Genomic DNA, 72,089 nt, shown 5'->3' with positions numbered 1-72,089 from the left:
CCAGAGGCTTTACCTTTTTAAAAAACATGCATAAGCTGTACAGTGACCATGGGGTCTGAAATGGTAGGTTCTAATTTGCAAAAGGGAAGATATTACCTAATAGTTGCAAGGCTAGGCTTTAGACGCAGGTTGCCTGGGTTTACCTTCAGGCCCTGCTATTTACTACTTAAAAAGATTTGGGCAAATTAGTTAACTTCCCCAAGCCTCAGCTTTCTCATCTGTAAAACAGAAACAATGTTGTAAAGTTTCAAAAAGAAGATCCATTTAAAGCTCTTAGTATGTATTAACTGCTCAATCAGTGTTAGCTGGTTTTATGCCAGTGTGAGGATGACCTAAAGACAGCACGGTCAGGCTGGTCAGAGGGGCACCAGGAAGGGGGACTGGCTTCTGGCCAGAGCTGGAGGGTTCTCATCCCAGGATCCCTGGGGTTAATAAGGTCAGGGAAATCTGGCCACCTTTGTTCAGTGAATTATCACTTCCCAGATATGTGCGCCTGTTTCTTCCAAACACCCAAGGCTGCTCAATAGCTAAGTTACTATTTGCATTTTCTGATTCAGTTAATGAAATAGTTCATAGTTTTACAATAACTCTTCATAAAAAGCTACTATTTTATTTGTTTATTTGATTAACAACTGGTATTATACTTTCTAAGCAAATGAAAGAGAGAAAAATTGGGTGGCTTGGGCTCTTTGTGGAATGACAAGAGACACAGATATTTCATGCTTGAAATAATTCTATATATCTATTCTTACAGTAAGTAAGAGCATCTTTTATTGGGTTTTAGGATAGCTAAGAGCCATCAGGTGTCAGAAATTAAATAATTGCGGAGGAAAACTCAACATTGGGAATAGGACTTGCATGGTAGCTCATGCCTGTAATCATATAATAACTATGTATCTTACTTTGGGAGGCCAAGACAGGAGGCTGAGACAGGAGGATCGACTAAACCCAGAAGTTCAAGACCAGCCTGGGAAACATGGGGAGACACCATCTCTACAAAATAAATAAATAAATAAATAAATAAATAAATAAATGAATAAAGCTGGGCAGGGTGGTATGTGACTGTGGTCCCAGCTACTTCGGAGGCTGAGGCAGGAGGATTGCTTGAGCCCAGGAGGTCAAGGATGCAGTGAGCTGTGATTGAGCCACTGCACTCCAGTCTGGGTGACAGAGTAAGACCGCTGTTTCAACAACAACAACAACAACAACAACAACTGGGAGTATTCGAATACGAGTTGATTTTTTAAAATCTAAATGGGGAAGGCTGGTATTTTGAAATTTCCGTGGTAAAGGACATTACCACCGATTACAGAACAACAGGACTCTAATGATAGTATAGCCTGAATATACTGTTTGTGAAAATCTTTTGTAAGCTCTTCATGGTCACTGTATAATTTTCACTATGTATTTTTTTTTATTGTGGTAAAATACGTGGAATATAAAACTTCCACTTTAACAATTTTAAAATGTATAATTTAGCAGCATTAAGTACATTCACACTGTTACCTCTTTTTAATCCGGAATGTTTCCATCACCCTAAAGGAAGCCCCGTAGCCATTGAGCAGTCACTACTCATTCCACCCTCCCCCCTGCCCCTGTTAACCACTAATCTATTGTCTGTCTCTATGATTTGCCTATTCTGGATATTTCCTATACATGGAATCATATAATGACTACATATTTCAAAAATATGAGTAACAGTCTTTTTATTAAAGGTGAAGGGTTTGATGTGGAGAATTATGCACTCTCCCTCCTAAGACTCTGTTAAATAAATATAATATATAAACCAACAAGGTCACAGGGATTGGTAGAGAAGACATCAGTGACAGGAAACTTAATTTTAGATGCTGGAAGGTAAATAGAAAAGCAGAGAGGGAAGCCATTGCCTGAAGTGTGGATTGAACAGACAGCCAATTTGCCCTCAGGATCCTGGGGAGTAACTGGGAGGTGCCATTTAAGAAGTGAGGAGGCACAGGGCTGAAGACAGGGGATTAACACTAAAGATGAACTCACATCAGTCAACCCTAGTCTTCTATCACCCACCACCTCATCTGCAGAATGTCAGTGATCAGGTGTCCACTCCATCATGTGGCTCAGAGGTTTTTCTCTGGATGGTTCTGTGTGTTGACAACTCGGGGTGCCCCAGCAGCCCTACCTGCTCGGTCTAAAGCAGGGCTCACCAGTCAGCAAGCCTTACCTAGTGACCTTCAGCTTACAATCATTTCTTACTGCCACATTGGTATAAATAGACAATAAAGACTCAATAAGCATTTGAAGAAGGCTTCCAGCAGGAAAAAAATAAAACTATACAAAAAGAATGCCAAATCTGAATAAGAGGGATAATCTAGGGAATTGAAAGACAAAACCAAAGCTTTAAAAACCAACAAAAATGAATCAGTATCTAAATTAGTATTTTCATTGATATCCTCAAAAAATTAGGGAAAGATAGCTATAGCTCTTAGAAATTAAAAAGATTATTGCAAAATAAAAAATTAAATATATGTTAGAAGATAAAATGGAGACAATCTCCTGTAAAGGAGAGAAGACAGTGAGATAAAAAGTAAAAAAATATATAGAGGATCTGATCCAGGAGGCCTAACATCTGATCAGTAGTTATTCAAAAGAAACCCCAGAGAGAAGGAAAGGGAAAAAATTATTTTAAAAATACAGAAAATGTTCCAGAACTGAGGGATACATGTGGAAACTTTTATTTAAGATGCACTAAGTATCCAAAATAATTAATTTTAAGAGGGCTCACATTAATTACTTTTATCATGAATTTTCAGAAACTCAGGGATAAAAGACAATCCTAAAGGCTTCCAGAGCAGAAAGAAAAAGAACATGTACAAAAAACAGGAATCAAAATGGCGATAAACTCCTCAACATCAGTACTGTATATTAGAATACAATGGTGCACTTTGGGAGGCCAAGGTGGGTAGATAACTTGAGCTGAGGAGTTCAAGACCAGCCTGGCCAACATGGCAAAACCCTATCCCTACTAAAAATACAAAAATTAGCTGGGAGTGGTAGCCTGCGCCTGTAATCCCAGCTACTCAGAAGGCTAAGGGCTGAGTCATGAGAATGGCTTGAACCCCGGGAGGCGGAGATTGTGCCACTGCACTCCAGCCTGGGTGACAGAACGAGACCCTGACTCAGAAAGAAAAAAAAAAAAAAAAGCATACAATGGTACAGTGTCTTCAAAAATGTGAAGGTAAATTATTTTCAACCTAGAATTCTACATTCATCAGACTACCAATCAAACGTGAGGAGAAAAGTAATGGCATTTTATTACATGCAAAGTTACAGATACCTTCTCCTCTGAGAAGTGCTTGAGTAAAACCAGACGTGAAGCAAGACGAGAGTAGTAACTGCATGCAGGATGGCAGTCAACCCAGTACAGCAGTGTAGGGACTTTCCTGGAGCGCACCTGTGCAGCACGTCCAGAGTGTACTTGGTGCAGATTGGAGAGGGACATCTTGGGAGGGGGTCTTCTGGAAAGAGGGGACTCAATGCAATACCTGATATTATGATGTAGACACATGCTGTGGGTATGCTAATAACAGAAAGACAGCAGGAAATGAGTAAGGCAATGAGACACCAGACAAGACAAAACACTATACAAGAGAGGAAATGTAGTCATGCACCTTCCTTTGCTTTGGAGAGGACACGTTTACTGTGTCATAATGATGTAAGCTACCTATTATTGATTTAACAAAAATGGTGAAATAACTATATTAGGAGGACATGGATGGGTGAGGAGGGGACAGCCTAAGAAAGTTAAATATCCATTAATCTTAACACCATAATCAATAGATAATGTTGACAGTGGATAAATCAAGAAATAGTGGTAGAAACACATTATCTGGAAATGTAGAAGCAACTAGTAGAAAAAATAGCTTAAAGAAGTGAAAAAAAATGCTGGTGTTGGGGAAACAGAAATGAGGATGGAGGTGGCTAGGATAAAGCGCCATTGTTTCCTTTTTGATAAAGTGCTGTGTTTTGAAAACATGCATGTATTACACTGATGAGAAAATAAAGCAAATAATAAAAAGTCAACTCAAGCTGAGGTATGAGAAAGACAATATGTGAATGGCATTTAAAAGCCAATTTATTTGTGATTAAGACAGCTATGCTATACGACTCTAGACAATTTTTTAAAATTTCAAATCCTATGACAAATGAAAAATGGCTTCCTTAGAAAAGAAGATGAACCTGCACCCAGCAGAAATGAGCTTCTATCCATTTCCAGAAGAAAATTCATTGCTCATTATGAGAATACATATAGGGTGTCTCTATGAACCTACAACCCGAGTTGTTAAAATTTAACAGTTTTAAAACTTTACAAAGACCATGAAAAGCCTTTATAATGCTGTAAATTCCAACCTGGGTGGAGGCATGAGGTCCATACAAATTCTGGCTTCCTTCAACTTGAAGTAACTCAGCATGTAAATCCTCAGGAATCAAGATGAATTCTAAAAGTGAAATACTTCCACTTGTGTAGAAAAAGCAGTTGAGCAGCATGTAGGTCAGTAAGAAAGAGATTCTAAATTCCACTCAGCATGTGCATACACCAGAAAAGGGGTATGGTCCCAGTGTGGACCCAGTATGGTCCAGAAAAGGGGTTGGGGCTGATATAAGGGCACATATATGTGGTTGGCCAGGGAGTAGGAAAGAGACCTAAACTCCCATCTCTCATAGTGAGAGCTCAATAAATTACCATCTTTGATAGAGAGTAGTCAACAAATAATGCCTAAAAATGAAAAACCATAAATGAGCAATATAGATATGTTATTTAGAAACATAGAGGTAAATCCTAAAATAATCAAATAATCAGTCTCCAAGAAATTGTTGGGGCTGAGTAAATTGGGCAGGAGTAAACGTTCCTGTCTGCCAGAGTGAGCCCTTCTTGGCTCTGAAATGCCGTGGACATCACAAGGTGTATCAGTCAGCTGTAGCTGCCATAACAAAATTCCACAGACTGGGTGACTTAAACAACAGAAATTTGTTTCTCACAGTTCTGAAGAATGGAGTCCAAGATCAAGGTAATGACAGGTTCAGTTTCTCCTGAGATCTCTGTCCTTGTCTTGCAGATGGCTGTCTTCTCTCTATGTCTTCACATAGCCTTATCTGTGTGCAGAGGCTCCCTGGCGTATCTTCCTCTTCTTATAAGAATGACAGTCCTATTGGATTAGGGCCCCATCCTTATGCTCTCACTTAATCTTAATTACCTCTTCAAAGTTCTTTTCTCCAAATACAGTCACATTGGGGTTTAGGGCTTCAATATATGAGTTTTGGGGAGACTGAATTCAGTTCATAACACAAGAGATCGGGAAAGACTTGTACTATTCTAGAATAACTTCTGTTTGACTCCAATGGGAACCAAATGACCAAATGGCCCTTCTTCAGAGCTTCCTACTGAAGAACTTGCATTAGCCAAGCCTAGAATCATCCACGAAGCTGTGCACTGGAAGCTACAACTCTTGATGACAATGTTTGTCAACAACCTCAGGCTTCCATGGAGAAGAGCCCTCTAGAGAGGGATGTTGCATGATGGTGTCAGAGTGTGAATACATGAGACACACAATCAGATGTACTTCTGAAAAAGCACATCCAATTTCCCAAGTTTCAGTGATTTGAATGAGTGAATGTATCAAGGCATGGGAAACTGACTTAAGCAGAGTTTTCTGTTTTTGCTTTCCACAGACGGAATCTCCAAGCTGCATCACACTTCTGAAGTCTGAGGAGGAACCTCTCCTTCTCTGGTGCCTGTGAAGACAAATGGATCTTGGATAGGAATACCTGGGCACCTGCTTGGTGACCAGAGGTTGTGCAGGAAAGGAAAAGTATTCTTATTGTGTTCTATGGCTTGGCTGTAATAATGTAAACATGGAATATTAATTTCACCAAAACTAAGATTAATTCTAGTGGAAGGCTCATGGCTGAGAAGGGCACATATATATGGTTGGCCAGCGAGTAGGAAACAGACCTAAACCCCTATCTCTCATAGTGAGAGCTCAATAAATTATCATCTTTGATAGAGAGTAGTCAACAAATAATGCCTAAAAACAAAAAATCATGAATCATCATTATAGATATGTTATTTAGAAACATAGAGGTAAATCCTAAAATAATCAGTGAAAATAGGAAAACATGGTTGCCTGTGGGAAGGGGGAAGAAACAGATGAGGGAAAACCCGCTGTTTTGTGTTATTTTATTTTATTACTTTTTTTAGAGATAGTTATCTTACTATTTTTCCTAGGCTGGTCTCAAACTCCTGGCCTCAAACTATCCTCCTGCCTCAGCTTCCTGAGTAGCTGGAATTACAGGCATGAATCACCACACCTGGTTTGTTTTAGTTTATTTTTTAAACAACATACATTATAAGAGTAGCTGAAACTTTATATTTTGGGCATGTATTAGTTTGATTAAAAATAAACCAATGAAATTGTAAGGGGAAAAATGAAGGGAAAATAAATCATGCTGAACCCAATTTCATTTATTTTAAGATGACTATATAGAAATAGGTAATAGTCACAGGCAAAACAGTACTGTCAGTAATAGCAATAATAGTAAGATAACATGCATCAGTTAATACTTTGGTAAGAAAGTTCATTTATTTGATAAGTATTTATTGAGCATCCAGTATGTGCCAGGCCATGGTAATCATAATAGTTGAGATTTCTGCTCTCTTAGATTTTCTATTCTAGTGGGGCAGACAGAAAAGTGCATAAATAATCAAATAAATAAGATTAGTTTTTACAATGTTCAGTGTTTTGAGGAAAATAAAGGATAGTGGAGTGGAGAGTAACTGGGAGAAAGAAATGATTATTCAGAATGGATGGTCAGGGAAGGCCTCTTTAAAGAAGGAAGGTTTCAGCTCAGACCTGAGCAATGAAGAGGCAGCCATGGGAGAGGCAGAGGTAACATGCTTTGAGCTCAGAACATACAAAGGCCCTGAGGTAGGAACACACTTGGTGTGTTTGAGGAATAGCCAGGAAGCCAATGGGACTGGGTGGTAGCGAGTGGTGGGGGAAGGCAGCCTTGTAATAGGTATATGAAGCAGGCAGAAACCAAATCCTGCTGGGCCTCGTAGGTGCTTGTAAAGAGATTTCTTTCCAAGTTTGATGGGAAGCAACTGGAGGATTTTCAGCAAAGTAGTATTAGTATCTGATTTTTTTCTTTTAAAAAATGAGTCTGATTGCTGGGGCTGGATTGGGGCAGAGGATGGAAATGGGAGGCAAGCATGGGACAGGAAGTTAAACACTTAAGCCGAATTCCCAGGTGGGGTGAAGACTGTGGAGGTAGAAACCAGTAGGCACATTTGGGCTGAGAATCTTGGTTTAAGTGGAGCTCTAATAGGCAACTTAAAGGCCAGTGGGGAACCTTGGAGGGAGAGAGGTAGAAGGAAGGAATTCTACTCCTGCAGCCAGTCTCCCCAAATTCCCAGGCTCCCTTTGACATGTGTGAACAGATGCTCTGGTCAGGGGCCACTGAGGGACCTGAGTGATTATGCAGGAAATAAAGACTTGCCAAATTGCTTTAAACTCAGCCCGTCTCCATCCCGGCTTTCACCACACTTGACGTAAACGTGTAACTGAGCTTGTAAATAACTGTGCTTGGAGGCAGAGCTGGGAATTACGCCCCTCTAGACAGCTATTCAGAGGCTGAGAGAATAGGGCCCACTCGCTGTAATGCTATGCATTAAAAAGCACTTATGCTGCTAAAACCAGCATTAGAATTGCACATAAACATTGCTGTCATACTCTCAATGGGACTCTGGAGTCCAAGTGGGACTCTAAGAATCTGCAGAGGGGAGAAAAGCCATCTCAGGCAGTGTGATGATCTCTCCCCAACAGCCCAGCGAGCAACATCGCCTCTTTTCTGTGGAGAATCCCTTCCATAAATGGGGAGAAAAATGAGCTTATTTCCAAGCCAAGATTAAACTGGGTCTATACTGCATGGAGATGATAGGCTTCTGGGAGAAGAGAAATGAAACCAAGCCAAGAAAGCATATCCATCCAGAGGTGACAGGAAGAGATGGTCCAGGTGTTCTTAGGAGTTACCTGAACCTCCAAGCACAGTGCCTGGCACATAGCAAGTTGTGAATGAATGAATGAATGAATGTGAGATCCATACATTCCCAAAGTGTAGTCTTAACAATATTTTATTTATTTAATTTCTGTTTAAGAATTAAATAAACCTGCTGGGACAAATATCCAGAAATAGCCTTAGGGGTTATATTTGGGCAGCTTGCACCCACTCGGAAATTTGTGCTGCATACACAGTGCATCCATCCCATCCCAGTAATTCATCCCCTAATGTGATCTGAAGTCTAGAATTATCCATGGCTGAACAAAAGGAAATTAGTCAAGATTAAGTAGTCATCGGGAGTATATCTCCAGTGGACCACAGTCCATCCTAAAGAAAATAATTGCTGGGATTAGCTGGCTGTTCAGATAATTGTCAACTCTCAATTTTACTTGGTTCCTAAAGAAGTGAAAAGAGATATTTCTAAAATCTCAAGTGCCCAGCTGGGAGGGGAAAGACATTGGATAAGAATGCTGCCCTGGTGTGAGGCCAGCCTCTATGCAGTGTGTCTCATTCCCCATCTATCAGAAGGAATCAAATTATTACCAGTCTTGCATGGATGCTACAAGGATAACTAAATCAATATGTAAGGACACTCTACCTCAGGCCCAACATATGAAAAGCTTCTCATGGAAGAGAAAAAAAAATAATTAAAAACAAACAAGCAAACAAAATCCCTCTGAAACCCTAAAGCAGATGTCCCAGAATTTAGTACTAAAGAGTCCTTCACTGGGCTTTATTGACCATTAGCACCATGTTGATTCTTAATTAATATGCAGTTATCATATTAAATGTATTAAAAATGTACTTATCATTCTGCAACAAAACAACATACACCAAGAAAGTGTGGACCTTAAAGGAAAGGTATAATGTTCACTGGGAAACAGATGGTAAGCTCTACCAAAAATCAGACATAAATGTATCCAACCTTTTACAATGAGAAGGTGTTTATGTTGTTTGTATATCTAAAAGAGATACAGAAGTAAAAAGGAGAAAATGAGAGAGCAAATTATACTGGCCTTTGGCAATAGCCATCAAGACATGGTTAAGTTATGTTTCTGGTCCTTCTTTCCTAAATACAAGACTTTTCAGAAATTTGTAGGACTTTTCAGTAATTTGGCTACTAAAATGTGAAAAATCAAAAAGTTTTAGGAATCTCTGTGGAGTTCTGGAAATGTTCTATATTGTGATCTACAACGGCAGTTACATAGGTATATACTTACATAAAAATATTGACCTATTTAAGATTTTTGCACTTACTTTATGTCTGTTATACATATATATATAAATCCTAGACAATAAAGTATTAAATTCTGGAAAGATTCATTTATATGGAACATCTTATTTCTTAGTGTTGGCATATAAATGAAGGATCGTTTTGCTTCCTCATACATATTAATTGTAAAGGTAGCTACCACTGACAGAGTATTTACCAAGTACCATACCCTATGCTACTGGCTGTAAAATTAACTCATTTAGTCTTCAAAAATTCCATGTCCTCAATAAAAATTGAAGTTCGGAGAAGTTAAAGTGTAAACTCCTCAAAAACAGGGAACTATGTCTGTGATTGCAGCCTGTCTGTCTTCAGAACCATTGTAGCCCCAACACATAGATTGGTGTCGGGAATATGGTTAGCACTCAATAAATATTTGTGAAGTGAAAAATATTTTGTCCAATGTCGTGTAACTAATTTTTAAACTTTATTTTTTTTAACTTTTATTTGAAGTTCAGGGGTACATGGGAAATTTGTCACATAGGTAAACTTGTGTCATGAGGGTTTGTTGTACAGATTATTTCATCATCAGGTATTAAGCCTCATACCCATTAGTTGTTTTTCCTGATCCTCTCCCTCCTCCCACCCTCCTTCTTCTGATAGGCCCCCATGTGTGTTGTTCCTCTCTATGTGTCCATGTGTTCTCATCATCTAGCTCCCACTTGTAAGTGAGAACATGCAGTTTGGTTTTCTGTTCCTGTGTTAGTTTGCTAAGGTTTATGGCCTCCATCCATGTTCCTGCAAAGGACATGACCTTGTTCTTTTTTATGGCTGTGTAGTATTTCCATGGTGTATATGTACTACATTTTCTTTGTCCAGTCTATCATTGATGGGTGTTTAGGTTGAGTCCATGTCTTTGCTATTGTGAATAGTGATGGAATGAACATATGCTTACCTGTGTCTTAATAATAGAATGATTTATGTTCCTTTGAGTGTATACCCAGTAATGAGATTGTGGGGTGGAATCACCACACTGTCTTCTACAATGTTTGAACTAATTTAAACTCCCACCAACAGTGTAAAAACCTTCCTTTTTCTCCACAACCTTGCCAGCATCTGTTATTTTTTGACTTTTTCATCATAGCTTTTCTGACTAGTGTGAGATGGTATCTCATTGTGGTTTTGGTTTGCATTTCTCTGATGATCAGTGATGTTGAGTTTTTTTCTTTTTCTTTTTTTTTTTTATGTGATTGTTGACTGCATGTATGTCTTGATTTGAAAAATGTCTGTTCAGGCAGTGTGCGGTGGCTCACGCCTGTAATCCCAGCACTTTGGGAGGTTGAGGCGGGTGGATCACTTGAGGTTAGGAGTTCGAGACCAGCCTGGTCAAAATGGTTAAACCCTGTCTCTACTAAAAATACAAAAACAGACAGACAGACAAACAAACAAACAAACAAACAAACTAGTTGGATGTGGTGGCGGGTGCCTGTCATCCCAGCTACTCTGGAGGCTGAGGCATCAGAATCACTTGAACCCGGGAGGTGGAGGTTACAGTGAGCCGAGATCAAGCCATTGAAAAAAAAGTGTCTGGTTCATGTCCTTTGTCATCTTTTAAATGGGGTTGTTCACTTTTTTTTCTTGTAAATTTGTTTAAGTTCCTTATAGATGCTGGATATTAGGCCTTTGTTGATGCATAGTTTGTAAAAATTTTCTCCCACTCTTCAGGTTGTCTGTTTGCTCTGTTGATAGTTTCTTTTGCTATGCAGAAGCTCCTTAGTTTAAGTAGATCACATTTGTAAACTTTTGCTTTTGTTGCAATTGCTTTCGGCATCTTCATCATGAAATCTTTGCCTGTGCCTGTGTCCTGAATGGTGTTGCCTACGTTGTCTTCCAGGGTTTTTATAGCTTTGGGTTTTATATTTAAGTCTTTAATCCATCTTGAGTTAGTTTTTTAATATGGTATAAGGAAGGAGTCCAGTTTTAATCTTCTGCAATGGCTAGCCAGTGATTCCAGCACCATTTTATTGAATAGGCAATCCTTTCCCTATTGCTTGTTGTTGTCAGGTTTGTCAAAGATCATAATCATAGGTGTGCAGTCTTATTTCTGGGCTCTTTATTCTGTTCCATTGGTCTATTTTTCTGTTTTTGTACCAGTACCAGGCTGTTTTCGTTACTGTAGGCCTGTAGTATAGTTTGAAGTCGGGTAATATGATGCCTCCAGCTTTGCTCTTTTTGCTTTTGTTTTTTCTTTTTAAAATATTATTTATTTTTATTTCAATAGCTTTTGGGGTACAGGTAGTTTTGGTTACATGGATAGGCTCTTTAATGATGATTTCTGAGACTTTGGTGCACTGTGGTGTACACTGTACCCAGTATGTAGTCTTTTATCTCACACTCCCTCCCACCCTTCCCCTTGCAGTCCCTGAAGTCCATTATATCATTCTTAAGCCTTTGCATCCTCATAACTTAGCTCCCACTCATAAGTGAAAACATACAATATTTGGTTTTCCATTCTTGAGTTACTTCACTTAGAATAATGGCCTCTAGCTCCATCCAAGTTGCTGCAAAGTATTATTTTGTTCCTTTTTATGGCTGAGTAGTATTCTATGGTGTATATATGTCATGTAACTGATATTGAAAGACTCAGAATTGGACCTTGTGTCTGACTGCAAGGCCCAAATTCTTTACCATTCAATGATACTCACTCTCAATTAAAATATTTGAGTCTGTGTCATAGCCAACCTAAAACCATTGTAAACAAACGTTAGGAATACCAAATTGAGGTAAGCCATACCTACAAAAAAGGTGTATGAAACATAGCTGTAAGTTTTAAAAATAACAATAAGATGAACACCATGTGTCCACCACAGTTAAGAAGTATATCATCATAAGGATCTTAGCAGCCCTGTACCTCCCTCCATAGATCTCTAGAGGTAACCACACCTGAATTTTGTGCTTATCAATTCTTTGCTTTTCTAGATTGTTTTAGCACATGTTAATATCTTTAAATCATACAGTGTTTTGTTTTCTTCTTGGTTTTGAACTACAACTAGCAGATGACTTTTTCACTCCTCTCACTACATTGGTCTTTAACCTTAATGAATGACCCAGTCCTTTGCTTTCTCTACATTCTTTGAATCCATCAGCTCACTTATTATATAGCATGTTTTGAAAAAATTAGTAATTCTCTTCCAAATACATTAATCTCTTTTCTCTCTTTCTCTTTTCATTGAACCTGTTTAGTAGAGTGCTTGTAAATGTTCAACAAGCAGCTTGGGTGTGTGTGTATTGATTTGTACCATTTGCTAATTTTCTTGGTGTAAATTTTCCTACTGTCAATGATTTCAAACTATCACTAGGATGCAACTGAACATGGATTTGGAAGAGATGCACACAATTGGTTCTTGCAAGCTGGTACAAACCGGCTCCAGTATATCCTTGAATCTACTACAAAAAACCTCAATCCTGGATAAGACCAACTAGACATTTTCAGGCCAAACAAAACCAGAAATAGGAGGGCAAAAGACCTTCAATATAGTCTACGCAGGTCAGCATCTTCAGGGCAGAGAAAGGAGTTGTATTAGTTTTCTATTCCTGCTTTAACAAATTACCACAAATTTGGTTGCTTAAGTAACGAAAGTTTATCCTCTTACAGTTCTGTAGGTCAAAAGTCAGAAATGAGCCCTAGAAGGCTAAAATCAAGGTATCAGCAGATCTATGCTCCCGCAAGGTTCTGAGGGAGAATGAGTTTCCTTGTCTTTTCTAGAGTCTAGAGCTACCTTATTTGCATTCTTTGGCTCATGGCCCCTTCCGTTATCTTCAGTGCCAGCAGATGTATAGCTTCTCCCTGCTTATTTCTCATGGTCAGCAAATCTTCTTCTGCCTCCCTCTTGTAAAGACACTGTGATCACATGTAGGGCTTAATGGGATAATCCAGGATAGTCTACCCTTATCACATCTTCAAACTTCCTCTTGCCGTAGATGGTAACCTTCACAGGTTTCAGAGATCATGATCTGGATATCTTTGGGGGCCATTATTCAGGTTCCCACAAGGGTAGGGGAGGGAAGACAATGAATCTGGAGAAGTAAATGGAAGGTATCCAGCAAAATCTACCCTTCTGCCCCATAGCATCCATTTTTTCCCTTCCTTGAGGTGAAAAGTTCATGTCTCTGACACTGGAAATACGTCAAGTCCCATCAGTTACCATGTTGTGCACTGATGTCAATTTGGTCATATCTTTTTTTTAAAAAAAAAAACTTCTTTAGTTTCATTTTTCCACATGTGCTAAAATTTGGTTGTAATTTCTTCTGAAATCTAAAGCATTAGCCACCACCAATGTTCTTCATACACAGTATGAGGAAAAGGCGTAGGAATCTATCAATTAACATAGAGCATGGCTTTTATAGTCCCTCTTTCTATAACTGGTCCTGAGGTCATATTGAGAATTAAAGATACCAAGGAATCTAGGGCTCTTGCTGCTTCCAAGATTCACTTAGCAGGGGTACAGTTGGCATAATGTCATTGCTGTGATGAAGCAGGATGATGTTCTGTGGGCTGCCAAAATGACATAAATCTGTCTACTACACAGCTGCTGCACAGGATGCATGGGCAACTATTCCAAGACACCCACCACATTCCTGGGTTGTACTTTGGTATGAGGCATGACTCCTCTCTAATATTCTGTCCCAACTAAGGGAGGGTGTGTCAGACTCAGCCCAAGGTGTGAGAGGTGAGTATGGGTAAAGCAGCCCAGAGGGTCTTTTGTCTCAGCTGCAGAGAGTAGGATAAACTGGTTCTACAAGTTGCCGGCTGAGTTTTTCTATTTTACACCCAGACAAGTTGTTTTTGAACTTAAGAACCATAATTTGCTGCCATTGTCTATTTGGTTTCACAGTGACCCCTTCTCTCAAATCAGTATATGCTTCACATCTAACTGGGTTGGCTGGGATAAGGGAAAGCCCTCAGGGTATGAAGAAGGAAATTCACTGAGTGCTGAGCAGGGTGGGAATGCAAGGAACACATTAATGAACTCTTTGAAATATTATCCACACCATCTCTCTCATTTCACATCACCCTCCAGCAGTGGGTCTCTTTTGTCACCATTTTCAGCCAATCTCAGTGAGATCTTTTCATTTCTCCACCTGCCATTCACTCCTCAACCCACTCCATTCAGACTTACACAACATCTCTGTCCTCAGCCCCTCCAAGTTAGCTAGGACTTCTGCCTCCCAGTATCTTACTTGCCCTTCATCTCAATCTTTCACTGTTTGCTTGTATTGGATGGTCTCTGTTGTCCCTCTAGATCTGTTTTTTATCCTTGCCACCCTGTTCTATGCACCCGATTACATCAACAGGCCCCCATGCCTTCTGAGTAACAGTTAGGTTTGGCCAATGAAAGTCCAGGGAGGAGATCAGAGAGAAGAGAGAAAAGTCAGGGTATATTCCCCTGGCTTATTCCCCCTCAGGCTTAATTTGTCAATTGCTGGGCAGTCCACTCTGACAGCTACAGCTCTACTGGATTCAGGTAGAATCCCTCTCTCCCCATTCCCCTTCGAGCCTAGGGGTGGTAAGACTAACTTGTTGCTGGCCCTGGGGTGCTTCAATATTCTTTGCTGGTTTTCCTTGACACTGTTCACCCCTTTGCAAATAATCCATTCATTAAATGTTTTCATCATCTCTTTTTGATATGCCAATATGTACTGATTTCTTTTTGCTCAAAACATATTTTACTGGGCATCATGACAGCTCATTATCCTGCTGTCATCCAACCTTTCTGTCCACTTCTCTGTCTCCTTGGCAGATTTCTCCTATTTCACCGAATCATAAATTTTGGAATTCCTTTAAGTCTGTAGCTCTTTTTTCTTCCTACTGTATTCCCTTCTAAAGAACCTTCTTCAATATCCACATTTTCTAACTACCTGTAGGCCAATGACTCACAAACTTGTTGTTCCAGCCATACCTGTCCTTTAGATCCAGACACATAATTCAACTTCCTTTTTCTACAGTTTCATTCATTAAATCAGTGAATATTTTTCTAGAGTCTGTTGTGTTCCAGGCCCTGTTTTAGAGTTTTAAAATACTTAAAATGCCCTCAAACTCCACTTGCCCCAATGGAATCTATGATTTATCACTCCCTTCCCCAATCCTCTTCCTCTTCCATTGTTTCCTACTGCAGTGAGTGATACCAACATCACCCATCCAACCCCACAATTAGGAACCTAGGGGACGTTTTTAATGGCTTCCCTTTTCTCATTCTCCATAGCTGACTCATCAAGTGCTATCAAATTATCTCCTAAATATTGATTGACTCTAACCAATTTTCTTTATCTCTACTACCACACTACCATAGCCCAAGGTGTCATTGTTTTTTTGTTTTGTTTTGTTATGTTTTGTTTTGTTTTTAACCAGTACAGCATTAACTGCAGTAGTCTCCTTGTTCCCTACTCCAATAAATAGAGAACTTTTTGAGGCACAAATCTGTCCATGCTATATTCAGCCTCAGCTTTAGATCTCCCAATACCTTCTGCTTTCTCTTATACAAAGCTACTGGAGGCCTGCCTCCTGCCCACCTCTCCAACCTCTTCTCAGACCACACTCTCTTCAGCTCCCTGTTCTCTAGCCCTTCTTGTCTTCCTGGAATTGACATGTTTCTCCCTGTTACAGAATCTTGACCCTTATTATTCCCTTTGTTTTTTTAACACTCTTCCTACATGCCTTACTTCACCCAATAGCAAACTCTTATCTTTTAGCCCTCAGCTAAAACGTTGCGTCCTCAAAGATGCCTTTCCTGGTGCAATAGCTCTGTTATTGATTGTGAAATAATAAATATATTTTGGTTTCTATCCCCCTTGTTTCTGACATAGAGCTCCTAAAACTCTTGTAGATGAGAGTGCTTTAGGAGGGTCTTTTTTTCCTAATATTTGGTCTTTGACCCCTAGTTCCTGACAAAGAGCCCCAAAGAGTTTGTAATTTCCTGACTGATAGGAATGTCTGACACAGAGCTCCTAAATCCCTTGGAATTTCCTGGGTGATAGGAGTGTTTTGTTGTTGTTGTTGTTCAGTGAGGCAACTATTGGTGGGCTCCTAGATGGATGCAGAAAGTCCAAGCCATGATTGTAAGCTTGGAGTTTTCAGTCCCATCTCCATTCTTTGACAGAGGGGAAAGGATCTGGAAATAGGGTTAATAACTGAGTATGCCTATATGATGAAGCTGCCATAAAAATCCCCAAAGTATGAGGTTTGGAGAGCTTCCACGTTGGTGAACAAAAACACATCCACGACCAGGAGGGTGGTGCACCCCATCTCCACGGGGAAGGAGATCCTGTGCTCAGGACTCTTCTGAACCTTGCCCTCTGTATGCTTTCATCTGGCCGTTCATCTGCATCCTTTGTAGTATCTTTATATCAGCCAGTATACCTAAGTGTTTTCCTGAGTTCTGTGAGCCATTCTAGCAAAGGATTGAACCTGAGGAGGGGGTTGTGGGAATCCTGAATTTATAGCCAGTTGGTCAGAGTACAAGTCACAACCTGGCACTTGTGACTAGCATCTGAAGTGGGGGGAAGTCACGTGGGATTGAACGCCTCACCTGTGAGGGCTGTGTAAAGTGGTGGACTCCTAATCTGTGAATTCTGTGCTAAATCTGCACTCGTGTCAGCATTGAATTGAATTGTAGAACACCTGTTTGATGTCAGAGAACTGGTTGGTATGGAAAAAATTCCACATGTCTGGTTTCAGAAGTGAAGTATTCAGAGTGGTGTATGAGAGGAAAAGCAGTTGACTTCTTCCCGTATTCATCGACTTGGAAAGTACTAGACACCACTTCTTTATAGCATTTATCACGGATGTAATTCTACATTAATTTGCATGCTGTTTTGAATAATAGACTGTAACTGTACTTGAGAGACCTTATGTGTTATGTTCAACATCACATTCATGAGTGCCTGGCACATAGTAGGTGCTCAATAAATATCTGTGGAATGAAAGGGTGAAGGAAGAGTTTTACTGAGATTGAGGCTTGTTATAGTAAGAATAAGATCTAGGCTTACATCAGTGTCATTTCCTCCTTAATTCAGTTTCTCAAAAGTTTTGGAGGAAGTCAGGTAGTTGAATAAACGTTGGTGCCATGAGACAATAGCTTGGCCTGTGAACTGTTCTGAGAGATGTTCATATCCCATAGCCAGTCCCCAAAACCTTAAAAGAAAAATACTTTGTCAATTTGTCACTTGATCCCTGAAGGATAGACTGTGTTGATAACAAAGGCATATTATTTAATGATTTAATTACCTTCCTTAATTTTGTTAGAACAATAAAACCTGGTTTTATCACCAAAATTTAAATTAAAATTCTGTTAGAGCAAAATTTGAAGAAATGGAAATGTTGAGTTATGAACAGGTGGTTTTCTTACTAATCCTTGACTACTTAGTATCAATCATAATTTTTCCTATTTCTCTTTAAGAGGTGGACAGGACTTTTCAGGTTAATTCCTTAAGTGCTTTAACTTCATTTAGGGCTTGACCACTGATACACTGACAGTGATAGAACTCCGGCCAACTCTGCATCGGAAACCTTAGAGGGCGACTCCTGATCATCTCTCGATTCTAATTTGACTTCCTTCTAACTTAATCAGAAGAGATGAAAGTCTTCCTCCTAGGATTCCCATTAGTGACAGCTAGTATTTATTGAGCACTCACTATGTGCCAAGTACTGTCCTGGTCCTTTACACAGATTTTTATTCTTTACTTATTTCCATAAATTTTTCTTTCCAGATACAGAAATGAAGGCTCAGGACCTTATAGCTATAACTGGCCCCCTAACCTTATAACTAGCACTTAATGGCGTGAAAAGTCAGTTTCAGAATCCTTGCTCTGGGGCTTTTTGTCTTAATCATTAATGTCGACTTCCTGCATCCTTTTTGATAGAATCTGAAAATAAATTTCTTTCAGTGTATTTGTATGCTTGCTATCACAAAATCCTGTGTGTGTTTTTTTTTTAAATAGTTGGAAGGATGAAGTTTTCCATATTTCCATCTCTATTCCTTTACTGGTAAGTGTTTTGAGGCATTCTTGAGGCTTGCAAAAATGGCTTGATAAAATCCAGCCAATTAAGAGATGAATACAAATAAAGAGCTAAAAATAGAGAAGTCATGATAAACAAATTGGTGTTGGGAATTGAATCCATTAAATATAAACTAAGACTCAACAACCGTGAGAACTATGGCTATGCATCTGGACCAATAAAAACAAGTAAGAATAGATTTAAAAGGTGAAGGAGATGACAGGAGGAAAGAAAAGAAGGTGAATTTCCTTAGTTCTTGGATGAATGAATCAATCAATGCTGCCTCAAATTTAAGCATCTGGTTTATTTAAAAAGGTAATGATCCCAGCCTCTGAGAGTGCTGCTTAAACTTTGTTATCAATTTTAGTGCTATATTTAGGGAATCTCTAATAGTGAAAAAGCATTTATCTGAAGTTCGGGCATTTCTTCATTTCATTTTGTTTCTCTTTCTTCTTTAAATTCAATTAAATTTCAAGTAATATTTTTTCTTAACATTAGTATATAGCATTATTTTATTTTTATAAAATATTTCTCATGTTTATTCTTTCTCACTCTCAAATAAATGTCTGAAATGAAGTTTATCTATATTAACAATGATTATTTTGGGGTGGAGGAGTTTGGGAATATTATCCTATATAACCGCAATTCCATTATCACAGCTAACAAAATTAGCAACAATACCTTAACATCATGTAATTCTCAGTCTATGTGAAAAACTCCAAACTGTCTTCCAAGTGGTTATTCAAACTAGAGTTCAAGCAAGGACCACACATTGTATTTCATTCTTATGTCTGTTAAGTCTCATTGTCTTGTCTGTTAAGTCTCATTGTCTTATTAATGTTAAACACCCTTCTTCCTTTTATTCCCCTTAACAATGATTGGTCAAAGACCAGGCCACTGGTCCTTTACAGTGTACCACTTTCTGGGCTTTTGGTCATTTGTGATATCGTTTCACTCGTTTCCCTAATCTTTGTATTTCTTGTAAGCTGAAAGTTAAAACTAAAGACTTGCTTAGTTTCGGCCTAAGTGGTTTTGGCAAGAGCATGTCATAGCTGATGTTGTACTTCATATTGCTTCATTATGGAAGGCATCTACTGTCTGGCTGTCCCACTGAATGCTGAGATAGAGCCTTGAGTTAAGGTGGTAACAGCCAGGTCCCTCCTTTATTAAGTCAGACTTTCTCCCCTGTGACTGGGAAATAATCTTGGGGGTGACGTTTTGGCACCAAACTATCCCATTATGGTTTTAACGTGTATTGATGACACGTGCCTGAATCATTTCTCTTATTAGGGGATACAAAATAGTGATTTTCAAAATTCTGTAAATCTATATATTATTAGCTGGGGCTTTACTGTAAAGAAGAGTGTTTTCTCATCATCTGGCACTAGTTGGAAAGGCAGGCTAATGCCTAATTCTTTCCCATTATTAAAGAATTTTAAATATTGTATAATATTTTAATGTTATAACTTAATATTATGATATTATTATAATAGCTTCCTTCACTGGTGATGAGTGATTTTTCTTTTGGCTTTCTCTCTTTTGATTATCATTATAGATTCATGGATTCTTATATATTCAATTTATATCTATCATTTATTTGATGCTTAAGTTATCCCAACTTTGACCAGTAGAAAACTCTTCAAGATGGTGCCTACATCCTTTTAATATAACTCCATTTTTCTTTGGAAGCTTCCTTGCTTTCTGGGTGTCTTGAGCTGGTTTTTAGAAGAGCAAATCCTAGTCATTCTTCCAGGTATTGAGAAGAGACATTTACTCAAGCAGGTGTATCTGATACACACATTTACATAGTTAGCCCAAAGCTGGGTGCTGTGAAAGAACCAAAGATATGTTTCATTATTAGCTTGTGAGAAGCTCATATTCTTGCCACAGAGATGACTAGCACCAAGTACAATTAGGGGAAAGTAGAGGAAAGCATTTGTTCTGGGTTGAATAATAATCAGGAGAATGGGGGTACCTCTGACACTAGCCTTGGGGCCAGCCACTAGCCTTGGGGCCAGCCCAGGGCGGGTCGTTTCCTAGTTCTGTGAAACCCAGGCTGGGTCCCAGAGTACTCACCTCAAACCCCACCACTGAATTGGCATCTCTGGAAGGTGCTGGGTTTTATTTGAGAGTTTGGCTTTGGAGGTAGCACAAGGTTTCCAGGAAGGAGATTGTGGGGCGGGGGTGGGAAGTAGGTGGGTGAGCTGGTGTGTCGCTTCACCTGAAATTTCATGACCTGGAAGGAGTGTTCTCAGTGGGCCACTGATTGGCTCAGGTAATGATTTGTGCCGTGTCTGTCTCACTTTCTCTCCACTACATTGTCAACTTCAAGCAGGCAGCAAGCCTACCTTGTTCACTTTCCTATGTCCAGAGCCCTGCCATCATGCCCTGTACATCAATAATTATTTGATGCAAGTTAAAAACTTTTAAAAACTACTTGGAATTTGAAGTAGTCAAGAGGAGAAACAGGCAGAGGATCACAAACTTGATCTTGCAATAGACTCAGAGTTAGGTATAACAAGAGAAAATATAACACAAAATAATCAGGTAATACCTCTAATGAACTTGGCTGTGTGCCCAGCAGGTAGTAAAAGATTGGCTAAATACTTTTAAAGATGGCATAGCATGTTGGATCAACAGCTATCTTCACCATGTTCTTGCTTGTGTAATACTGGACAAGTTACTTTATGCCCCGAGACTCGGTTTCCTCATCTGTAAAATGGGGACCCATAACAGTGCCAACCTTACAGGGATGTTGTGGGGATTAAATGAGATGACAGGGATGTTGTGAGGATTAAGTGAGATAATGCATATAAAGTGCTTAACCCAGAGCCTAGCACCAAGTCACTATTCCACGTGTGTCAGCTGCCAGTATTTTTACTGGCGGTAGGTAAAGGAGAATGAGATTAACTGTGTCAGTTACTGCAGAGAATTTCAGAAAGTGAGGACTGGGAGAAAGCCTTTGAAACTGGAGCAGATGTCATAAGTAAGTCTGAGAACAGCTTCATTCTGGTGGTGGGAAATAAGGAGATGCATTTGGCCATGAGAGTGAAAGCAAAGTGAAAATGGGGCAATTAGGACATTCATCTAATAAGTTTAGCTGAAAATAAAGAAGATTTAGACAAGTAAGCAAAAATATGGGTGTTCTGTGATGTTTTAAATAGAGGGGTGACTTTTTTCTACTTGAAGGAAGAAAGGAAGAGTCCAGGACAGAAGGAAAAACTAAAAATAGTGGAAAGACGAGCAGTGAATGTGGGCCGAAGTAATAGTGTTCAACACAGACTAATCCTGCTTCCTACTGTTTATCACTGGGAAGAAAGAGAGAGAGAGAGAAGAGAGGGAATAGATTTTTCTACTCAAACATCACATGGTTCTTCCATTAAAACCCAGTGCGGCTTGAGTCTTGCTTTTGCACTTATTGACCATATGATCTTACTGCAATTACTTAGCCTCTTGAAACTATGTCTTCTGGACAGTGAAGATAATACCGCCAACCTTGCAGGAGCACCTTAAAAATTAGAGGTAATGAATATAAAACACAAGTGACTTTGTAGGTAATCAATAAATGATAGTTACTAGGTTATTAGTAGATCATACTAACATTACATCCCCTAATCTCATAAGAAATTTTCTTGAAATTAATGTACTTGTCTTTAAACATGTATTTGAAAAATTGTTTAAGGAGATCTTGTAAGGGATAATTTTTAATGTAAATATAATATATTCCATACCGAAAGATGAAGATGGCAATCATAAGATCAGGCTAGCAACTTTGGTGCCCTGTTATCCTTCCATAATATAGGTACATTGAACACAGGTGATTCCACAATAAAGGTAGTGATGAGTTGAAAAGGGGCTATAATTCTTAATAGTAACAACAATAATGATGATAATAATAATGGAATATTATCAGAACTGGAGTTCTACTTAATTGAAGCTTCTGATTAATTTCAGGCAGATCAGATAACCCTTATCATTTCTACATTTGTCAAATATCATTCCATAACATGTGCACCTGCTAGATGTCTATTAAGTGTCATCAATAGGACATAATTTGATCTTTCTTTGATAATTCAGGATCCTACAGTGCCACAGGTGGTCATTACAAACGTTAATAAGAAGTACAGTTCTGTAGGGGGAAATTAAGAAGATTGAAGGCATTAGACTGATTTAGTGCTCACCCCAGGGTATCACCTCTTTATAAAGACACATTTTCACTAAAATGTATTTCTTCTAAAAGAAATTCCAGCTTGTAATGGAAGTTTGTTGTACTCTGGCTAATCTAATTCTCCCTAAGTGGTGTTTATTTCCCTAAGCCACATGATGTTTCTCCGGAAGTCAGTTCTATTTTCTGCCAGGCTCTGGGTTCAGGGGCATTCTCATTTGGTGCTATTAGCTACTTTCTTCCCTAACTTATCACCTTGTCCTAGTTGGGCCCATTATTGAATGTACATTATTGCAATGAAGCAAAATTAAAATATCAGCATAGAACTTTTGTTTAGATAACTAATTATGTGCAATTAGAATTTTTGTGAAGTGTTTTGACATTTTTACAAGCTTGTACTGGGAAGAACTAATTTGCATTTCAATATAGAAATTTACTAGTTGAGAATTCACACCAAGAAGACAGAATCAAAGATTATTTCTGGCAGTGACAGCACTGTAAGGACAGCATGTCTTAGTTGAACAACAGCTTTTTAAGCAACAACCTAGACGCACACAGGTTTCTTCTTCCCAAGTGACTCTAACAGGCTTATAGTCTTCAGCTGAACTGTTTAGGAAGGTTCATCACAGAGAAAGTTTATAAGCTGTTTGAAAAAAAAAAATAGTTTTATGACAAGAAAGGTAATGTTTTATTGTTAATGTTTTTGCTAAACTACATCATTTCTGTGCTGATTCAAATGTTTTCCCAAATAACTTTTGGTGTTCAGCATCACTGCGTTTTCTGTCCCAAACTCTAAATCCATCTTTCAACTGGAAACATCAGTTTCCATAAAGTTCAAAAGGATGTTAGTGAGTTTCTGCAGTGAAGAGATTTCTCATATTTAAAAAATTAAATCACAAGCCCGTTAGGTCTGGGGACCACATATCCAGTAGAGTCATTTTTACAAGGATAAATCAAGTCACAAGCATGCCATCACACACGGTACCGGGTTGCCACATTGTTTTATTGGCAAAATTTTTAATTAGGTCTGATATATTAAGAATGCATCTTGTAAATTCACTTTTCCAACAACTCTCACCCAATAGGTTCCCAAAGTTTATTCGAGATCTCAGAGAAATGACAAACAGGCACTACAAATTGTCTACCCAAAACCCTCTTGACATTTTCAGTCACCAAGGAGCCCCATTAGCCTAGAAGTGAAAGAGTAGAGAGAAGACTCATTTGTGCCTGTAGTTGGGAAAATGCAACTTCACTTTGGGATGAATTTGCAGCATTTTACATGCCCACAAGACGGCAGTATTGCCCCAGGATGTTAATGCAACCACCAGGGAGCCTCCTGGACAGCTGGCTGCTGAGCCTGAACTAGGGGAACGTTTTGAATACTGGTGAAAAACCAAACAGACACCAAGCCCAGGAGTGACGAGGGTTGCACAGGGAATGTAGGAATCTGGGAAGAAGAAATCTGGATCAGCTTCCAATTCAAGGATTGTGTTTGTAGAAATAGTATAATTTTATACATCCAGGTGCTGGCCACTTTTTCAGAAAGTGAAAGTTACGGGCCTTTTTGATTTTGAATTACATTTTCCTATGGTTTCTCCTATCATTGTCTAGAAAGCAAACTGAGACCAGGGATTTCTTCTAGAAAGAAAGCTTCAGGGCAAAACCATACATAACCCTGACTCAAAAGAATTAATCATTGGAAGACAATAATTTTTCAAGAAAAGCATAAATTAAAAATAAAAAAGCATAAATTAAAACATATATTCATATTTATCAGGGTAGATTTCTTTGTCTTCTTGAGTTTTTTAATGTTTTGTGGCATTAATAGACGTTAGCATCAGTTACCTTTACTATTACTACTTTGGATGATTAAAGTATTGCTGGACATGGTAGTTTCTTTTTAAATTTCTTAGTTTAAATATATGCCTGGATGTAGAATTTCAACACTTGGGAGGCTCAGTGGTGTGTGTGCAAGTGTGTAACTGGGCTTCTGTGTCATGCTGGGAAATTTATTGTAGAAAGGCCAAGACAGTTCTTAGTGCCTTTGGATCCTCTCCATTCCCCATCCTCCAGCTGTCCCATCTCTGGGTACCTACAGAACAGAAGGATTTGTCAACAGGAAGGCAGCGTCCAGCAACCCTCAATCAAACCATATTGGTTGTATTTTCCACAAGAAGTGTCCTGCTTATATCCTACGAAGAAAAAATTCTGGGCCCTTTTGGTTAAGTGGGATGGGTTACCAGCAAAACTCAGCAATTATCTTGCTTTGACAGGGGCTGGTTAGGTCAAGCAATGTGACAGCATAGGCACTGAATGTGACAGGGCTGATACTGAGAAAATCAAAAGAAAAAAAATCAAGAAAGTACTTAAAAAATGTATCATATAAAGTTAGACTAAAATTTTAAAATAGCAACACTCTGTATTGACATTATAAATTGACGTACCCCTTTAAAAAAAAACAAAATGCAAAAGACTTAAGCATTTTTCTAGACTTTGCCCTAGTAAGAGTACTGATGAGAATTACTCTAAGAGAATAATTTCGTGGTGGGTGGCGGGGGAAACACATATACCAAAACATACACATAAGTTCTTTCACTTGTACCATTTCTTTAAGTTGTTTGGTACCACCCACAACCCCCTGAAAAAAAAGAAAAAAAAAGAGCCATTTGCAAAAATATTCTTTGTAGTATTTGTAATTCTCAAAAATTGAAAAAATTAAATGCTGAACATGATGATAAAATAGTGATTAGATATTTAAGGTAGACCTAGCTACTGGATGAAACATTACAAGGTATTAAAAATAAGTATAAATACCATTTAGTAACATTTAAAAATGCTAATTTTATGAGGTATAGTGAAAATAATGATCTGCAATGGGATAAGGAATAGCCCTGCTAGGTCAGGGCTATTCCAACTGTAGCAATGGGGCTTCTCTCTAAACAGTACCTGGTGCCCAGTATGTTCAGGGGGCAGCAAATAGATTCAGGGTATAGCCGTGTCTCTAGAGAGAGTCCTGTAATCAGTATCTGTCTGCCCAGTGAGTACACTTTTGCTTTGCTGTAGAACTGAGCTTGGTGTTAGGATATCCATGACAGGGACTTCAGCTTCCAAGTAAATGGCTATATGGTCTCAGTCATGCTAAGAACTCTCCTGTATTCCTGAATGCAATCTGCAAAATGGAAACAAAGAAGTCACAACTGTCCCCCAACTTCTCCCCTCTCACCTGGCAGTGATTTGAGTTAGTGAACAACAACAACAAAAATGCTATAAGCAAGCAAAGGGGAATCAACTTTACTCTTTCTATCAAATAGCATCCACTTTGCACATTATCAACTTTATGGATTACATAGGGTAAAAACATGGTTTCTCCATGACTGACTCCCCTCCTCCCACCATCTAACGGACCTCTTATCATCCTCCACTTGCTACCTACACAGACTGCAAACAGTTTTCACATTAGTCAAAATCATACGCAATTAGTGAGGTAAGCTGGTTGAAATATAAATCATATCACATATTCCAAAGACAAATATTAATGATTTATGGATAGGGTTATGGGTTCTTCAGGAGGGTATTTTTGTCAGGTCTTTACAGGACTCCAAATAATTGATAGTTAATTGTATATTGATTTTTGTGCAGATACAGTATAATATAAGCTGATAAAATTCCAGGTTCCTAACCACATAGCCATCAGAGTCAGAGTAATAGGACAGGCAAAGCAATAAGACTGGAGGAGGTTGCCCTGACTCAGCAAGCTCCCTTCAGCATGTCAGTCTTACCCTGAGACACAAAATGGCTTCTCCAACTTTACTTGCTAACGATCCTACCTTGGCTGCAACCACTCCATGGGGTGAACAGTTAGTATGAAGACACTTCAGATCAATTGTGGTTGTCTACAAATGTCAGTGAGAGAGACTTTTATAATTTTGTGAATATTTATTATTTCCTATGTAAATGAGAATAAATATTATAAATTATTCTGAAAAGGTTAATTCTGTCTTTGTAACCAACTTGGATAAAATAGGAGTTGTGGGTGAGTTATTAAAATAATTCCAAATGCCATCTAGCTTTTATAGAGAGGCTTTTTTTCCTCTACTTTCAGCAGAAGAGATACTTGAATTTTGTATTCTTCAAATACTAGTCATGTTTAATCCTTGCCAAGTCTTGAGGTATGCGTAGAAAATTGACAGCGGTGCAGGTAGGTTGTGGATTAGGTGCTATTTCAATTAAAAGTGTCATGGTGGTCCCCTGCTACTTACCTGTGCATGGTTTGCTCATGGGGGAATGGATTAGTGGGTGGGATGGAGTTAAAGATTAGTGGCCAGAAGAAAAATGGATAATTGGGCTGAGCTTGAGAAAGTCACCTTCCAGGGACTATTACCAGTGCCATGTTGCTCTTAAGAGGGCCAGGCTTCAAATAGCAGCCAAATTCCCAGTAATGAGCCAGCATCTAGAAAGAAAGAGAATTAGAAAAGAAACCAAAAACAGGCATCACTTTCCTAGATTAAGTTTCTTTTCCTTTTATTGCAGTGGTTTTATACATGAATGGGCTACATTTGCCTCTGCAGCCAAAATAATTTCCATGTTACATTCTGCTTATGGCAAATGAATTGGAACTCAAGCCCTTAGAGTTTAAAGAGCTATTACAGCTCTGTGTGTGAGCCAGGACTGTGGGGCTGCATGCATCAGTAAATCACCACTGTGCTCTTGTTTGGTCCAGGGCCAAGAATGTAACCATCTTCCAGAAGGTAATGGAAGATTCCAAAGGTCTGACTTATTAGCAAATTCAGGACACAAAAATCACATGCATTTTTTAAAAAGTCAATTCAAGAGAGTTAAAAAACATTACTCTGGAAACGAGGGTCTTTCTGTGCCAATCCAATGATTAGCCAATGGTCTGTGCATAACTTTCATTCACAAACACCGAGGAGATTTACTCCAGGCCTCTCTGCCATCTCCCCCATATTGATAAGTAGGTTAAATCATGTTTTAGTATCCTGTTCAAAGAAACGTATGCATGGAGGGCTCCCCTCTGCATTCTCACCAAATTTTCTTTTTGCTTTTTAGAAATTGTGCTTGGAATGGAGGGATAGTGGAAGGAATGACTGGTCTACTTTATTTAAATTAGGAAGTATTTTAATTAAAAAATATGGAGATCATTAAGACCAGCATATCAAACCCATGTATTCAGCACTAAACATTCTGTTAAAGTTAATAAAGTTAACATTTTCTTATAAAATTTTTTAAGAAATAAAAGATTAAAATTAAATATTAAATCCTCCATTTTGTTCATTTTGGTGACATTCTCTTTTTTCCTCCCTAAATAAAATCACTGTCATGAATTTGGTGTGTGCCTGGTGGATGTGTTTATACTTTACCATATACATAAATGTGTTCATAAATAATGAATTTTGGGGTGTTTTATAAAATTACATAGATGCATGCTCTTATATCTTGTAATGATCTTCAGCTTGAATTTCTTCTGAATTTTTTTTATCTCCATCTATGTGCCTATGGATCTGGTTAATTTATTTCATACACTTAATACTGCCATGCAATAGTCCATCCTATAGACTATATCATAATCTCTCCATGTTCCTATTCTTGGACATTGGATTATTTTCCTTCTTTTTAATCTCTACAATTTTGCTAAAATGGACATTCTTGTTCATGTTTCCTTGTGCAAATGCATAGGGTTGGCTACATACTTTGTGGACCCAGTGCAAAATGAAGCTGGCCCTTCTGTTCAAAATATAGGAAAAAAGTGCCATTAAAGGTATAAAAGCTAAGGCCTTTTCCTTTCTTCCACGATCTCTCTCTTCACTTGTCATGACTTGTCTGTGTTTCTTTATTTGTCATCCTAATGTTCTAAGAAAAATTTAAAAAGTAAGCTATTATCATAAATCTTACCATTCATCTTTATATTGTGCAATACCTGTTTTAAATGCAAATATAAGCATATTTAACTTGTATGTAAAATCATGGAAATGATACAACTTGCATTTTGCAGCTCATAAATGTGTTTGTATTTCATTCTCACCAGAAGAGTGGAAATGCTGCAAAATGAACCCAACTGTTTTTATTTCATTTCTTAACTCATGCACAGTCTACCAACACTCTTCTACCAACACTCTCTACCTTTGACTTACTGATGAATAAGGAAGAACTGAAAGAAAAAGGGATTGTGAGATGCCCAATCTTTCCCTTTCCTTCTCTGCCATCGTTTTCAGTGTACGTGGTTGGCAAATACAGGAAGAACTTGAGTTAGAAAAAGTACAACAGGGTTCCTTGGTTGTTCATAGTTTTTGGTTTGTCAATCCCTGTTTCTGCATTTGAAGCAAGTTCGGGTTCAAAGGCAAAGAGTGGCCTCTTCAAGTATTTACCTCCCCACTTACCCAGTTGAAGACATAACAGACTTACCTTGTTCTTGCCCTGAGTTCTGTTGAACTCCCACACTTCATGGGTCCACTGGGATTCTGTGCTCATGGGACATCCTGAATACTATACATGAACAGGGCAGCAAGATGTGGAGGACATGCGTTTTGCACTCATCTCCTCCGTTCACGACATGCTGCAGTGCCCCGGCAAACATCACTTAAAGCACAAGTTCAAAAGTAAAACTATTAAGAACTTCCAGACAGTGAAAGCAGAGCATTAAACCAAGCACAGGGCCCTTCTGAGAGCAGAACTCTGTGTCCATGAAGCTGGCCCTACACTTGCATGAGCATTTCTTTGTTAGATATGTCTAGAAGCGGGTTCCTGGGTGGTGATGCACATTGTCGATTTTTACCTGATACTGCCAAAATGATTTCCATAATGTCTTTACAAATTTATACTGATACCAGTAATTTGTGAACATTTCCATTGGTTCATATTCTCACTCATGCATAATAGTGACCTATTATTTAATTTTTGCCAATTGTGTTATGTTTGCTGTTATTTCCCTGTTGGATTGAACACTTTTTTTATTTGTTTATTCTGAGGGTGTGGGTTTCTTTTCTGTGACCTTGTTGTTCTATAATCTTTGCCCATTTATCTACTAGGTTGTCTGCCTTTGGCTATTGATTTGTAGGAGTTTTTTAAAAATTTGTTTCTTAATACATTCTCAATACTAATCTCAACTGTTGTAAGTCTTGCTAATATCTTCTCTCAGGCTACTTCTCTCCTTTTAACTTTGTAAGCTGGGTTTTTTGTTTTACAAAAATTAAATTTGGAGGTAGCTAAGTTTATTTATGTTTTCCATTATTATTTGTATTTTTTGGTGTCTTCTCTGTCCTAAGATATTCTCCTATATTTTTTTCTAATAATTTAAAATGTTTAATTTTTTCTCTTTTAAGCTTTAGATACTTAAGCCATCTGGAATTTATTTTTTGTGTATGAGATGAGATAGGAACTTAGCTTTATTTTAATATTGAAAGTCAGTTACCCCAACACCATTTATTAGTCTATCACTTCCCTGACTGATTTTCATTGACCTGTTTCTCAGGATTCCTATATCATTTCACTGACCTATTTATATTTCTCACTTACTTAGCAGAGCTTTTAATGAGTCTTCATATTTGGTTGAGTGAGAACCTAGAACTTTTAAATAGCACATTTTATTCATTTAAAAAAATGCAGAAGCAATAAAACAGAACCAAACAAGTTTTCTTACTTTTCAGGATGCATTAAGAAATTCTTCAACCTACACAGCGTGAAAACACAATGACTTTGAAATCAGACAGACTTGAGTTCTTATCCCAGCCTTGTCATTTTCTGGCTGTTTGAACTTGGGGCATGTTTCTTAACCTCTGAGGCTAAACTCTCTAATCTGTAAAATGGGGATAATAAGATCTACGACTCAAAGCTATTGAGAGGATTAAGCGAGTTAAGTGCCTGGCACAACCTAAACACTCAGGAAATATTACTTTTCTTCCCCTTTCCTGTCCTTGAAAAGAGCTGTGTGTTTCTTGGTTATTCTATTCACTTATGGACTCTACAAAGGACGACTGGAGGTTGCTTAAAGGCAAAACAAAATCCATCCCAGGTTGATGATTTGATTCAGTCACCTTCTTGGAACCCAAATAATTGCCTGAGCTTTTGGAAGAGCAGAAGCTGCAAGGATGTCCTCAAGTGGTTCAGCAGCTGGCAGCTGTTTTTATTATTAATTAAATGGCACAAACAAGTCGTAATAAAACCAGAGCCAATCAGTCACCCTCCCCCCAATTATATAAACTCAGCTCTCCTGACAGGTGCTGAAAAGATCAAAAGGACTGGGAATCAATAGGATTAAGAGTTTGAAATTCTAACGTCTTACCCTCAGTGAGTCTGGGACCTCCAACTCTGGTATTGCTCAGACAATAACATTTCCTCAGATGGGGAGGAATTCTTTAAACTAATACACCTTGAAACCTGGGATGGGGGTGAGAACATGCTTGGAATTTTATCATGTCCAGGTAGAAACCTAAATTGAAGTGGCTGTTCTGGAAGATCAAAGGAAAAAAATGCATCAAGAATAAATACATGACAAATCTGGCTCCTGCAAAAGAAGAAAGCTAATGGGCCTAATGAAGCAGGTGGTCAGGCCCTCTCTAGTAGCTTCCAACATGTGGGGTACACTTCTTGAGAGAAACAAGCCATAGGTGAGTCACCGAGCATGCTGAGTGTGTGCAGGTCACGATCTGAGCATCATGTGATGGAATGGAGGGCCCAGGTGGGAGGGTGTTGAAGGCAGATGCCGTAAGGAAAGGAATCTGCCGCTGCAGCTGTAGAGGACAGTGGCCACTTGTCTCCTGGAACCACCACTGTGCTTCAATAGCTACCACAGAATGAGCATCAGGAGAGAGAGACATGAGGTAGTGAAGAGAGGCTTTGGGAGCAGACCTGTGTGCAAATCCTGACTCCAGGTTTTGCTAGCTGTATGACCTTAGCATTTTCTGAGCCCTGGGTTCTTCATCTCCTCGAAGGGGGAAATAATTTCAATTTCAAAGTGTTGCTAGAGAGTAAACTGAAATGAGATATCACCTAGAGGAGAGGCTCAATAAATGTGCCTATTAGCATCTTGCACATGGAGGGGTTGCTTGTGTTTCAGGGTCCTGGGGGACAGGGAGCCCCAAGTTTTACTCCTTCCCAGAGTTGCAACAAGCCTCTTATTTCCTGGGTCCTCCCGTTCCGCGTGAGTTGGTTCTACCTCAGCACATTTCTCTTTTCCTCCCTGCCTCTCAGCAAAACCACCCCATTCCTAGTTGTCTCCACTACTGTGTATGCAGAGTCTCACCTATGTGTGAATCCTGAACTTAACAGTCTGTAAATGGGATGTTTGTGACTCAGAACCATGGTCATGGCATTCTAAATGGCATTCTAAATCAGTGTCTCCCTGGGACAACCTGACTCAGTAGGTTGAGGGAGAGCTTCGGAATCTGCATTTAACGAGTAGCTCTAGATCCTTGCTATCAGTGCGTCTAGCAGCTTGGGCATCCATCACCTGGGAGCTTGTCAGAAATACTGAATCTCAGGATTCACCTTTGACCTACTGAATCAGAAGCTGCATTTAAAAAAATACCCAGGTAGGGTTGACAGATAAAATACAGGCCACCAATTAAATTTGAATTTCAGATAAGCAATGCATTTGTTTAGTATAAGCATATTCCATAAGTACATCTGTATTTTTATTTGCTAAATCTGGCAACCGACTCTTTGGCATTTTTATGTACATTAAAGCCTGAGAAGCATTGGTCTAGATCAGTAAATCCCAAACTTTCCATGCTTCAGAAGCACCTGTGGAGGCCTTGTTAAAACCCAGATTGCTGGGCCCCACCCCCAGAAGTTTTGATTCAGTAAGTCTGGGCAGGGGCTTGAGAACCTGCATTTCTAACAAGGTCCCAGTTGACGTTGGTACACACTTTGAGGATCACAGCTCTGCATGATGGCTGGATTCCCAAGTCAGCCCACCAAGGTCTTGGCAATTCCTACAACTTAGACAAGATAAGGGCTGAAGTTCCCTCCAACACTCATATCTATGCATGAAGAGAAAAAGAGTAACAGTCTGATCAGCCAACAGCTTAAGCTGCCTGACAACCCTTTATAACAAGGTCTGTAAGGACAAGTGTGGCTGACCACGTGGACTGCCAGGAGCTCATCTTCTCCTGACTTTGTGTATCCTCCCTGTTTCCAAGCTACTGGTGATAGTTCCAAGAGCATAAAGGGGAAGAATGGGAGGGCTGGGAATAGATGGAGTCAAAGCAGGGACAAACCTCTTAAGAGGCTGGGTGACAGTGGGGACAGGTTGTAAAGTAAGATCTGGGGTGAGGAGTCCAAATGGGCAGGCTGGGAAATGAGGTTGCCCATAGCGGTGAGTGAGGAGGAGGAGGAGAGGTGGGGCAGGGCAGTCTCCTCAGTAGACCTGGATGACCCCAGCTGAAGTGGCCAGTGGAAGTGACAGGAAGGACACGAGCACTTGGAGTCTGAGACCTAGATTAGAATCCCTGCTCTGCCAAGGATTAGCCTTCTAACTGTGCTCAAAGTTATCAACTCTTATTTCCTCACATGAGCAATGAGGAAATGACAAGGAAATGACAACCTCTTCAATAGGATGGTTGTGAGGAAGAACAGAGGCAGCACATGTAGGTAAAATGCCTGATCCTGTGAGAAGGCTCTCAGTAAATGGTAGCAGTTGCTATTATGGTTGCAAGAGGGTTTAATGCTACATTAAAGGAACATTCCTTCTTAGAGAATTTCTTTTTCTGTATTTAATTTCATGAGATAACAGGTTTAGGGGAAATGTCATCCATACTCTGGGATGATAGCAAGGCCTCTTAAAAAAAGAAAAAAACAACATTGGTAGCAAGATGTACATTCCCACCCGAATGTGATCCCCCTCCTTCCCTTGTCCATCCATCCCTACTCCCATTCCTACTGGCTCAGGTGGAGTGAATAAACGGGCCCACAGAAGAGTTGGAACCTAGAATTATAAGGCACAAGCCCCTCGCCCTCAGCTGGTACCCTGAGATGGTCAGTTGATAGCTGGATATCAGGCCTATACCATGAGAGGCACCAGGTGACATACTAAAGAGGAGCTGATTTAACAAGATACTTCCCATCACTGTGAATACAACCCAAGTGTTCTTCAATGTGTTTCTGTGCCTTGTTTTATAATTTTGTTTTATTTAAAATATATATATACAAACTGTATGTATACTTCAAAACATCAAGTTGTACATGATAAATACATATTTTATATGTCAATTTAAAATAAATAAATAGATTTGAAAAAATTAAGATACAATACAATTGACAGTTCTACAAATTTTAACACGTGGGTAGATTCATGCAACCATTATTACAATCAGGATGCAGAACAGTTCTAATGCCTCAAAAATTTCCTGGCGCAATCCATTTGTTGGCCACACCGTCCCCTAGTTCTCCACCCTCAGCAACCAGTGATCTGTTCTTCATCACCATACTTTTATCTTTTCAAGAATGTCACATAAATGAAAGAAATTTTGCTGGGTGAAAAAGTCAGTCTTGCCTTGTTTTATATTATTAAATAATAATAATATATATTTTTTAAAAAGACAGCAAGCCTTTTTAAACATTTGACACAGAAACTGAATACGAGGCAGTGAAAAGACACATTTGTAAACTAGACTTTTGTTTTTCCGTGCCCCCGTACAGACTTACCCTCAACTCTTTACAAAACTGCCTCTCCCAGGAAGTCTTCTTGAATTGATTCTTCCAAACAACTTTACTCTCTCGTTCTGGGCCTTGTCCCTTCACAATCTACTTCTCTCCTTGTCACTTTCTCAGGTAGTCAGTTCTGAGCATGAATTAAGCAGCACCACACAGGAAAAAGTGCATGTTCTCTGCAGACGCACAGATCTCAATATGCACCTGGGTCTGTAAGGACAGTGGGTCGGGTACTTAGTCTCTTGGATCCTCAAGGTAGAATCACTTTACCTTGAAGAGTTGCAGTAAATAGTAAAGATGGAATGAGAAGATGAACACAAAGCCCTGGCAGAGCATAGGCAGCCAACACACAGGCAGTCATTACTTTGAGCCACCAGTATTAATAGTGCTGCTTGTCCATCACAGTGCCCACAGACCATTCCACCAGAGGCTTCGCATGTGTACAGGCACAAAAACAAAAGCATTCAGTATCAAAAGAAGGCCCAAAACAATGGACTAAAGGTTTCCTTTTCTTATTCATTGTTCTGGCAGCATAGGGAAGTACAGCCTACATAAAGGTAGGCCCCAAATAACTTTTCTCTGCCACCGTCCCCTGTGTGACATTAACCATGGCACTTTGCTGTTCCTGGCCCTTGATTTTCTTTTTTTTTTTAAATCTCAAATGGCAGAGTGACCTCAAAGCTCTCAAGTGTTTCTCTAAGCTCTAAAATTCTAAAACCCCAGGTAGGCCAGACATGGTGGTGCATGCCTGTAATCCCAGAATATTGGGAGGCTGAGGCAGGAGGACTGCTTAAACCTAGGAGTTCAAGACCAGTCTAGGCAACATAGTGAGACCCCATTGCTACAAAAATACAAAAACTGTGATGGCATATGCCTGTAATCTCAACTACTGGAGAGGCTGAGGTGGGAGGATAGCTTTAGCCCCGGAGGTTGAGGTTGCAGTGAGCTATGATCGCACCACTGTACTCTAGCCTGGGTGACAGAGCAAGGCCTTGTCTCAAAAAATATATAAAATAAAATGAAATAAGGCTCTGGGAGGCTGGACGGGGTGGCTCACGCCTATAATCCCAGCACTTTGGGAGACCGAGGTGGACAGATAGCCTGAGGTCGGGAATTTGAGACCAGCCTGGCCAAAATGGTGAAACCCCATCTCTACTAAAAAAAATACAAAAAATTAGCTGGGCATGGTGGCAGGCGCCTGTAATCTCAGCTACTCGGGAGGCTGAGACAGGAGAATCGCTTGAACCCAGGAGGCAGAGATTGCAGTAAGCTGAGATTATGCCACTGCACTCCAGCCTGGGTAACAAGAGCGAAACTCCATCTCAAAAAAAAAAAAAAAAAAAAAAAAAAAGAAAAAAAGACTCTGGGTATGCACAGACCACAGCTTTAAAGTTTAGTAATTTCCGATAAGCTCTTTCCCCGTTCTATCTGGGTTAAAACTCTGTTTTCTGACCCTGAAGGTGTGGACCAAACCCTCTCCCTTAGTTTGTTACTCCGCATGTCATTGGGTCTATATAAAAACTGAAGAGATTATTAAGTAATCTAGATTGTATAAACAATGAGTAAACAACTAATTTTTAAAACTATACAGGGGTTTCCAGCTTAAATATCATAGGAAAGGAAAAAGAGAGAAATCCGAATTAATAAAGTAGTCCACTAGTTTCTACCATGTAGATACAATTTAATAATAATACATGACACTTGTTACATTTTATAGGCATTTACTATGTGCCAGGAAGGCTGGGCACCCTGCATGTTATCTCATTTAATCTTCCTAACATATCTATGGCAAGGTGTTGCGATTGCCATTTTAATCCTCCTTTTAACTGAGGAGTAAACAAACCCCGAGAGAGGTAGGGTACATAGCCTATGGTTATGCAGGCAGTAAGTGGCAGAAAACTAGATGCCCCCAAATAAAGTGCAGGTAATTTCAGATCAGGAATTATATTCATTAGCATCACTAAAGGGAAGACAGTAGTCTCCAGGGATTGACTTTGTCCCCCTGAATTCTTAGTGTCAAAAAGGGCCTGAATGCAACTAGTACATCCTGACTATGGACCGAAGGAAAAGGGTGTAGAGGGAAAAGGAAGGGTAAGGGGCTGAGGTAAAGAGAGAGAGCGGGGACACTACAGTAGGTGAAGGGGGAGAATAAAGAGATGACGGATGGGAGGAGTCAGGCTCCCAGAGCAGGCAACTAACAGAGGCTGAAAATTTCCAAGTAGTCCTGGCTCTGGGAGAGAAGATTCAGGGAGCACAGAAAGAAGGAACAGGAGGCCTTCGAGGCTGTAATTATCTAACAGGACTGTGATGAAAACAGGAGTCAGGGAGCTGCTGAATTGGGGAACAGGGGGAGATGGATAATGTTTTCTCTAGCCTCATTGCCGAGAAACTCATTAAAATCTCCTTTCCATTTCCAACTCCTCAGTATCCAAAAGGCCAGTGTTTCTGAAACTGGAGAGATTTTCTTCTTTTCAGTATAACTGGGGGAAACAAATAATATACGTCAATTTAAAATTTTCTAAACCATTTCCCCTTCATCCCACCACATTGTGCTATGAAGAAAAGAAATAACCTTTTTAAATGATGGGAAAAGTGTAGCCACAGGGAGAGGGGGAAAAGGCTGGGGGTTCTCTTTGTATCATTTTTCAAAAGAAAAAGTATGATGTCGTTTTCAAGAGATGAACAGAATAGACCCTAAGCTGGTATTCTCATTCGCCATAAAAATATATGGAGAAAAGGAATCCTGAATTCAAAAGAAGATTTTTTAAAGGGGTGAATAAAAAATAAAGAAAATGCTCAAAATTATATCTAACATAATGGTACTTAAGTACTTCACAACCATTTTGTCCTTTAATCCTCAAAATAATCCTGTGAGGGCTTCAGGGCTATCATTACCTACGAAGACTACTTCAATATCGATTTTGCAGATGAGGTAAGTGAGACACAGAGAGGTTAAGCAACTTGCTAATGTTGGCATAGCTAGCAAGGAGTAGTTCTAGGATTTAGGCCCAGAGGGTCTGACTTTTAATACCCAAATGATTAGCCAGAATGCTAATCTGCATCCTCAAAAGAATGAAAAAGACAAAACAAATCCAAAGCAGAAGAATCCCAATGAATTACTTATCGTGCCAAGGTAAGACTGATGAAGGACATCAGGACCCTGGAGAAATGTATGTTGACTTCAGGAAAGACCGATAGAGATGCAAGAGATACAGGTCTAGAAGTGTGATAGGGTGATAGCAAGAATCCCAAATTGGGAAGGAAAAAAGATCTGAGTTTCAGGTCCTCTTCATATTGGCTTTGTGACTGTAGGTAGGCCACTTAACTTCCCAAAGCTCCAGTCTCCTCTGTAAAATAATACCTGAGACCAGGTAGTTGTGAGGACTGCTGTGAGACTGAGTTGACTGAATGGAAAAGCAGTGTTAGCTGGGTGGTGTTACACATAGTCATTAAAGCTGTGGAATACCCCAGGAGGTTTAGAGCACCTGGTAATAAACAAATAAACAAAATTAGCACAAGTCTGCAACAAAATGCGTGATTTGTTGGGTGCTTTTTGCTTTGCTTTTGTGTGGGTTAAACTCTTCCACTGGCTGGCTTTCTTTCTTTCTTTCTTTCTTTCTTTCTTTCTTTCTTTCTTTCTTTCTTTCTTTCTTTCTTTCTTTCTTTCTTTCCTTCTTTCTTTTTTTTTTCTTTTTTTTTTTTTACTGAAGGCTCCTTTGGAATCTGTGCTGCGAGTGACAAATCGGAGACAATGTGATATTGGAAACAATCATAGACTTTGACAGGCCACAGATCAAGAATTCAGTTCTCTGAGGGCATGACATGCTCCAAGTTAAAACAAACATCCGGGGAAGGCAGGCAGTTTGGGCAGTATGCAGCACCTGGACCCCGCCTGACTGAGGAGACTCCATTCCTTGACACTAGTGACTTACCCACAGTTGGACTGCTTATGGTTAGTGGCCTTTCCCTTCCCTTCCTGCTTTCTCCTGCCCAGATGACCTTCTTAAAGGAAAGGCAGTCCCTGGCTCTCAAAACCCATTCAGGTCCTTCTTCCCTTAGAGCTCCTCCCATGGAAATGTGTTAGGTTTTATGCAATATAATTAATAGACTGAAGACAGTCTGAGTAACCAAGACAAGGTTTAGCACCACCGAGAAAGTGTTTAAACTTTATGAGAGAACCTGGTAAATCTTCATGCCCTCTACCCCCAAGAGATAGTGCTAATTGCCTGACAGTTTTTTTTTTTTTTTTTTTTTTAGCCTTTGAGAAAGATGATAGAAGGAAAGAGTACTGGGCCAATACCTAAAAGACTCAGGTGCTAGGCTAGGCTTTCCAGTTGTCAGGCTGTGTGACCTTGGAAAAATGGCATTACTCCTCTGATCTTCTCTCGTTTTCCTCAAGTGGTAAACTGAGCACTTTAAATTGGTGTTTTCCAAAGTAATTTGAGAAATTATCTCTGTTACAGAGGAATAAATTTAATTTTGATTATTATTACAAAAAATCTATTACAACAAAATTATGATGTATATATATTATTGCCTGGGATGAGCCTAAAGTGAAAAAGTGAGTCAATTTAAAGAAAAATCTAAAACTAAATAATATTATAGATGGATGTGACTAAAATTGTGACGGTGAAATTTGAAAGAACATCATAAAGGACCTTCAGTCCCTTACCAAAGGGCAGAGTCCAGGACGAGCATTCAGACATCTCTTCTGTTTTTCTACTTGGCAACCCCACTAGTTTGTCCTCCCATCCTTCGTCAGGTCTTTCTGTCAGTGTTTGTGAGAAACCTGCCCAACACACCTATCCAATGCTCTATAGTCCTTGGGTATAAAATTATAATTGGCACAAGTGATCATGTCATCCATTGCAGTTCACAAGTAAAAGTTTTAGTAAGACCAATAACATTTCAAATCATCTTTTAATTTTTATAAAATTATCAAATCTTGCTCACAGGTCTCTGGCCCTTAGTTCTCCAAGGACTCACTCTTCTGGCTCCACAATTCATTTTTTCATGTGACTTGTTAGGGATCATCTGTATTCCAGCTGAGGGTGGAATTCTAAATCTAGAAGAACGAGTAAACGAGCATGTTTCAGAGAAGCTCTATAAAAGTTGAGTCCAAAACAACTGAGAGGCTTTGGAAAGTCCCAATATTGCCTTAAACATAAATATTGTGATCAGTAACTTTTTATTTATGGCAAGCTTTGAACCTTCCAGAAAGATGCATCGAATGCAAACTATTATTAGCAGGGAAATGCAAAAGCCACTTCGTATTACATGATTTATACCCAACAGCTCAATGCAGGCTGAGCAAGCAAGAAACATTGTTCCTATCTCAAGGCAAAGACAGAGAGATTGGGCAGATTTGAAGAATCTAGTTTAGAAATTCAAGGGGATGATCAGAGTAATAGATTTACTAAACCCGATTAAGGGCAGGAGAACAAGACATAGGACTTTCAGGAATATTTTTTCTTTCCTTCCCAACATATTTACCTTCAACTGCTAAGCTGTGTGGTAAAGAAGGCTGCTCTGGAATGAGCATCATGAAATGGGTCTGGAAGGGGCTGGGGGCTCATTTGGTAGGTTTTGCAGGAAATCTGTGTCTGTAAATGTGCCTCTCCTATGTGATAATTTGGGATCATCCTGGTGGTGTCCTGGTCCCTGGCTGTATCTGCAAGACTTAGAAGCAGTCAGTGAGACTTGGGATGATAAAGCTGACGCAGTGTGGGCTCAACTAGTAAGAGTTCAGTGACAGGAGATGTTGATCAGTTTGGATTCTGAATACTGTACGTCAAACTGAGACAGGGAGGGTGTTTCAGCTCCTCCCCCTTACCCTTCTTCCTTGGACTCTTCCTCAGCTGTGAATGCCATGGGTTCTTTGTTCCTTCCTTTAACCACCTCCAGTAAGCCTTTGATTTTAAAGACAGTAGTGGGAAGACAGAGAGCTTGGATATAGCAGCTCCGTGTGAGGTCTGTGAGCTCTTGGGTGAGTCACTTAATGTCTCTAAGCCTCACTTTCCTCATATCTGAAATTGGCAAAATAGTAGTACCTACCTAATAATGCTTTGGGGAGAATTTAACAGGATAAAATACCTAAGGCACAAATTCTTTGCACAGAATGCTCAGTTAACAACCATCTGATAAGCCATGTGGCTCCCTCTTATTGCAAACAGAGTACATCTTTCCAGAGAATATGGAGACAAATCTTCAGAGTCCTGGAAAGAGATACAATGAATTAAAACATATTCCTGAAACACATTTTAATGAAAGAAAAAGCAATCTCATTTAATTCATTAGTTGAGATGATACCTAAACACTGTTAACAATGCTGGATTTTCTTTTAGTCACTGATTGCAGAGAAATCAAAATCTTACTCATTCGCATCCAGTGGACTATTTTACACCATTCCAGGCACAGTCGATGCCACTGGAAGTAAAATACAAGTTTCCTGACTTCTTTTTTTGCATCCAAGCCAGGACTTCATGAAATGAATGGTCTGAGGCCTGGTGCTCAGCCTTGGGCTTTTGTGCCAGGCAATATCTCTATCAGGTTCCAGCAGACTTCCAGGGCTGGCCTGATGGCACTCCAGGTTTTTTGTCTTTAAGTATCATAGATTTCTCCTAGTAGGACAGTCAGAGCTTTTGATGCTGCCCTTTCTTATCAAGGGAAAGAATATATGAATGAAGCTGACACCATCAGTAGGGGACTAAAGGTCAACTATTAAAATTTTAATGATTAATTGACAGTGGCATGCCGATCCCTTCATCATCCCTTTCCTACCCTGCTTCATTGACAAAGGTGTGGAATCTTAGCATAGAGGGTCTGAATTCTTCTGGGGTGTAGGAAATTATTTGCTGTTCAGGAGAGTAAGGAATTTGAACCACAAGGGGTTGGCAAATGCATTAACTAATTAAGTTCTTTTCAACTGGTTTCCCCCTTACTAACTAAAGGAATACATTTTGACTTCTAGTTGAAACTCAGAGGATGACCAAAAGACAGAAATTAACAAATATCCTTTTTGGCCTCAATCCAAAGAACTGTTTTTCTTTCTGAATTTATCCTACTCTTGAGCCCTCCCCAATGAAGAAGAATGAAATCATAATGGCAATTTTCTTTCTGGCAACAGTTCATCACAAATGAAATTTACCTGTTTTCTTCCAGGTTGTCTCAAAAAAGAATGAGGGCTCTTTCTCTCAAGGGTTTGATGATTTCAGATGTCCGTCTAGAGCATAGGGAAGATAACCTAATTTCTGTTTCCATAAAAAATACCGGAAGACAAGAAGACAATGTTCCTGTGGAATGTCCTCTAAGAGCTGACATGGGTGGGAGGTCAAGAGGATGTCCCCCAAAAGGCAGAAGCTCTTGATTTGCCAAGAAAGCTTGAGAAGAGATCATCTGCAGAAGGATGAGGCTGTTGCAGAGAGACACTAATCATGAGACAAGGATTCATATTTTCTATGAAATATCTCCTTCTAAAATAAAAAATCCAAACCCACCTTCATTATCACTTATTTCATCTGTTTATTATAAAATGTTTTCAGGCAATGTTGCAGCATCTTCAATTATCTGCAAAGGAGCTAAGTTTGTTTGATTTAGACAGCAAATTGACCTCCCATCTGATTTCAATCCTTCCTACCAAATAGGTTGGCCATGAATGCTGCTGTAGTTGTGTGATACACTTTGAATTTCACCAAGCATGTGTTAAAAAGACTGGTCTGAGCCCCAGGTGTCAGATGAACCTGCCACAGCAGCAGAGAGGGAGTCATCTGTATTTATACCAAGTTTGTGTTCACATTAGCTCAGAGTATAACCGATATATACAAATACGTAAATGTCTCATTGTAAACTCAAAGTATATTCAGACAGAGAAAAGTTCAGCTCACCTTTTCTACAGATGACATATCTTCAGGCCTTCAGTTCTTTTCTTCTCAATTTAGTTCTCAATGATAACTCAAAGCAAATGAAGCCTTCTAACTAGGTATAATTATGACAAACACTGAAGAGCCCAGGAAGTAAAAGACAATGGTAAGAAACAATTCTAAAATGCCTTAAAGCTGCCCTCTCATCCAGCTGATTTATGTCATAAGCACTTGCTACAAATAAGTCTATAGAGTTTGAGTCAAAACATACATGAGACATTTTAACTTCTGCCCAAACTGTTCATCCTTCTGCCTCATGCTCAGTTTGGTCGATTAAAAATTAGGTGAGTAAGAAAATGGATTACCACAGTGAGAGAAAGTGAGGCCAGCAAGAAACAGGCATGACAAAGAATTATGCTGATAATTTATGAAGACCTAGAAAGAAAATTTCTGAGTCATCAATAGTATTTACAGGTTAAAAAAAGAAGAAAAGAAAAGAAAACTAAACAAGAGGAGGAAAAAGGGATAAGACAGAAAAAAAAAAAAGGTTGAAGGAAATGGTCTTCAGTCTGGAGAAGATTCATCCTGTGAGAATGCATTGCTGTCTTAAACAATGTACTGTTTTTCTTACTTATGAAAACCAGCATCAGATGCTGGTTGTTGGTCTTGTCCTTGCTTAGGTCTATAGGTCTCTAGTCATTCATTTGCGTGTCATTGAAAGAGGGGATGACACTATATTACCCCTTTATTTCGGAGAATATGGAGGAAATATCTGTCATACTGGTCATCAATTTTTATTTCAGGAAAAGTAAAACCTATTCTTATGTAATCTTCTCTAGCACTTGGAAGCTCCTCAAATGACTGCCCCCCTCATTTCTTTGTTAATATATGCAAATTTTACTATACATTTATTTGGACCTGGAAACTTCAAACATAAAAGATTTGATGTTGCTCATACCTTGAGCAAGCAGGAAATCCTTAGGGAAATGTGAACTAGTTCATACTTATGACAACAGCTGTTTTAATAAAACAATGAATTATTGACCCAACATCTGACTCATCTTTTGCTGCATTTTTTATGTTACAGGAAGGTTTATAACTAATAAATTTCTTTGTATTGCATGCATATCTTATGAAAAAATAATTGCATATCCTTTGCATATATTCTTAACCACTGGCATGTTGTATGTACTCGAACTGCAGCAGTAACGAGATGTGAATATGGGTAAAATTTTGTTCTACAATCATAAAACATAATGCTGAATTATTAGGGGGTAATTATTTAACAACAATGACAAAACCTTCTCTCTTTACTTATCTTTACCTACTTCATCTTAATCTCACATTATTTTTTAAAAGAAAACTTCATTGCATATTCTAGCAAAGTCTATTGGTAGGCGAAGGTTTAACAGAGCCAGAGAGAATGTGCAAGGAGTGAGAAAGTGAATTGATGGATGGATGGTTAAATGAATATAAATGAACTGACACCTTTACAGGAAAATAACATTTCTTTTCTTTTTTTATTCTATAGATCAGTGGGTTTTGTATCTGTAATTCTTTCATATCAGCAAAGAGGAAATAAACTCTCATGTAAATCATTTCCCCCCCATCTGTAGCATATTAAAACCATGCCTTTTTTTTCTTTTAAGCAGACTCTTTTTTCCCTATTTGCTTATCAGTTCATCCACCATTACATTTTAAATGAAACTGCAAGACCCTTGTCCCTCCCCCAAATTTCAGCCTGATGTAGGAAAGTGGAAAGCAGACTTTTCTTGCTTTAGAATAGTGACCTAGATTCAATTACAGATAGACCCAGAAGAGAGAAGTGACACCTCACAATTTTCTTAGAGGTCTTGAAAAAATTAGAAATCTCAAAACAATACTTAATGGGAAAGAATCTGTTTATTTCTCCCCATTTGCCATCTTATTTCTTCTCTGCCTTAATTGCATTGCTTTGGTCCATTTAATTGTTCCTGGTATAACATCACAATAGGTTTCCCGCGGGATATTTCTGAATCATAAAAACGGGCATTTCAAGGAAATTTCTGAGTTTGGCTTTTGAGGGTGGGTGTCTATACACAGAGTATGTGTAATTCTGCAAACTGAACCCAGATAAGATGGGGGAAAAATCTCTTAAAAGGCACATTTCCCCTTGCAGCCTTTAAAAAAGCAAACAAATTACATTAATAAAGTACACTTATTATAATTGCACTGCAGACAAAGCACTGAACGGGGAAAGGGGGTGTATATATTTTACTGTTTTCCCAATTACTGTAGAAAAATGTGGTCAAAAGAAATAGAGGGAAGAACCCTGTGATTCTGCTTATTGACTTTTATCACTAAATTAAGCATATAAATGACCTGAGCGGGTGGCTTGGTATATTAAATTAAAAAAAGAAGAACAATGATTCTCTCTTCTTTTTCCCTCCCTCTCTGATCTCAGCCTGAAAGGAGTCTCCGAGAGATAAGAAAGATGGGATTCGGTCCTCGCTACTCGGGTGGGTCCTGCTTACCGCGAGCGGGGAGGCGGTTGCCTTCCGTGCAGGATTTCCGTTGAGGGCTCACAATAAGCGGTCTCAAGCGGGGGACCCCCGCCACTTCCACGGTCCCTCAAACAAAGAAAGAAGCCAAAGTCGGCTGTCCCAAGACCAATGTAAGCGCTTAGGAAGCTTTGAGACGCTTTAGGGAGAGGAAGGCTGCTGTGGGCAGGTGTGGACACCTCAGCCCTCGCGGCAGGTTTGGAGCCGCCCAGCGTAGGAAGAGGGCAGAAGTGGGCTCGCGTCTATGCGGGTATTCGAAGTGAAAAAGAGCTGCAAACGGCACAGAAGTCCGGGGGCTAGGCGCAGGAAAACAGAGCAAGGAAACTGCCTTAGCTCTCAAACACTGCCTATGGAGGGGTGTTCCCCGGAAGATTATTCTAGATCCTATGAAAGAGGTCTCCACTGGGCGCTGGCCACGGCATTGGGGATGTGGGTGTGCGCCTGTTCTGAAAGAAGGGTCCCCCAGGCCGCGCAGGGGAACGCAGGAGACGCCTGTCCCCGGGGGAACCAGCGGAGGATTGTTTCATTTCAAAGTGAAAATCTGCAGGCTTTGGGAAACGATATTCAAAAAAGTATATAATCTCCATATGCCGCTCAATGGAGGATCCTCATAATTTACAGCGGCAGATAAGGCTAGAGGGTGTAATAAAAAATCTGAAGCCCTCCCCTCCCCCCTCGCCGCCTCCCCGGAATTGCACCTTGGGCAGCGGAGCAGAATCCGGAATGTGAACTTCTCCCGACATATGTTTCCCGCAGATAAGTAAACAATCTGGACGTGAAATGGAAATGGTAATTAATGCAGTAATGCTGTTACACCTCGAGTGTGCAAATCCCATTGACTCGCCGCACCACGGGGGGTGCCGGGCGTACGGGGACCGGTGGCGTGCGCCCAGGCTGCCCACTCCCTCCCTCCTCTCTCCCTCCTCCCTAGGTCCCCGGGCGGGGCGTCCAGAAATCCCGCAGGGACGTGCCTGGGCTGCAGGAAGCAAGGAGCTGCTTAAGCATGGTTCGGGACTCCCGGCTGTCGGCCCTTGGAGGACTGGGCGGGTGCTCTGCCTTTGCCTCGACAGCCGCGCCTCTCACCCACCTCCCTCAGTTATCACCGCCGCGCTAGCGCTAGCAGGGCCTCCTCGGGGCTCAGAGGTGCAGCCCTGCCCTGAAGCACCCAGGAGAGCCTGAGTTCTCCTACTGCGAGCAGCCGGCGACAGAGGCCTGGAGGCAGAGGGAACCCCCAAACTTAGTGCGGCTGGTCGCCCTGAGTGCGGCTGTCGGGTCTTTCCTCTCCCCTCTGTTCCGGGGCCAAGTGCGGCCGGGTGTCTGGCAGAGTTTTTCTGAAGTTTCTTTCCATCCTCGCACCGAAAGCACTGATCGTATATGAACTGCTTCTCTTACGGACCTGAGCGGAAAAGTTTGGAAAAACCCACTGCCCGCCAGAGTAAAGCAACTTCTCCACTTTGTAACAAAGAGGAAACTTGAGGCCTCCTTTCAGCCTTTGTCCGGCCTGGGCACCCGCTCCCTTCCTCAACCCAGACCCAATGCTTCGGCTTTTGGGGGGAATTGGGGAGGTTGCCTAGCGCAGGGATTCGAGCGAAAGGATGCAGAATCAGGGGAGGCAGCCAAGGGATGTCCCCGACCCGCGGCCCTTCCCGCTTCCGAAGAGAACAGCTTGCTCATCCGACCCCAGAGGCTGGACAGGAGCCTGAGGATGACGGCTCTGAGGGACCCAGGGCCAGGGGCTGGGCTAGGAAGGGAGTAGCGAGGCCCCCTCTTCCCTGACTTCAGGCTCCTTCTTAGTGTGAGAGCCGGCAACGCCCAAGCCCCGGGACCTGGGCGCACACACAGAGCCGGGATTCCGCGGCGCCCACCGAGAGTCTCTGGTTTAAAGTAGAAGCCCCAGGATTTCTAGCGCCCCCATCCGCCATCAACTTCTTTATTTTCTTAATTACTCTGCCGTGGCCCAGCGCCTGCGCTTCTGGTTCCAGGCCAATGCCCATCCCTGCAGCGTCAGGAAAGAAATCAGCCCAAGTTGCTCTCCCACTGCTAGGTCCACTAGAGCCTAGGAGGCAGGGCAGGGCAGGGCAGGACAGAGGCCAGGAGAACATGCCCCTCGGTGGAGACAGGAAACATGGGTCCCGGCTGTCCTGCACTCAAATCTAACGGGCCCCTTCTGTCCCTGTGCCTCTTCCTCTAGCACTCACACACAATCCACTCAGCAAATAAAGAGATGAGAGTTCTTTACACAAATCTTGTGACTTAGGTGATATTCAAATTCAAATGGTTTGAAATTCATTGTCCACTTGAACAATGGTAACAAGGCCTGAGCTGGGGAGGAGATGAAGGAAACAAGAGTGCTGGTACCACAGCTCGCCAAGTTTCCCGGGCCCTGGCAGTCTCGGATCTCTCCAGAGAAGCTGACCTGGCGGGACACACTTCACTAAATGGTGAGCCGTGATCAAAGTCCCTTGGCCCTAGTCTGACGGAAACATCATCCCGCTTTGGTTCACTGGAGATTCCTACAGGTTAGCTCGCTCCAGTTCCAAAATGCAAACGTTTAAGGGGGTCTCAGATGTCAGTTACTCACACCTCAGTGTAATTTACTCAAAGTAGCTGGTCTTTTCCGTCTTTAAAGTCAGCGGGCCTACGGAAATTAATATTTAAATAGTAAAACTCCGAAACTGGAAGGGAATCAAAGATTTTGGGAGTCGGATCCAAAACCGAGAGGTGCATAAAAGGCTGACGGAGTTCTCGGAATGAGGGAGGCCAGAGGCTGAAAGGGACCAAGAATGCCGCATCTCTCAGAAGATGTGGCCAGTGCACCCCTGAGCCAGATGGCAGCCAAGGTTTAAGAAAGCAAACCTAGGTAAAACCCAAACAACTGTGCTCCTGCCGCGCCGGCGCCGATGGCTGCCACCCCAGCAGCACGCTGTTCAGGTCTCTGCTGTCCTAGGGAACACCCAGCAGAGGAGCCACGACGCTGAACGCGGCATGTATTTGGGTCACTTTTGGCGGGGAGAGGGGTCCCGGGGAAGCAATGAGAGCAGCAGGTGAGAGGTCCAGGCCCTCCCTGCCAATCCCGCTCTAGGGAGGCCCAGGCTGCTAAGCGAGAGAAGTCTGGGGCTCCCTGGCTGCCGGACTCGTGCCTAACGCAGAGAGATCTGCAGAACCTCCTCCTGTAGGACCACCGGCGCCCCGCGCAGCGCCGGAGTTCGGGTTCTCCGGATGTCAGGAGTCTGTCCAGGGCAACTCTTGGCTGCTCTTTGCTGCGCTACGCGCGCTCGGGAGAAGCGGCTCTTCTCCACTCCGGGCGGGCGGGGCGCTCCTCTCCCTACAGGTTTGCTTTAATGATTTTCTTGAAAGAAAGAGACAGTTGTGAGCAAACAGGTTTGACAGGGACTGCTGCCCCCCACACCCCCCAGGGGATTTCTTTTTGTCTGCGCCTGACTTCAAAGTCAGTAATCGGCCCCTGTCAGCGGCGTGACGAGAAGGATTTTGGCTGTTTGTTAGGGCGAGTCGCGGCCGCGCACCTCGGCGGACGCTCAGCTGCCCTCGGGGCAACGGAGGCAAAGCTGAGGCAGGCCCTTGCGGGGATGGGGGTGGGGGGCGAGGTTGGGACTAGGTCTAAGAAGGGCAGATGGCTGGGGAAGGCCAGTCTGCGAAGGAAGGAAACGAAGTGTGGTGGCCAAAAACCGCCCGAGTCAAGTCTTTGACTTCAGGTCCCAGGACCCGAACTGGACCCCCCGGCTCTTTGCAGGCTGGAAAGAGGTCTCAGTCAGCTCTGAGTGAGGCCGCAGCTCCCTGAGCGCCTCTCTGCTACAGCGCACCCTAGTTTCCTAGTTCCCCATCTAAGCCCAAGATCCGGCCAACCCGGGACCCTGGTTTCAGTTTTCCAGCTTCACCCACCGCCCGAGGCCTTTGCCCCTCGCACTTTGCCCCTCGCACTCGCCACGTGCCCCTTTCCAGCCTAACCCTTCAGGTTTGCTTCAGGTGGGGTCGTGGGCGCCAGGTTCTTTCTCCAGCTGGGGTGTTCTGTTCGCCCAGGGCGCTCCCGCGCTGGGATCTGCGGGGAGATACCCAGACCCCTGTAAGCTTCATCTTAGGAGATGTTAAGGGACACTGAGCTATGGGGGCTATCAGAGCGGCTGACAGGACTGTCAGTTGGGGTTATATCAGAAAGGAAAACCGTGGCTCCTCCGTCCCAGGCCTCCTGGGCTTCCTAGGGGGTGGGAGGAGGGGCCTTCCCTAAGCGCCCAGGGCCCCCAAACCGGACGGCCACCAGAGGCCAGTCACTTCCTAATTGTCTCGATTTGTAAGAGGGTTTTGTAATGCTAAGTAAGCGTGGCGCAGCCAGCCCGGCCTCCCCCTACACCTCCCTCAGCCCGCCTTTGTTTACCTTCGCCTGATCGCTCATTTATTTATCTATCTATTATTTATAGGCGTCCTCTCCTATTCAGCGCCCGTGTATGTTAATTGTGTTATACCATTTAATTCTAACATCGGTCTCAAAAGAGCTCTTAATGAGAAAAGCATATACAACATGGATCACTTTGCTATTCAGCTTAGCCAGATGGACAACTGCTAACTTTTTTTTTTTTTTTAAATAATGAAAATCCCCCTTTGACAAAGGGGCTCGGTTGAATAGGCTCCAAATAACACCTCAAACACTTCTAATTGTTTTGAGGACAATATGCTAATCCGCGGATTTCGGCTTTGGTGTCTGTTGACAACGTTTCCCGTGCACTTCGAGCCACCGACTCCTTTGGAAACAGCAGAGGCAAGCGCACAAATCTCTAAACAGCAGCAGAAAGCCGACAAACCTCTAGGCTGTCCCACCTCCCACCCCGTAGCATATCAAAGCCAGTGGGAAAAGCGCGCAAATTAAGGAAACCCACGCGTGAGCGCGGCTTTGGGGGTGAGACTCCAAGACCGAGGGTGGAAAGCACCCTTCGATTTTGAGAACACATTCCAAAGAGTTTTGCTGGATGACACCGGAGGGTCCTTTCTCCTCAGGAAAGACAATTATCTTCAAGAAAACATTCACCCGGAGGGGAAAGAAAAGGGCTGTTTTCCTTATTTAACACCCTGGGCTGCACTGTTATTTGATTTTTTACGATTTTTAAAAACTCCTTGCCCGAGTCGTGACAATGTCGCCTTCCTTTTCCCTTTTCTCCGCAGGGTCTCAGTAAAAAGCGTTCGACAGTCTGGGGCGGGGACCTATGGCACATCTTTCTGCACTCCTTAGACTTTTATTTTTTAACTTAGGAACCAGTATCAAGCCCCAAATCCCCAGAAGAGTGAGCAGCAGAGTTTCCAAACACCTAAAAAGGCAAAATACCTGGTTCCCCCAGTCTTCTCCCATGCTTTGAATTTAAACATCCACTGCAGGACTCGGTGTTCAGCGCGCAACTGGTTCCCAGGAGACTCGGTGCTTCTCCCCACTGCTTCAGCGTTTGGGTTTTTAAAAAGTAAACTCACCCAGATCTCAGCGGTCTGGGTCGGCCTTTGACTTAGTTCATTCACTTCTTGAAGTGGCCTGACCCTTTTGGGAAGAATGGGGGGAGAGAGTGAAGTCCCAGGGAACGATACCTTTATCTAGACTCTAAAGGCAAAAAGCAATCTCCAGGGCGCATTCCGGACAGATCCGAAACTCTAGGCCCTTCTACACCCAACCCGCAGACCACCAAGATGGGCCAACGGGGGGCAGCCACCAGCCATCACTGCTTAGATTCGCTCTATGCACTTTCAGCATCCCCGCACCCGACTTTCCAGCCCCTCCAACCTGGCTCCTGACTTCAGATTTTAGGCACATCAAAGGTTACTTTTTTTACAATGACAGATTGTCTTTATTCAAAACGTCTTTGTTCAGGAAATGAACAGAGTAACGAGGTAAAATCCTTCTAGGTACATTTCCAAGACATCGTCAAAACATTTGTGACCATTTAGGATGTTTTTGTTCTTTTAATTTTTCGTTCACCTTCTACTTCCTGACTTCATAACCCGACATTCTGTCTAAAAGTAAACTTAGGTCTCTAGAAGCACTGCTTTACACAAAGTAAATAACCATTAGGTCCTTTTTGTTTTCCCTTTAAAGAAGCAAACACTATCATAGCATAGTTTTAAATAGAAATGTTTCCCTTTCTGTAGTTTAAAACTTTGAAGCCTTTCCCCCCCATACATGAAGAGCAAATGGCTCCTAGTTGTGTCTGATGGCAAAACATAGAGACACAGCTAACTCTTTTCTTCAGGGGACAAAAGGAAAAAATATGTGCATATTCTAGATATAATATCAGAATCTGGGAGTTCAGAGTCCAAAGCCTATCCGAGGAGAGTGAAGGGGACATAAATAAAGCAAAACTGCCTACTTTTTTGTCCAAAGGGGGTACAGTCGGAGATTTGTTTTGGGAGAGTCGGGATAGGGGCAGCTGTGCAGCTGTCATAACGTTTGCAAGTTTCCGGCACCTGTCTGCGCCTCGGGTCCGGGAGGACGCCCCTCCCTTCCCCCTGGAAGAGAGAGGAAAAGTCTGGGTGGTGTAAGGGACAGCGGCAGGGCTGACCCCGGAGGCGTCTGCAGGACAGGGCTAGGCTCAGAGGACAGGGTGCAGACCCGGCTTTCAGACCACCCCTCAGGTCCGGGCCGGGCTGGGGGTTACATGGCGGTAGCATGGGCTGACGAATAAGGGTCTATGCCAGTCTTGGTCATGCCTGGGAAGAGGATGTAGGCGACGGGGGGCTGCAGGGTAGAGGCAGACCAGGCGGTACAGTTACAGGGCACCACGTAGCCAGGGTTGGTGGGGGACGGGTGCGTGTGCGTGTGCTGGCTGGGGCAGCTGAGGCTGCCGAAGGCGCCGTTCTGGTAGCCCAGGGTGGACGCGTAGGGCAGAGCGCCGGTGGCCAACGTGTGGGGCACTTCGCCCATCTTCTGGATGGCACTCGAGCTAAACTGCGCGGGGTCCAGCAGGGAGTAGGGCGCCGAGGCCGGCGGCAAGAAGGCCCGGGCTTTCTCGGGCGCGCTCAGGAGGCCGTCGGAGGCCCCCACGGGCAGGCCGGCCGCCTTGAGCGGGTCCGTGTCGCCCAGGTAGGGCAGGGGGAAGACATACCTGTCCTTCTTGAGCAGGTTCTTGGGCTTGCGCCGCGGTCGGTACTTGTAGTCAGGGTGCTCCTTCATGTGCTGGGCACGTAGCCGCTTGGCCTCATCGATGTATGGCCGCTTCTCTGCCTCGGACAGAAGCTTCCATTCGGCGCCTAGGCGTTTGCTGATCTCCGAGTTGTGCATCTTGGGGTTTTCCTGGGCCATCTTGCGCCGCTGGCCCCGGGACCATACCATGAAGGCGTTCATGGGCCGCTTGATGTGGTCTGAAGGTTTGGACATGGTCCCGGCGGCTAGGTGGGTGGGGGTAGGGAGTGCAAAGGGTTCTGCAGACGAGCCTGGGCTCGGTTGGCCGTCTGCCTGTCCGTCCTGAGCCGGGGTTCTGCGCTCCCCTCGCCTTGGCACCGCTGGGGGGAAGCCAGAGAGAAGCGCTGACCCCACAAAGTTCAGCTGATCATGCCAGTCCCAGCACCCAGGCAGCCCCGGGGGAGCGAGTGGGGTCAGAAAGGGTGGGGGAGGAGAGGGCGATCGGCCGGGGGGCTTCAGGCACCAGGGGCTGGGGCCCAAGTATCGGAGTCCCGGGGATTAAGCGGCCAGGTAATTTTTTGGCTAGGGCAAGAAGCTCCTCCTTCTTCCCTTCTCCACCTTTGCCTTCTCTACTTCCCTTCTCTCCTCTTGCGTCTCCAGTCGTGGCTCCCCCCTCCCGTGGCTTTCTCGGAGCTGCCGCGCCTAGCGCTGCACCTGGCTGAGAATGCGGGGAGGCTGGTGAACGAGAGCCAAAAGCGGCGAAGTTCAAAGGCGAGGTGGGCCGGGACTGCACGCACTCTGACATAAGCGCGGGGCGGCGACTCCCCAACCTGGGCGCCAATCAGCAGCAGAGAAGCCGCGGGGGCGCACCTGCCAACACGCCGGTGCAAGAAAGAGGGAGCGCGACTGGTGGGGGCGGGGAGAGGTGTGAGGGACCGAGGCAGAGAGAGGGCTAGAGCAGAGCGGCTGGCTCAGGACTGGGGACTTGGGTTCCACATTGTTTCCTGCACTGTCCACAAATAAAACGGGTTCCACATTGTCTCCGGCACTGTCAACAAATAAAACTCTTCCGCGCCTCCTGTTTCCTTTCCCGGTGGTGAAAGAGAATTAGGGCTTGGAATACAAAGGCCCGGGGAAGGGACAGCAAAGGGAGCGAGGCGAGAGCTTGTGTTGACAAATAGGACAGCCTTGCCACGAAATGCAAGGACAGCACTTTCCCCTCTTGTCAAAGATCCTTGGAAGAGAAAAAGAACATAGCACGCTCAGGGTAAAAGCGAAATAAACTTTTCGCGCCCCACCCTCGGCGGTCCTTTGGCAGTGTTCTCCCGGGAAGCCCCTGCAACTCGGCATCCACCCCTGCCCCAGGATGCGGCGCCTGGGCGTAGCGCTGGGACCCTGGGTGGCTGAGCAATGTTGTCTGACCTGCTTCCGGAAGGCCTCGCGTTAGGCAATGCAGAGATTTCGAACCCTGGTTGGTGAGCCCTTAAAAGCACTACGACCTGTTCTTCACTTTCGGGGCGGGGGTTGGGCTGAGATTTCTAATGCAGTTCCCATTTATGTTATTATTATTTAGTGTCTTTAAACCTCCAACTTTTACTCCACAAATGTTCATACCGTAAGAACAGCCTGGAGGCTGGGAATGGGGCTCTTCCGGGTGCCCCTTCTGCAGCGGCCCTAGAGCGGAGTCTCACGATGTATTTGCAACCAGGGTCGGTTTGTCCCTGGGCGCCTTTTTCCACCCACGGAGGCTGCGAGACTCGTTTCTTGCGTCAAATGAGCATTCTTCGGGTAAAGGGGACGAAATAACCCGCAGAGCCAACCTGCGCGCCTGTTTCCTTTGAATAATTGCCTGCCCGATGTGAAATGCCCTTGGGGGAAATATTTATTAAATGGAAACCATTGTCCCAGGCCCGGCGGGACCTGAGTGTGCTCCAGGCTTATTGGGTTTTGCACCAGCCTCTCTTGGGAGGACCGGCCAGAAACGCGCAAGGCTCTGTTGGCTCTGAGGGGCTAGGAGCGCGGGAGGGTGACAGGGAATGAGGAGATCGGAAGGGAGGGTCTTTCTCTCGCATGTAGTGTATCAAGTTTGAGGAGAAGACTTTGCTTCCCCTTCCTAAAATTAGAAAGATGCGTGGCATTTCTCACCCTTGGTGCACTCTTCAGAGAGGTGGGCAGTATCCCCATTTTACAGATTAGGAAACTAAGGTTGAGAAAAACTAGGTGGTTTGTCAAAAGTGACTCCCGGAGTGATGCCTGACGTATAGGATTTGAAAATTCCTATTTTTGTCTCCATTCCACTTGACGTCACGTCTAGGAATTTCATGGCGCTGCAGCCCAATGTGGAACACTTGATGAGACTATTGGGGCAATCGACACCTGCCATGCAGATAAACCACCCTGGAAAGACTGATCCTGCGCTTGATTTGCTTAGCCATGGGCTCCACCTCCAAGGGCTGGCAAACAGGTGCACAGTCTTTACATTCTTCCCAACCCCAGCTCTGGCCTTTCTCCAGAGCCTCAATCCAGCCCTCTAGCCCTGTTTTCTCTGCAGGAAATTTCATTTAGCTTAGGGTGTCAGGAAGCAAATGCACTTTTCAGCCCAGTCTGGAAAGGGTTTCCAAGCGTCGCTGGCAACCCCGACTCAGGTCTGACCAGCGGTGCGCTGTGTTCAGAGCCAGCCAGGGATAAGAGATTCAGGAACCACCCAATTCTAATTCTACTGGGTGATCCCGACGGCTTTGGGAAGGAATGAGAGAAATACTGATATCTGCAGCGAGATCCAGCGTTCGGAGGGGACCTGCCAATCTCTTACTCTAGAACCCCCCAGGGGACACCAAACGCACACATAAAGGTCTGGGTGAATGCAAACCAAGCTCTTGAAAATTACTCAGCAAGGGGATCTGGCACAAGGTCCTACATCCTTCCTCTCCGCTGAGTTTCCAGGACAATCCTTTCCAGTTGCCCGGAGGCAGTTCGGGGCAGGCGAGCACCTTCCTGCAATTCCTCATATTTCCTTCTCCTCAAACGCCCGAACTCCTCTCCAAGCTTCTTGTGTTCCGCCTTGGGTCGCAATCCAAAAGCTATTCGCAATGCGGAGCGGAGTGATACGAAGGGCGTTCGATGGTGGGCAGGGCGCCAGCTGACCTCCCGACGTTTCAGAGACCCCGGTTGCCTTGTCCAGCTGCACTGACCTAGGAGGGAGCCAGCATCTGCGCTGCGCGTCTTGGCCTTGAGACAGGAACTCGGCGCGGGGAGGGAACGCAGGGTTGAGGGCTGCACCTTCCAGGCCTCGCATCAGCTTGTCTCCTAGGCGAACTGCAAAGCCACGCACGCCCCTTACGCAGTACGGTGACCACCGGTTTATTTAACACTCTTAGAGCTGGGGCGGGCACAGGAGTTCCCGTGATTCTGGGATCTGGCCTGGTGCTGTCTCCAGCAGGTGCCCCTACTGCGCTGCGCTGTCCCTTCACGCTGTGCCTCTCTGACCGGTCTAGACAACCCGGTAGCACGTCCTGGAGACATTACCCCTCAGGAGAGTCAGCAACTTCGGTCACCACCAGAACATGCATTAGGACAGAGGTTGCTTAAATGCTCCTCCTGCCTTGTCCGCAGCCTGAAGTTTGGCCCCAGGCTACCAGTTCATTCTCCAGGGCTGGAGATGTCCCTTGGATGAGGTCTTTCCGCTGGCACATTTGCCTGGAGAATCTGTGCATACTTTCAGTACACAGCGCAGCTACTCAAGGGCCGCTGCGTGCCGGCCTTAGCAAGGTGTCGGAACCCCCAAGCAGCAGGGATTATGTCAGGGAACCGTCGCTGTTTCCCAGAAGTGAAGGAAGAGGCCTCTAAGGGCAACGACCTAATCTGCTTCTCTCCGGGCTTTTCGCCTCCCACCAGGGCGCATAGCGTCCAGGATGCGCTTTCCTCTTTTCTGGCTCTGGGCCTCTCCTTTCACGCAGCTCCTTCGCGTACCTCAGGTATCAGTACAAGTCTCTCACTGCCTATGGGGAGCCTTTTCTGTTTCCTGGGCTGGGCTAGGACCCCTCCTAGGCTCTCACTCTCACACTTCCATTTCAAGCCCTGTTCCCCAGCCTCGTGCGGGTCCCTGTCGCAGTCCGTGCAGTCCACCAGACTTCGAGCTTCTCTGGGACGTGGCTGCGTGTTATTCATCTTGGGTTCAATTCCCGCATAATTCCAAGCGCAGAGAAGACGCTTAGTAAAGTTTCCTCTGCCCAGGCCCAGGTGGTTTTTCCCGATAGGTCTTTCCCCGCCTTGCAGCTGCAGGCACGGGACCCGAGACACAGCCTGGTAGAGCCAGACACCGCAGTCTGGGGCCCCGGAGACCTGCACCCACCTGCCTTGCCACAAGGCTCCGCCCCACCCTCCTGCCTCCTCCTTTCTGGTGGGCAGAGGTCACCACTTCAAGGCCTCTGGGGCTTGGGAACGGTTGAATGCTGAGAGGAAGGCGCACAGAACGTGGCTTAGAGAACACGGTTGGGGACGGACTGAAAGGAGGGAACTGGCTGTGCGTCTCGAGCTCCAATGGCTTTCCGAAGAAGCCGGAAGAGTCACCTGCGTTCAGAGGGCCCGGGATGCTTGGGGCTTGCTGGCACCAGTTCTGCCCGCTCACTGTGGCCACTGGAAGATTTTGGTGAGCAAAGTCGCAGGTGCCTGTTGCGGAGAGCCTGAGAGCAGCTGGGGCTTCAGCTCGCATCTGACAGTGAGCGCCAGCGCACCCAGGTGTTTAGAGACAAAAGAGTTAATCCAGCCCACCCCCAAGTGTCCACAACCCAGAAGCAAGCATTGAGGTGAAAAAGTGATCCCAGGAAATAAGACTCTTTGTTTAAATCATAAAGTTTTAATTTTTTAATTATAAGTTCTAGGGTACATGTGCACAACATGCAGGTTTGTTACATATGCATACATGTGCCATGTTGGTTTGCTGCACCCATTAACTCGTCATTTACATTAGGTATATCTCCTCATGCTATCCCTCCCCCCTTCCCCACCCCACGACAGGTCCCGGTGTGTGATGTTCTCCTTCCTGCGTCTAAGTTTTCTCGTTGTTCAATTTCCACCTATGAGTGAGAACATGCGGTGTTTGGCTTTTTGTCCTTGTGATACATAAACTTTTAATTTTTATTACCCAAAGTATCTTTAATGTTTGGCACCTCTGATTCCCTCTACCCTGTTCTCCGCTGCCCACCGTTTTCTATTTTAAAATTCAGAGACTGTATGTATCCCGCCTCTAGAGAGTGCTCAGAGCATCCAGAGCTCTGGTCTTATTAAGACATTTCTTGGTAATTTCTCCTGCGTTTTCCCTGCAGAACCCAACCCAGCCCAGCCCATGCCGGCATCTTGAAATTTCGTAAAATTCCACTTGTCTCTTGCAGACAAGATGGCACAGGAAGCCACTGCTTACACCAAGAAACAAAGAGAAGCTGAACAAAACCAGGGGGACACGTTTGGCATCCTGGAGCTGTTAGAGCAGTGCTGGGCTGGGCTGAAGTATACTTCTGTCTTAACACCCCAAGCATGCCCAGGTAAGGAGACTTTTTTGCTTCAAACTGCCTTAACTTAAGTAGTTTGAGTCTGTTTGTAGCACAGCTCATGTGACTCACCAACTTAGTACAAATTTAATACAAATTTGCACAACATCTACACTAATCTCCCAGAAAATGGAGGGGGTGGGAGCAGGAATAAAGCTTTGAAATCTCCTTACTCATTAATTAACTCAACAGCTATTTATTGAACACCTACTATGTGCCAGGCATTGTGCTAGGTGCTGGGACACAGCAGTAAACAGGACCTACCACAGTCCTTCTCCAGTAGTGATTGTTACAGCCCAATGGGAGAACGGAGATTAAATAAGAAACGAATTCCTGGGGTGATTCCTGGCTGAACCACCAAGTAGTTGTGTCACTTAAAGTAAGGTGCTTAACCTGTCTGTGTCCTCACTTCCTGAACTGTAAAACAGATATAAAGGATATTTATTATCAGAACAAAATGACTTAATATGGGAAACATCCTTAGAATAGTGCTGGACATATAGAAACTGGTCAATAACTGTTCAGATAATATTACTTTGTCTCTTAACATGAGCAGTTAACTTCTGATAGTGGTAAGTGCTAAGAAGTAAATCAGGATGGTGAAACTGGGGTTGAGGAAGAAAGGTGGTCTAATTTGCATTGGCAGTCAGGGGCCTGGGAGGAGCCAGCCTTCTGAAGGAAGAGGGCACAGGGTAGAGGTCATTCCAGGCAGCAGGAGCAGGAAACTCCACTACCTGGAGAAGAACAGCTGAAGCCACAAAGGAATTAAAGAGCCAGTGTGGCTGAACCCTGGCCATGACCCTGGAGAGTATAAGGAAAAGGCTGGATGATATTGGTGGGGCCCAGATAATCCAGGGCCTTGTAAACTCCATAACGGATTTGGGTTTTATTCTAAATGTACTGAGGAATCATTATTATAAGACTCACCAGAATTATTTCACAATAATCCTAACAATCACATACATACAAAGAAATATTGATTATTGGACATTCTACTTATGGAGGAATGTCACCTGTAGCCATAGGACAGAAACTTTAAGTTGACAGTTTTTTTTTGTTTGTTTGTTTTTTACTGGCCTTGGGATCAGGTGCCTGACCATCCTTTAAAAAGCAAGGGAACCCCTGCTAAATGCTTTGAAACTCCTCTTACAGTCTCCTGTCCCCTTAGCAAGCCAAGGAATAAAACAAGGAGGGACATATCCATCTATACCCAATAGGTATTAGCAGCCCACTGTCCATCTGACTTACTTTTCCCACTTCCTACCAAGTGGAGTCCTACTTCCCGATGGAGACTCCTGAACCTCTGAGTTGACCCTTTCCAGAGAAACTGAGTCCACATTTAGGCATCTTGAATATCTCAGCCTGAGAAATATAGGATTTGTATATGAGCAAATGAGGTTCCTTAAGATTAAAAAAAAATTCCACTGGTTATAAGATCAGGAAAGACACATTTTGTTTCTATGAATAAAAGCCAGAAGAATGTCAATATTGTGCGCCTCTGCCTCAAGTTTTATTGTATCCAGGTGTTTCTTGTGCATTAGGGCTCCCCTAACCCCATTCTTTTAATGTAAGAATCCTTGGTCAGCTTTTATCATAAACAATACTCTTTAAGGCTCTGTGTTTGCCTAATGCAATTGGCCAAGTTATTGAAGCATACATTTTCTTGCCAGTTTTATCACAAATTATTCACTGAGAGGATAAGACCAAACGCTGGCAACAAGCCCCAGTCAAGGATCAGAACAACACTTCCTTTTTAAATTTTTTTTGTGGTACTGCCTCTGCTCTCAGCCTAAATAGCAGGAAATACTAGAGCAGTTGGCAGTTCCAAAAAGTGCTACAATAACAGTGCTTATTTTCATATATCTGTTGTTTATTTATTTATTTATTTATTTACTTATTTATTTATTATAATTTAACTTCTAGGGTACATGTGCACAATGTGCAGGTTTGTTACATAGGTATACATGTGCCATGTTGGTTTGCTGCACCCATCAAATCATCATTTACATTAGATATTTCTTCTAATGCGAACCCTCCTCCAGCCCCCCAGCCCTCAACAGGCCCTGGTGTGTGATGTTCCCCGCCCTGTGTCCAAGTGTTCTCATTGTTCAATTCCCACCTATGAGTGAGAATATGCGGTGTTTGGTTTTCTGTCCTTGTGAAAGTTTGCTGAGAATGATGGTTTCCAGCTTCATCCATGTCCCTGTGAACGACATGAACTCATCCTTTTTTATGGCTGCATAGTATTCCATGATATATATTTGCCACATTTTCTTAATCCAGTCTATCATTAATGGACATTTGGGTTGGTTACAAGTCTTCACTATTATGAATACTGCTGCAATAAACCCACATGTGCATATGTCTTCATAGTAGCATGATTTATAATCCTTTGGGTATATACCCAGTAATGGGATCATTGGGTCAAATGGTATTTCTAGTTCTAGATCCTTGAGGAATTGCCACACTGTCTTCCACAACGGTTGAACTAATTTATACTCTCACCAACAGTGTAAAAGTGTTCCTATTTCTCCACATCCTCTCCAGCATCTGTTGTTTCCTGACTTTTTAATGATTGCCGTTCTAACTGGTATGAGATGGTATCTCATTGTAGTTTTGATTTGCATTTCTCTGATGACTAGTGATGATGAGCATTTTTTCATGTGTCTGTTGGCTGCATAAATGTCTTCTTTTGAGCGTGTCTATTCATATCTTTTGCCCACTTTTTGATGGGGTTGTTTTTTTCTTGCAAACTTGTTTAAGTTTTTTGTAGATTCTAGATATTAGCCCTTCATCAGATGCGTAGATTGCAAAAGTTTTCTCCCATTCTGTAGGTTGCCTGTATAAAATGATGGTAGTTTCTTTTGCCATGCAGAAGCTCTTCAGTTTAATTCGATCCCATTTGTCTATTTTGGCTTTTGTTGCCATTGCCTCTGGTGTTTTAGTCATGAAGTCCTTGCCCATGCCTATGTCCTGAATGGATTGCCTAGGTTTTCTTGTAGGGTTTTTATGGTTTTTAGATTTAACATTTAAGTGTTTAATACATCTTGAATTAACTTTACATAGTTAATATAGTTAATAACTTTAATATAGTTAATAACTTTAATATAGTTAATAACTATATTATATAATATATATAATATATAATATATATTATATATAATTATAAATATAGCATATTTATAATTATAGTATATTTTTAAATATAGTATATTTTATAAATATAGTATATTTTTAAATATAGTATATTTATAAATATAGTATATTTCTAAATATAGTATATTTTATAAATATAGTATATTTATAATTATAGTTATAGTATATTTATAAAAATATAAATATAAATTATATATAAATATAAAAAACTATATAATATAGTTAATAACTTTATATAATATACCTAAATTTATAACTTTATATGTAATGCATTATATATGCATTTATATAATGCATAAGGAAGGGATCCAGTTTCAGCTTTCTACATATAGCTAGCCAGTTTTCCCAGCACCATTTATTAAATAAATTAATATTTATTTAGAACATTTATTTATTTTAATAAATAATATTAAACATTAATAGTTAATAAATATATTAAATAATATTAAATAAATAAAATTAAATAAATAACAAATAAATATTAAATAAATATTTAATAAACAGCCTTTCCCCATTTCTCGATTTTGTCAGGTTTGTCAAAGATCAGATGGTTGTAGATGTGTGGTGTTACTTATGAGGCCTCTGTTCTGTGACATTGGTCTATATATCTGTTTTGGTACCAGTACCATGCTGTTTTTACTACTGTAGACTTGTAGTATAGTTTGAAGTCAGTTAGCAAGATGCCTCTAGTTTTGTTCATTTTGCTTAGGATTGTCTTGGCAATGCAGGCTCTTTTTTGGCTCCATATGAATGTTAATGTAGTTTTTTCCAATTCTGTGAAGAAAGTCATTGGTAGCTTGATGGGGATGGCATTGAATCTATAAATTACCTTGGGCAGTATGGCCATTTTCATGATATTGATTCTTCCTATCCATGAGCATGGAATATTTTTCCATTTCTTTGTGTCCTCTTTTATTTCGTTGAGCAGTGATTTGTAGTTCTCCTTGAAGAGGTCCTTCACATCCCTTGTAAGTAGGATTCCTAGGTATTTTATTCTCTCTGTAGCAATTGTGAATGGGAGTTCACTCATGATTTGGCTCTCTGTTGTTATTGGTGTATAGGAATGCTTGTGATTTTTGCTCATTGATTTTGTATCCTGAGACTTTGCTGAGGTTGCTTATCAGCTTCAGGAGATTTTGGGCTGAGATGATGGGGTTTCCTAAATAGACAATCATGTCATCTGCAAACAGGGACGATTTGACTTCCTTTTTTCCTAATTGAATACCCTTTCTTTCTCTTGCCTGATTTCCCTGGCCAGAACTTCCAACACTATGTTGAATAGGAGTGGTGAGAGAGGGCATCCCTGTCTTGTGCCAGTTTTCCAAGGGAATGCTTGTAATTTTTGCCCATTCAGTATGATATTGGCTGTGGGTTTGTTATAAATAACTCTTATTATTTTGAGATACATTCCATCAATACCTAGTGTGTTGAGAGTTTTTAGCATGAAGGGCTGTTGAATTTAGTCAAAGGCCTTTTCTGCATCTATTGAGATAATTATGTGGTTTTTGTCATTGGTTCTGTTTATGTGATGGATTACATTTATTGATTTGCGTATGTTGAACCAGCCTTGCATCCCAGGGATGAAGCCCACTTGATCATGGTGGATAAACTTTTTGATGTGCTGCTTGTTTGGTTTGCCAGTATTTTATTGAGGATTTTCACATCGATGTTCATCAGGGATATTGGTCTAAAATTCTCTTTTTTTGTTGTGTGTATGCCAGGCTTTGGTATCAGGAAGATGCTGGCCTCATAAAATGAGCTAGGGAAGATTCCTTCTTTTTCTGTTGATTGGAATAGTTTCAGAAGGAATGGTATCAGCTCCTCTTAGTACCTCTGGTAGAATTCGACTGTGAATCCATCTGGTCCTGGACTTTCTTTGGTTGGTAGGCTATTAATTATTTCCTTAATTTCAGAGCCTGTTATTGGCCTATTCAGAGATTCAACTTCTTTCTGCTTTAGTCTTGGGAGGATGTATGTGTTCAGGAATTTATCCATTTCTTCTAGATTTTCTAGTTTATTTGCATAGAGGTAATTATGTTATTCTCTGATTGTAGTTCATATTTCTGTGCGATTGGTGGTGATATCTCCTTTATCGTTTTTTATTGCATCTATTTGATTCTTCTCTGTTTCTTCTCTCTTTTCTTCTTTATTAGTCTTGCTAGTGACCTATCAATTTTGTTGATCTTTTCAGAAAACCAGCTCCTGGATTCATTGATTTTTTGAAGGGTTTTTTGTGTCTCTATCTCCTTCGGTTCTGCTCTGATCTTTGTTATTTCTTGTCTTCTGCTAGCTTTTGAATGTGTTTGCTCTTGCTTCTCTAGTTCTTTTAATTGTGATGTTAGGGTGTCAGTTTTAGATCTTTCCTGCTTTCTCTCGTGGACATTTAGTGCTATAAATTTCCTGCTACACACTGCTTTAAATGCATCCTAGAGATTCTGGTATGTTGTGTCTGTGTTCTCATTGGTTTCAAAGAACATCTTTATTTATTTTTTCATTTCGTTATTTCCCCAGTAGTTATTCAGGAGCAGGTTGTTAAGTTTCCATGTAGTTGTGCAGTTTTGAGTGAGTTTCTTAATCCTGAGTTCTAATTTGATTGCATTGTGTTCTGAGAGACAGTTTGCTGTGATTTCTGTTCTTTTACATTTCCTGAGGAGTTCTTTACTTCCAATTATGTGGTCGGTTTTAGAATAAGTGTGAGGTGGTGCTGAGAAGAATGTATATTCTGCTGATTTGGGGTGAAGCATTCATAGATGTCTATTAGGTCTGCTTGGTGCAGAGCTGAGTTCAAGTCCTGGATGTCCTTGTTAACCTTCTGTCTCATTGATCTGTCTAATATTGACAGTGGGGTGTTAAAGTCTCCCATTATTATTGTGTGGGAGTCTAAGTCTCTTTGTAGGTCTCTAAGGACTTGCTTTATGAATCTGGGTGCTCCTGTATTGGGTGCATATATATTTAGGATAGTTAGCTCTTCTTGCTGAATTGATCCCTTTACCATTATATAATGACTTCTGTTGTCTATTTCGATCTTTGTTGGTTTAAAGTCTGTTTTATCAGAGAATAGGTTTGCAACCCCTGCTTTTTTTGCTTTCCATTTGCTTGATAGATCTTCCTCCATTCCTTTATTTTGAGCCGATTTGTGTCTCTGCACATGAGATGGGTCTCCTGAATACAGCATACTGATGGGTCTTGACTCTTTATCCAATTTTCCAGTCTGTGTCTTTTAATTGGGGCATTTAGCCCATATACATTTAAGGTTAATATTGTTATGTGTGAGTCTGATCCTGTCATTATGATGTTAGCTGGTTATTTTGCCCATTAATTGATGTAGTTTTTTCATAGCACTGATGGTCTTTACAATTTAGCATGTTTTTGCAGTGGCTGGTACCAGTTGTTCCTTTCCAGGTTTAGTGATTCCTTCAGGAGCTCTTATAAGGCAGGCCTGGTGGTGACAAAATCTCTCAGCATTTGCTTGTTTGTAAAGGATTTTATTTCTCCTTCACTTAGGAAGCTTAGTTTGGCTGGATATGAAATTCCGGTTTGAAAATTCTTTTCTTTAAGAATGTCGAATATTGGCCCCCACTCTCTTCTGGCTTATAGGGTTTCTGCCGAGAGATCCGCTGTTAGTCTGATGGGCTTCCCTTTGTGGGAACACCTTTCTCTCTGGCTGCCCTAAACATTTTTTCCTTCATTTCAACCTTGGTGAATCTGACAATTACGTGTCTTGGGGTTGCTCTTCTCGAGAAGTGTCTTTGTGGTGTTCTCTGTATTTCCTGAATTTGAATGTTGGCCTGCCTTGCTAGGTTGGAGAAGTTCTCCTGGATAATAACCTGAAGAGTGTTTTCCAGCTTGGTTCCATTTTCCCAGTCACTTTCAGGTACACCAATCAAACATAGATTTGGTCTTTTCACATAATCCCGTATTTCTTGGAGGTTTTGTGTGTTTGTTTTACTCTTTTTTCTCTAACCTTGTCTTCTCACTTTATTTCATTAATTTGATCTTCAATTACTGATACCCTTTCTTCCACTTGATCAAATTGGCTGTTGAAGCTTGTGCATGCATCACGAAGTTCTAGTGCCATGGTTTTCAGCTTATTCAGGTCATTTAAGGTCTTCTCTACACTGTTTATTCTAGTTAACCATTCTTCTAACCTTTCTTCAAGGTTTTTAGCTTTCTTGCAATGGATTAGAACATGCCCCTTTAGATCAGAGAAGTATGTTATTACCGACCTTCTGAAGCCTACTTCTGTCAACTTGTGAAAGTTATTCTCTGTCCAGCTTTATTCCATTGCTGGCGAGGAGCTGTGATCCTTTGGAGGAGAAAAGGTGCTCTGGTTTTTAGAATTTTCAGCTTTTCTGCTCTGGTTTCTCCCCATCTTTGTGGTTTTATCTATCTTTGGTCTTTGATGTTGATGACCTACAGATAGGGTTTTGGTGTAGATGTCCTTTTTGTTGATGTTGATGCTATTCCTTTCTGTTCATTAGTTTTCCTTCTAATAAGCAAGTCCCTCAGCTGCAGGTCTATTGGAGTTTGCTGGAGTTCCACTTCAGACTCTGTTTCATGGGTATCACTAGCAGAGACTGCAGAACAGCAAATATTGCAGAACAGGAAATATTGCTGCCTGATCTTTCCTCTGAAAGCTTCATCCCAGAGGGGCACCCACCTGTCTGAGGTGTCTGTTGGCCTCTACTGGGAAGTGTCTCCCAGTTAGGGTACACAGGGGTCAGGGACCCACTTGAGGAGGCAGTCTGTCCATTCTCAGAGCCCAAACGCCATGCTGGGAGAGCCACTGCCCTTTTCAGAGCTGTCAGACAGGGATGTTTAAGTTTGCAGAAGTTTCTACTGACTTTTGTTCAGCTATGGCCTTCCCACAGAGGTGGAGTCTATAGAGGCAGTAGGCCTTGCTGAGCTGCAGTGGGCTCTGCCCAGTTCGAGCTTCCTGGCTGCTTTGTTTACCTAATCCAGCCTCAGCAATGGTGGGCGCCCCTCCCCTAGCCAGGCTGCAGCCTCACAGGTCGATCTCAGACTGCTGCGCTAGCAGTGAGCAATGCTCCGTGGGTGTGGGACCTGCTGAGCCAGGCACAGGAGAAAATCTTCTAGTCTGTTGGTTGCTAAGACCATGGAAAAAGTGCAATATTTGGGTGGCAGTGTCCCGTTTTTCCAGGCCCAGTCTGTCATGGCTTCCCTTAGCTAGGAAAGGGAAATTCCCCAACCCCTTGAGCTTCTTGGGTGAGGCAATGTCCTGCCCTGCTTTGGCTCACTGTTCATGGGCTGCACCCACTGTCCAACCAGTCCCAATGAGATGAACCATGTACCTCAGTTGGAAATGCAGAAATCTCCCGTCTTCTGTGTGGATCCCACTGGGAGCTGCAGATCAGAGCTCTTCCTATTCGGCCATCTTGGAACAGAACCCCACCTGTTTTTTCTTTCAAGCACCATTTTTACGTGTTCTGAAGACCAACAGCATGTAACATTTTATCTCATAAGATGGTGAAATATTTGCTGAGTGAGCTGATGGTTAAGCAGAAAGAACTATAAAAATGGAGTTCAAGACCTAAGTTTGCCAATTACTGTGAGACTCAGGGCAAATTACTTTTTTTGGCCTCCATTTTCTTGCCTGCAAAATGGGGATAATAATACCACACTGGTGGTCTGTCATTCCCTGTACCAGTTATCTATTATTATGCACCAAGTTACACTAAAACTTAGTGGCTTAAGACAAAAATATTTATTATGTCATGTGGTTTCTGAGGGTGAAGCTTAAGGTAGTAGTTTAGTTGACAGATTCTGACTCAAGGTCTCTTACACGGGAACAAATCATGATGTCTCCAGGGCTGCAGTCATTTGAAGGCTTGACTTACCTGGAGGATCTCATTCCAAGCTCACTCCTGTGGCTGTTAGCAAGAGGCCTCAGTTTCTCAACACATGAGCCTTTCCATAAAGATTGCTCTTAACTAGGCAGCTTGATTTCCACTGTGCAAATGGTCTGTGAGTGACTAAGCCTGTACCAAGACAGAAGCCTGGTACAGTGTGGGAGAGGTCTACATGAGGATGTGGATACCATGAGGGGGGATCTTTGGAGGCCATCTTGAGGGCTGCCCACCACAAGCTCCAACTAGATAACAGACTGGGAAGAGCTTTTTAAGCAGCAGAACTCCATAATCTAAATCACACTCACTGATTTCATTGCTTCCTGACAGGATCACAGCTACCTTTTGGCAGAACTGTACAAAAAACAAACACCATTTAGATCTCTCATCCTTTTATCCCCTCTGCTTACCCTTCTTCACCCTTCCAATGTAATTCTATTACCATTTTTCTCTTTGGTTTAATCAGCAATGTTTACATTATTATACCTATGCAAATATTCACAGTTGAGCATTGTAATGTATTATGATTATTTTCCTTCCCAAATTTCTAAACATTGCCCTATTTTCCACTTACTTGATTAGCTTTGTAGCTGTTACTGATTCTCCTCACACTTTCCCATAGCCTGTTGCACAATTTTCTACAAAGTAAGTCATAGCAGATAATCTACTATCCCAGTCTATTTATTGGAAACATCCTTTCTGGAAGCTTTTCCCTTTTGGGTTGACTTTCCTATTTCAGTTTCTCACATCTTCCCCTTTCTTATCTTACTCCCATGTTTCTTTGAGTGTATCTTCCAGTATTTTCATTAGGTTGAAGAGATGGCATGATAATGGCAGTCCTCAACGTGAATCTCTCAAGTCCTGCTGCTCCAATCTGGAATGGTTGCTCTGTGCCTAGTGCCTGGGGTCTCTCTTCACTTCTCTCTCATGTTGGAGCCCATTTTTGTGTCCTGTCTTTTCTCAGGTTTTATCCCTCATGGTTTCTGTGTCTTGTCTTCACTTTTGCTCCTTCTCTTGGCTCTGACCACCTATTTCTAGCTTTCTGAGCTTCTCTCTGTCTTACCTCTTAACATTCTTTCTCCCCTCCCTGCTGGGAGCCAGTGCCCTCATGCTGCCCTGTTGGCAGTGCTGCTCTCTCAGAAGTGGTATATGGAACTCTTCCTAAAAATGTAGAAGGAAAACACTGTATCTAAAACATCTCTGGCCTAGGGATCTGGAAGATCTCTTGTCTCTGATTCTAGAGTGGGTTATTGGTAAGAACATGAGCTTGGGCATGAACATACGTTCAGTCATGATCCAAACCTGGCAAAGCCTCCTCAGACTAGGTGGTGAGGGCCCAACAGGACTTGATGGAGAAAGTTGAGAAGGGCAAGGGACTTGTCCACCCTGGTCATTGTCTATAGAGATTTCAGTTGAAGCAGTGAGGCAAGACTGAAATTTGAGAGCAGACAATTGTAACAGATAGCAGCCACCAATAATTGAACTCTTCTTTACTGGTATCATGTCCCATGTATTACGCATAAACTTTTTACACACATTGTTTTATTTAATTTGCAACAGGCCTATGTAGAGAGATATGTTATTATACCCTTTTTGATGATGAGAAAACTGAGGATCAAAAGGTTAGACAGGATTTTCCCAAAGCCATAGAACTAGTAAGTGGTGCATCCGGGATTTGAATTCAGGTGTTCTGTGACTCAAGAGCCCTCACCATTTCTATCCTGACTGTCCTCACTATAACCGTGTGTGAATTTGGATGGAACCTAAGTGTAGTAGGAGGCAGAGGAGAACTGTGTAGATCCTTGAGAGCTGGATCTTCACAGATGGCTGCCTGAAGCAGGGGCCTTGACTTTCTTCTTTCATGAAAATATGAATGGGTTGAATAGGCTGAAGGGAGGGAAGGAAGTAGTTGAGGTGGGAAGATGTGCACATTGGGAGTATGTTATAGAGATGGGATCAGGGACTGACATGAACTGGGAAAAGGTGAAGACTAAGGTGGACCAGATGCCAATGGCATTGGATGTCAGAATGAGAGACTGGCAATCTATTAGATGGGCAACCAAAATAGTACATTTAGGAGATGAGATGTGAGATTTAAAGTGGGACTTTATGAAGTTCAGAATGAGAGTTATATATAGACGAAGAGAGATGGGAAGAAATTGGAAGTTACTCTGTACTTATTTACAGTCCTTGTTTATTCTGTGTGGGCAAGTGCAATGTCTTTGCTAATGTTACATTTATTTCAATAAATTCCCCTAAGAACTTACTTTTATCAGAAAGTAGAATGTCTGGTCTGCTGACAAGGGCTTATTTTGGTCTGTTATTATGGTTTTAGCTGGATATATCTTTCAGCAGTCCTTTGCTAAAAATACCTTTAGGCTTGTACTTATGACGCTAGAGTGGATTGATTCCCTTATCAACCTATATTCAAGAGCTAAATTCAGTAGAATAATTTTAGCAATGATTAGCCTGGACTATAAATCAGGGCAGTCTATTTATAATTCTTGGATTATAATTTAGAAGATAATCGCAATCCTTGTATTTCATAGTACTTATTACACACTAGGATCCTTTGTTTATTAATCTTCACAGCAGACACAAGATTATGAGAAAAGTAAGCCACCTTGGAATGGCTTGGCCAAGGTCACTTATGTATGTGCATGTCATTGGGTCAAAATACACAGCTAGGTCTGTCTGATCCTATTCTACCAGGCTATGCCACTGAAATACTTGTTTAAAGATGTCTAAATGGAGAGCATGTTTTTTGGATATGTGAAAATGGATTGGAGTTGAGAAACTAGGTCAAAAACCCTGAAATTCTTATGTTGCCCTGGTTGATGGTGTAGAACCTCCTCCTCATTTGTAAACCATCCTATCATGATTCTCTGACTTGCTAACACAAAATCTGTGACAGACAATGCTGACTGCCCAGCCAACAGTAATTTCCCCTATTCTTCCTTATTAATAGAACTTTAATATTTTTCACTATCCAGTTTCCGGGGGTTACTTGATTAAATCAATAATAGACACTTCATCTACTTGCCAATGATTGATTTAAAGGTGGGCATATGACCCAGTTTGGCTAATGAGCAGAACTGGGGCTCTGGCAAAAGTTTTCCTTGCTCTTCAGAAGAGTTGCACAAGAGGAAAATATCTTCAGTTTTCCTGTTTTGGGACGTTGCTGTCTGCAGTTCACTACTTCACCATTGTAACTAGGGTCCCCCCCTCTAGACTATGAGAGGAAATGGCTTAAGAGAAAGTGTCAGTAAGATGAGGATGGGGAGTGGTAAAAGGGGAAATTCTTGTTTCTTGATAACTTTGTAGAGTTGCTAAATTAACCAACTTTGAAACTCAACTTTGAAACTTCTTTATGTGTGACAAAATTCATTTTTCTTATTGTTTAAGTCTTCTCTAGTTAGGTGTTTTTTTTTTTTTTCAACCAAACGCTCCCTATGTGATAGCAAAGCCTTCTACCTAATCCTCCCTACTGCTCAGGTTTTGCCCGGAATTGGACTTAGCTGAATTATACAACCACAGCTAAGTTTTTATGTATAGGAGCTGAAGCTCTTTTGGTATGCACATCTGAATCTTCTTTTTATGGATTTTCTGTTTGGCTATACTCTATTTTCACAAACTTTAATGTAGTAAAATTGTGATTATTTTTATTGACCAGTTTATTTGGGTTGGCATCTGCTTGCTGTAAAAATAATCCCTCAGTTTTGCAATCCAGGAGGAATAGGAATGAGCTGTGCTGAATTTCTCCCTGTAATGATCTTGGGATGGTAGATACTGCTCTTCCTTTACAACTGCTGGAAATACATGGTGTTGGCCACAGTGGGATTTGGGGTTGTATCTCATCAGAGACAATTGTGCTGAATTTGCCCATCCTGTTCCAGCTGACTGTGACTGCTTAGCAGTTCTTTTCTCATCTGTTGTTCCGACTACACTTGGTGGGGCTGCACTAAAGATCCATCAGATTTCAGCCAGGTAAAACTGTGAGGTCTCTTTTAGCCCCTCTCCATGCCTAAACATGGCTTGTTCTTCCCCATCTTTCCTTTCTCTCCCAGGCTCACAGGAAGTACCCTCCTTTTTCTCCAAAGTTTCCTCTACCTCTGTTGCATCACTCCTTTATCCTCTCCCTGTTCTAGAGCATGGACCCTTTATAGTAATATGCCTTCTGTAAATACTTCATCCTTTTAGCCTAGGGATGGGCACTGGTTTCTCCTGTCCTAGGGCAAAAGGCAGCTGCTTGTGCTGTATCCTCAGTGTACCTCCTATGGTCCCTCTTCCCTTTATAAAATATTCCTTGGTTTTGTACTCCAGTAGGAATAGAAATGAACTGTGCCGAGTTTCCTGGAATAGTGAGCACATCTCCCAATATCTAGAATGAAAAGTCCATGCCTCTGGCTCCATATCTTTCCTGTAACTTTAATCCTAATATCCTTCATTCGATTCCCTGCTCCTACAGATTACCAAAAGTGAACTAGCAAAGACATCCAGGTTCTCCTGATTGCAAAAGCAGGTGTTTACTCAGCTCTTCTTTTCCTTGATTGCCTTACAGCACTTGGAGTGTCTCTCCATCCTCTAAATATTCCCCTCCAAAAGGTCCTAACCTCAGCCCTCTGACTTCTCTCTTTTCACCTTTTTACCCCTGGGAAAGCCCAGTTATGTACTGAAAACCTACCAGTTGAGATCATATGAGATTCTGGCCAATAATCTTATTAACCTTGTATCCAGGACACTTCACAGTCTTGTACCCAATAGCTCAGCAGATGCCTGCTAAATGGACTCAGATCTGTCTTCTGCTCTGATATCTTTTCCAAGTTCCCGTACTGTTTCTGTGCTTAGTGGGCATTTCCAGATAGGCATTCAGATGTTGCTTCTAATTCCTTATGTCCAAAGCAGAAGTTATTTTTCCTTACATGCTGACTCCTCCTCATTCTTTCTCCTTCTTTATTTCAGCCTATAATAGCATCACTCACCCTTCTCATAGGGGTCCATGAGAACGCTAATACTCCCAGCCCAAAGTTTCTCTTTGTTTTCAACAACTCTACACAATTACTAGATATCTATTTTAAAACCAAACTCAGCACTCCACATGTTACTCCTGTGCTAAGCTACCTTCATAACACGGCTCATAGAGATATATCCAATTGGTTTTCCCTAGGCCTCCTCTGGTTAGGGGAGAGCCTTTCCTTTGTGGCCATCTGCCACCCTAAGGTATTAGGACTGTTAGGTAGTGGGTTTTGTGTAAATGGTGGGCCAGTGGGGGTGCAGAATATCTGGCAGAGTCCTCAGGTTGGTGCCACTGAGCATGATTCAGCTTGCTTCCAGCTCTCTGGTCATTGAGAGGCAAAGACTTCACCAATCCACCCTGCGGTAGAACTAAATTTTCACTTCCTTCCCAAGCATCACAGTTGCCCTGCTCTTCCTCCTCCTCCCTTTTATTCTACTGGGTCGAATCTTATTTTCAGTAGAAGAAAAACCTCTCTGGGCAAACAAGCACCCCAAACCTCTGTCTTTTGCTTTGAGGCACTTTGTCTTTGCAGTTACTCACCAACTGAATGACTCTGACAACTATGAGAGTCACTGGGGGAGGGGAAAAGACCCTCAGGACACCCGTGAGAGAGGAGAGGAGAGGAGAAGGAAATACACTGAAACACAAGGACAGTTACTAAAGGAAATAATCGTGCCTCTCTTACATGACTCCTTCTGTCTTTAATGTCAGTTCCAAATGTATATTTGAGCTTCAGTTTCCTAAGCTATATAATGAAGATGATAATGTCTTCCTAACAGGTTGACATGAAGACAAAAAATGAAGTACC

General features: G+C 42.0%; 1 protein-coding gene and 1 long non-coding RNA gene across 2 annotated transcripts; both read right to left on the bottom strand.

The window, feature by feature from the left end:
- Positions 1-39,086: 39,086 nt before the first annotated feature.
- On the bottom strand, positions 39,087-41,988 carry LOC126948207 (uncharacterized). The gene is made up of 3 exons (XR_007723362.1): positions 41,333-41,988; positions 40,279-40,400; positions 39,087-39,250 (listed from the first exon to the last, which is right to left on the bottom strand). It is a non-coding gene; the product is annotated as an uncharacterized LOC126948207 (long non-coding RNA).
- An 8,413-nt stretch (positions 41,989-50,401) lies between these two features.
- SOX14 (SRY-box transcription factor 14) lies at positions 50,402-52,421 on the bottom strand. The gene has a single exon (XM_050779735.1). It carries the CDS (start codon positions 51,948-51,950, stop codon positions 51,228-51,230), a length of 723 nt encoding a protein of 240 aa, XP_050635692.1. The 5' UTR covers positions 51,951-52,421; the 3' UTR covers positions 50,402-51,227.
- Positions 52,422-72,089: the final 19,668 nt, after the last annotated feature.

This window comes from Macaca thibetana, chromosome 2, assembly GCF_024542745.1.
Source record: "Macaca thibetana thibetana isolate TM-01 chromosome 2, ASM2454274v1, whole genome shotgun sequence".
Taxonomy (NCBI): domain Eukaryota; kingdom Metazoa; phylum Chordata; class Mammalia; order Primates; family Cercopithecidae; genus Macaca; species Macaca thibetana.
Note: the sequence above shows the minus strand (reverse complement) of the source record. Positions and strands in the feature narration are given on the sequence as shown.

Coding starts and splice junctions, on each gene's coding strand:
- SOX14 (XM_050779735.1), bottom strand. CDS start 51,950: ATGTCCAAACCTTCAGACCACATCAAGCGGCCCATGAACGCCTTCATG.